Raw genomic sequence first — 60,948 nt, forward strand, 5'->3', positions numbered from 1 at the left:
CTGATTGGTCAGGCTTATGACTTCTTAACAGGGCTTGGTCTATTACTATTTCAGCTTCTGCTCTATCCACCAGTGGAGAAAATTCTCGGGCCAATCACGATTACTCGGCTTTCAGCTGTAAATTTCGAACTTCCACGTAAGTCTTCTTCTTCTCTCATTTTTCCTTCTTGTTTTAATTTCACAATGAATAAATTACCTAAAAATTAACGGGTCCTAATGTACAGGCTATATCCACTCCAATCCTTGCAAGTTACCCTCACATAAATATGCTGTCAGGATTGATCCTCCACATAGTGATGAACTTTGCAACGATGTTAAGAAACGCACTTTCTGTAAGTGCTTGAACTTTGAGTCTTAATTTGTCATGCCCGATTAGACGACTCGTAATAATTACTTAATTATAAGAAGGTTTCTGTCGTAACTGGGATATATATAATGCTCAACAATGCCGTGGTAAGTTCCAGTTTCGAGTTAATTGAGGTATCTTGCTGCATTATCACCATCTTCTGGTTAATTGGTTATTGTAAGTCAGGTTCAACCAAAGTACAACTGTAAGACCTACTCCTTTTCTCTGTTCATGTCAAAGTTAACATACTCTTACTGCAAATTCCTGTCTTGATTCGCAGCTTTTCTCGGGCACAGAAGTGACAAGTTGACTCCTTTCTGCCTGGTACGCCGGCATTTATCTGCATCCTTGACGTAGTTTGTTTTTTCCTTAAACAAATGATCACTTATATAGAATCCAGTTTGATGGTTTAGTAGTGTAGGGGGAAAGTGACGACAATCGCGGGTATGACAATGAGGCTGATGCACACGAGTTTGGAAGTCGGATTCGTGAAGAGGGAGCTGATGCACAAGATCTTGGAGGTTTGCATGTTCCGAGTGGGCCAATCACACGGGCGAAGGCCAGACAAATTCAACAAGCTATGGAGAGCTTGTTGATGGGCTTTTTGGGCCAAGATGAGTCTAATTCAATTGAGTTTCAAAAGACTTTATTCAACTAACTTGCTATGAGATGCTGAAGATAGAACAAAAGATTGTCAACTATTCTAGATAGCTTTTATTTAGTTTCCTCTGTTATTTCTGGCTTTAGGAAACGGTCCGGGCCGTTTGGATTCAGAGTTAAAGTTATTTTGATTTTGATTTTGATTTTGATCGTGGAAAAGGACAAATGAGATGTAGTTATAAATTTGACTTGGAAAACGTGTGTTTTTGTTGTGTAGTGTGTTGAGTTAAAGTTAAAGTTAAAGTTAAAATCAAATTCTTTGAAAACAAACGGGGGTATTTATTCCAGTTTCCAATTTTATTAGTTTTCAGTGTTTCCTAGACTTATATAAAGGAGGTTGAGTAGCTGATTATAGGCAGACTATTCTGGTATTTTGGTGAGATTTTCTCCTTTGTTCTTCATTGAATTCCTTCGAACGAATAAGTGTGACAGCTTGTGATTGTTCGGCACAATTTGATATTATTGGTTCTTATTTCTTCATAAACAATGAGTCAATAATCCTTGTCTTGATATTGTTGATTTTTGTTTCTCTATAAACAATGGGTCAATAATCCTCTTCATCTAAATCTGTGTTTGGCGATCTGGAAATCGATTCAAGTTGGTTGTCGGGTTTCACAATCATTCGTGAGGTCCACATCAGAAAGTGTTACTGGTGAATGGTTAATCTGACTATGAAAAAATGCCAGAATTGAATATCCAGTTTATCCTGATTTAAGCTTTCGGTCAGGATTGATGTGAACCGCTATACTTTGATAATCACTGCCACATTGATTGATATCGACCATTTCCCACCTGAAATTCATCTTTCCGCAAACCGCTTACTCCAATAATCACTGTGAACTGCTTGCTCTGATAAATGCAGGCGATCAGATGGTGTTTTTCGTACTGAACCTGATCCAGCTACTTGGTGTGGTCTTAACCTTCAAGCCATTCCTAGCCCGGCCCTGCGAATGAAGAACATATTACGTAATCATTGCTTCCAGCAAAAGTCGATGCTAAAGCGAGGCGCGGAGTTGATGCTATAATTAAGAATAATCACGACAATTATTTAAGTAATAAACATTTATTCTCTCCTTTGTTGTAATCTAATGTTTTAGATAATACAAATACTAAATTTACAAAGCTTACGAATGTTTTAGTTGAATTGCGCGGACTGTTGGGCTAATAGCTAAGAAAGCCGCTGCGAAGGCCATGCTCTTTACGGTAAAAATAATACTCGTTATGGAATCGATTAAAAATGTCACCAAAGCTCATGGAAGTGTATCCGTATTTGGCGGAGAAGATGAATTTTTTTTTTGTAATGATAAGTCGATAACACGGCTATTCTTAATCAACTTATCAGACTCTGCGTTTGGTTTGTAAATAACATTTTAAAATCAGATTTTGATTTTGAAAAAGAGTGGTATAAATGGTTATGTTTGGGGCCCACCCTTTGACTTTATATGAGTTATGTGATTTTAATTTTGAAAAAGAGTGGTATAAATGAGGCTCACCCTTTGACTTTGTATGAGCTATTTTGTTTTGCTGCGGATAGAATTTTATTTTGTTGTTGTTAGAATTAAGTTAAAGTAAGATTTTAAAATGCAACTTTAAATCCAAACGGAGACCTAGGAGTCGGAATCCTATCCGAAAGCAGACTCCATTTGCTCGTGGAGGCGTGCTGAGGAAGAATCAGAATATAGAAAGGTTGGTTTGGTGTGAGACTTTTCTTTTGGAAATTCCAGTTAATTTTATATACACCTAGAATATATGCATAGGAAGAAGGGGTTTTCGCCTATGGAATTTCTCGTGCGCCTTTAATTAGTTTTCTATTTCTTTATATCATACTATGTCTGCCAAGCACCTCGCACGGTACAGCTAGGATTGTATGCAACTCCAACAACGACAGATACATTCTAAAAAGAAGTCCATCCTCTCCCGCGTCTCCTACTCCTACCTTCGTACTGCAAGCCAGCCTTTAACTCGAACTCCCGGGATTTTCCTATTGTTAGTTGGTATTTAGTTGTCGGAAGGCATTACTTCCTGTCAATTTTGATTTTAGAGCTAGCGGAAAGAATTTGGAACAAAATAAGGCAGCATTGATAGACCGTTGAATGAGAATGGGAATCGTACTGGAAGGAGGATATGATCTACGCTCGGGAGTTTCTTTCTTCCCAATCTTAATAACTAATAAAGGAAAAATGTCTTGTGTGACATGATGGTATCACATAAGATTATGCCACAAGACACATAAAAAATATTATTTTTGTCAATAATGAATTATATTTTGGCAATGATTTTTTTGTTTATATAACAAAATCCTTATTGACTTGTGGCATTGCTACATGATATTATTATTGTATACAAAATTTTCTCCTAATAAAGAGACACAGATAGTCTTACTATGAGAATCGATCGCGCAATTAACAAGTTAACGTGTATCGCGAAGCTAGGCCGGGTATCTATTTCTGGTCCGTTGTTGGTTACTTTGTTGCCTGTGGGACCCACTATGACTAAAAGTTCCGCCAAAATCCAAAGAAACTTGGAAGAAGCAAAACTGGACTCTTCATGGGTAGTTCAAAAGCTCTGTCCGTCCAATATAATAATTGAAACTGGCATAAGCTGAACATACTTAATTCACTCACAGTCGGACACGCGCTTCGACCGACCCACACGAGCTTCTCAGCAATGGCAGAGCATCGGAACCCGCTGCTGCTTCCGGAGAAGAAGGATCCCCGGGAGAGCTGCCCTGGGTGCAAGGTCGACCGCCTCAAGGAAGAGCAGAGAGGGATCCCCTACAAGAACTTGTCCTACATTTGGCTCGTCATGCTATGCAATGGTCGGCCTCTCTTGCCTTATTCTCATAACTTTGGTGATGTCTGTGTTCAGAGGGGGGCAGACATTTGCAGTGTTTGATAGAGTCGCGTCTGATATTACCGGGTTCTGTGTGCTTTTCAGCTATGCCGATATCGTCTCTGTTCCCGTTCATTTACTTCATGGTTCGTCTTATCTGTTTCTGCTCCTCGCAAGATAAATCACTTCATGGAATGGGATCAAAGGCTTTTTACTGCTCATTTGTCATGATTTTATCTTGTTCCTGCAGATCAGAGATTTTCATATTACAAAAAGGGAGGAAGATATCGGTTTTTATGCTGGATTTGTGGGTAATAATACGTGCTTCTATATCACGAGCACATTAGAAAGACAATCATTATACATATATACTTGTCAATGATCATTCATCTTCTCTTGTAGGATCTTCTTTCATGGTCGGTAGAGGCCTTACATCCGTGTTTTGGGGGATGCTGGCAGACCGATACGGTCGGAAACCAGTCATTTTGATTGGGACATTCTCAATGTACCATGTTTTTGATAAATCCATCGGGAATTCTCTTTTAATTTTTAACTCTCCCTAGAGGTTGTTTTAATATCAATTTACGTTGCCAGCGCGATCCTCAACGTTCTCTTTGGGCTCAGCACGAGCCTCTGGATGGCACTTGTTACTCGGTTTCCTCTTGGATGCTTCAATGGTCTAGTTGGGACAGTAAGGGTACGCTCTCTGCACGTACCTTGGCTTTAGATTCATGTACTCGTCAATGCGCAAAAATAATCTTTTGGTTGTATTTTAGGCGTATGCTACGGAAATTTGTAGAGACGAACATCGAGCTCTGGCACTATCAGTTGTAATGAATCGCTGTTTACCTTTATTTCTGAGTAATAACACATGGAAACTTTGTCTGCCAAGCATAAGCAGTTCGAATACTTTTTCCGTTTCAGGTCAGTACATCCCGAGGCATCGGACTAGTTATTGGGCCCGCCATTGGAGGTTTCTTTGCCCAGGTATGAATCTAACTTATAATTCTATATGGAGATGATGTGCGGGATATTATGCTAATGCAGTTCCTCATATCTATAATGTTTATGTCAAGTTTTCATTGGAAGTTCGGCAAGGAAATTCTTCCGTCCAGTCTTATCACATGCTTCCTTTGCCTTTCGATGCTTTCAACTCACGTCATTCTAATGCTCGGATGTCTCTAGCCTGCAGAAAATTACCCGACCATATTCGCTGAAAGCTCTATATTCGGGAGGTACATGTCATTATCTAACCTCAATTTGTTGAGATGCTCTACGTCCCATTCTTCATCAACAGCTGGTTGTTTCCATGATTAATTTAGATATGTCCCTTTTGTAGGTTTCCGTACTTCTTACCATGCCTTTTGATATCCGTTTATGCTTTTGGAGTGTTTATTTGTTGCTGGTGGCTGCCGGTAAGTGTTAATCATTGAGTTGCTTATTTATCACCGAGGACAAAATAAACTGCAATATTTTCTGTAAAATTTTCTAAATTGTTTCGTACTAATGCAGGAAACCTTGCACATGCATAACCACATGGAAAAGAAGAAACCCGACTCGATTGATCTGGAAGTTTCTTCCGGTGTATCTGATGGAACTGGGATCCCAACCGAAGTCGAAGGACACAAATGGTCTTCCAAGGCTAGTTTATGGAAGAATTGGCCTCTAATGTCCACTGTCATCGTATTTTGTGTTTTCTCGCTTCAGGAGATAGCTTATAATGAGGTACATATCTTGTTTTAGTGGCTCTTCCATTTCGGTCTGCTTGCTGCCTGCCTTCTTTGAACTTCAAAATCGTTTCTTCAGTTTCATTGCATCGTTCGGAGATGGGAAAAGCGATATCAGCTTTCATTTGCAGGTATTCTCATTGTGGGCAGTTAGTGACAAGAAGTTCGGTGGACTAAGCTTTTCATCACAAGATGTTGGTGAAGTTCTGGCAGTCTCAGGCATGTTCTGTAGCTTTGTTGTAACATATACAAGCCGACCAATGCTTTATTAATATGTCAGATTTCATCAATCTCTTAACATGAACAATTACTCTAGCGCTCAAAGGCCTAAAATGTCAGAAAATGATTTCTTAAAATCAAATTTTTCGGCAATTCGGCCGACTGTTCTGCATTTATGACTTCTTTCCAGGGCTTGGTCTTCTACTATTTCAACTTCTGCTGTACCCACCAGTGGAGAAAATTCTCGGGCCGACCACAACCACTCGGCTTTCAGCTGTAAACTTCGAACTATGCCATAACTCTCCTTCTTTTCTTTTTCTTTTTTCCTGTTTTAATTTCCTCGATCAATCGATATTGAACAGGCTATATCCATTCCAATCCTTGCAAGTTACCCTTTCATAAGTATGATGTCAGGATTGATCCTCCACATAGCGATAAACTTTGCAACGATGTTGAGGAACTTACTTTCTGTAAGTTGCTGACTCTGCGTCTCAATTTGTCATGCCCAACTAGACAACTGATAACGATTAGTTACTTTTCTGAAGGTTTCTGCCATCACTGGAATATATATATTGCTCAACAATGCCGTGGTAAGTTCCAGGTTCGAGTTAATTAAGGTACCTTGCTGTATTATCACCATCTGCTGGCTGCATGCCGATTAACATGCTTGGAATATACTTTTCTTCTAGCCCCAACACCAAAGGGCAGCTGCTAATGGATTTTCAACGACTGCAATATCTATAACCAAAGCATTTGGCCCGGCCAGCGCAGGTGCCCTGTAAGTCGGATTCAACCAAAGTACAACTATAAGAGCATTTCCTTCCTCAGTTCATGTTTTAGTTAACATACTCATACTGCAAATTGGCGTCTCGATTTGCAGCTTTTCTTGGGCACAGAAGCGACAAGTCGCGTCCTTTCTGCCTGGTAAGTTGGCATTTATCTGCATCCTCGACGTTTTTTTTTTTGGGGGGGGGGGGGGGGGGGGGGGGGGGGGGGGGGGGGGGTTTCCCTCTCCCTTTGATGTTTGAAATGATAGCTTCTATAGCATCCATTTTGATGGTTTAGCAGCGTAGGGTGAAAGGGTTACTGGTGAATGCTTAATCTGACTATGAAAAATGCCACAACAGAATGTTTAGTTTATCCCTGTTTAAGCTGTCCGTCAGGACTAATATGAACTGCTAAACTGTGATAATCACAGCCATGTCGATTGATATCGACCACCTCTCACCTTGAACTGCTTACTTTGATAAATGCAGGCGATCAGATGGTGTTTTTCGTACTGAACTTGATCCAGCTACTCGGTTTGGTCTTAACCTTCAAACCTTTCCTAGCACGGCACTGCGAATGAAGGGGAGGAGATCATGTGATCACTGCTTCCGGCAAAAGTCGATGTTAAAGCGAGGCCAGAGTTGATGCTATAATTAAGAATAATTATGATAATTATTTGAGTAATTAATATTTATTCTCTCGTTTGTTGTAATTTAATGTTTTAGATAATACAAAATTTACAAATGTATGACCTATGAAGGTTATATAAAGTTTATGAATTGGGCTGATCATTGGGCTAATAGAACAAAAATATCGCTGAAGCTCATCTATAGAATTGGAACATGTATTGTACTTTAAATGCATTAATATAAATAAATAATTTTATATTATACAAAAAAGTTAATAAATATTTAAAATTTATTTTTTAGAAAATAATTCAAATAAAAATATCGAAAACTTTCTACTCCACAAATAAGAATAAGTTTTTTTTTAGTACATAACTCCACGCTCTAAAATATTTCAAATAGACATTATTTATAGATTTTTGGTTCTTATTTATATTAAAGCCATTAAAATATGTATAATTTTTTACATCGATAATATAATAATGAAAAAAAAGGTATATATTATGATTCACTTAATTTTGCCTTTACAGTTGGTAAAGTTAAAAAAAGTATTTTATAATTTCACAATAACAAATTCTCATATAAAGTTTATTTGAATATTGATTTTAATCATCTAGAGACAAACGTATCCACAAATACTCGTATAACCAGTGGAATATAGGAGAAACGTATTCATAAAGAAAACGCAATTATTCTTAATCAAGCTCGTTGGACTTCAAGAAGTCGTAATCCTAGCCGACAATAGATTCCATTGTCTTGTGGAAGTGAGCAGAGGAAGAATATAAAATATGAAAAGGTGTTGGTGGAGTGATCCATTCTTTTCCAAAATTCCAGTAAAATTTAAGTGCACCCAGAATATATGTAACGATAGAAAAAGAATTTAGTATAGTAGCACAATTTATTTATTTATTTATTTTTTATCGCGAGAGAGACTTATAACTTAATATAATAACAGAAAATAAACGGACTCATCGTGAGTTTCAATAGGAAGAATTGAATTCAGAAGTTGTGACTCGACATCTAATACCGCTACATTAAAATCTCTTCTTTATTAAGATATGTTTCAATTTTCGCTAGTGAGATTTCTTGATTTTTTATTTTTTATTTGGTTAAAATATCAAGCCGGCGGTCGGCTTCAGTTGCCTGTGGGACCCACTAAGACAATTACTGCCGCCAAAAATCCAAAGAAACTGGGAAGCGGCAAAAACCAAAAGGAACTCTTCAAAGGCTCCATCCAATCCGATAATTGAAACTGGTTGAGCTGAATTCACTCCCTCGCAGTCACACACGTTCCGACCAACTGAAGCGAGCTTCCGGGCATGGCGGAAAATCGGAACCCGCTGCTGCTTCCGGAGAAGAAGGATCTCCAGGAGAGCTGCCCAGGGTGCAAGGTCGATCGCCTCAAGGAAGAGCAGAGAGGGATCCCCTACAAGAACTTGTCCTATATTTGGCTCGTGACACTCTGCAACGGTCAGCCTCTCTTGCCTATTCTAATAGTTTCGGCAGCGTCCGTGTTCAGAGGATGCTTGTGGTTTGTGGTGTTTGATTGCGTAACGTCTGATATTACTGGGCTCTCTGCTTTTCAGCTATGTCGATATCGTCTCTGTTCCCGTTCATTTACTTCATGGTACGTCTTATCTGTTTCCGCTCCTGGCAAGATAATTCGCTTCATGGAACGGGATCAAAAGTGCTCATTTGTTGTGATTTTACCTTGTTCGTGCAGATTAGAGATTTTCATGTTGCAAAAAGGGAGGAAGATATCGGGTTTTATGCTGGATTTGTGGGTAATAATACGTGCTTCTAAATCACAATCATGTTGGAAGGACAATCATTATACTCATAAACTAGTCGATAATCATGCATATTCTCTTGTAGGATCTTCTTATATGGTCGGTAGAGGCCTTACATCCGTGTTTTGGGGAATGCTGGCAGACCGATATGGTCGGAAACCAGTCATTTTGATTGGGACATTCTCAGTGTAACGTGTTATCCTCTTGACAAATCCATGGAGAATTTGTTTTCAATTTTAACCCTCTCGAAAAGGTGGTCTTAATATCGATTTATGTTGCCAGTGCAATCCTCAACGTTCTCTTTGGGCTAAGCACGAACCTCTGGATGGCAATTGTTACTCGGTTTCTTCTTGGATGCTTCAATTGTCTACTTGGCACAGTAAGGGTATGGTTCTCTACGCATACCTTGGCATTAGAATCACATACTATCAATGCTTGATGATAATCTTTTGGTTGTATTTTAGGCATATGCTACGGAAATTTGTAAAGACGAACATCGAGCTCTGGCACTATCAGTTGTAATGAATCGCTGTTTTTCTTCATTTCCGAGTAATAGCTCAGGAAACAATGTCTGCCAAGCATAAATCTACTACTGTTTCAGGTCAGCACGTCCCGAGGCTTAGGACTAATTATTGGTCCTGCTATTGGAGGTTTCTTTGCCGCGGTATGCAACTAGCTTATAATTCTGCTATATGGAGACGATATGTGCAGTACTATGCTAATGTGGTTCCTCATACCTTTAATTATTTATGTCAAGTTTTCTTCGAAAGTTTGAGGAGGAAGTCTTTTCGGCATTACCTATTGCTTGCTTGCCTTCTGATGCTTTCTACTCACCTCATTCTAATGCTTGGATGTTCTCTAGCCTGCAGAAAAATACCCAACCATATTCGCAAAAAGCTCTATATTTGGGAGGTACATGTATTTATCTCATGGAATCTTCATTTGGCTGAAAGGTTCCGTGTTCCATTCTTTGTCAACAGATGGTTGCTTCCGTGAGTAATTCAGATATGTTCCTTTTGTAGGTTCCCGTACTTCTTACCATGCCTTTTACTATCCACATATGCTTTCGGAGTATTTATTTGTTGCTGGTGGCTGCCGGTAAGTAACATTCATCGAGCTGCTTTGTTTCTCATCGAGGACAAAAAGCAAACTGCAAGTTTTTCCTGTAAAATTTTCCGAATTGTTCATGGTAACGAAGGAAACCTTGCACATGCACAACTTGGAAAAGAAGAAACCCGACTCAAGGGATCTGGAAATTTCTTGCGGTGTATATGATGGAACCGGGAACATAACTGAAGTTGATAGGCACAAATCGTCTTCCAAAGCTAGTTTATGGAAGAATTGGCCTCTAATGTCCACCGTCATCGTATATTGTGTTTTCTCACTTCAGGAGATAGCTTATACAGAGGTACGTATAATGTTGTAATGGCTCTTCTATTTCAGTCGGTTGCCTCTCTCCTTTGGACTTTAGAATCATTTCTTCGGTTTCATTGCATGGCTGGGTGATGAAAAAAGGTGATGTCAGGTTTCGTTTGCAGGTATTCTCACTGTGGGCAGTTAGTGACAAGAAGTACGGCGGACTAAGCTTTTCATCGGAAGAAGTCGGTGAAGTTCTGGCAATCTCAGGCATGTTCTGTAGCTTTGACAAAACATATACAAGTCAACCGATGCTTTATTAATTTGTCAGATTTGATCGACCTTTTACCATGAGCAATTACTCTATCGCTCAAAGGCCTAAAGAGTCGGCAAATGATTCCGTAGGATCAAATTTTTCGGCGATTCGGCTGATTGTTCTGCATTTGGGACTTATATCCAGGGCTTGGTCTTCTGCTATTTCAACTTCTGCTGTATCCACCAGTGGAGAAAATTCTCGGGCCGATCAGGAGCACTCGGCTTTCAGCTGTAAACTTCAAACTATCCCATAATTCTTCCTTCTTTTCTTATTCTTGTTCCTGCTATAATTCCCTCGATCAATCGATATTATACAGGCTATATCTATTCCATTCCTTGCAAGCTACCCTTACACAGCTATGCTGTCAGGATTGACCCTTCATATAGTATTAAACCTTGCAACCATGATAAGGAATGCTCTTTCCGTAAGTCCCCAAACTATCCATCTCATTTTCTCATGCCGGTTAGACAACTGATAACGATCAGCAACTCCTTTTGAAGGTTTCTGTTATCACTGGAATATTTATATTACTCAACAATGCCGTGGTAAGTTCCAGTTTTGAGTTAATTGAGGTGCCTTGCTGCATCATCACCATCTGCTGGCTCCGTGCCGATTAACATGCTCGATATTCTTCTAGCCTCAACACCAAAGGGCAGCTGCTAATGGATTTTCAATGACTGCAATGTCTATAACCAAAGCATTTGGCCCCGCCAGCGCAGGTGCCCTGTAAGTCGGATTCAACCGAAGTACTACTGTAAGAGCTTTTCCTTCCTCAGTTCACGTTTTAGTCAACATACTCATACTGCAAATTTCCCTCTCGGTTCGCAGCTTTTCTTGGGCACAGAAGCGACAAGTCGCCTCCTTTCTGCCTGGTAGGTCCGCATTTGTCTGCATCCTTGATGTGGTGTTCTTTCTCTTTGATGTTTGAAATGATCGCTTATAGTAGCATCCCGTTTGATATCTGACTTGGGAAAAATGTGAAGAGCAGAATATCCAGTTTATCCTGGTTTAAGCTTTCAGTCGGGATTAACATGAACCGCTATACTGTGATAATCGATGCCAGATTGATTGATTGATATCGACCATATCCCGCCTGAAATTCAAGGTTCTGCGATGTGTCTTGAGAAGCTACTATGCATGAGTTACGAACTAATGTTTGCGCCATTTTTGTTCGATATGACGCAGGTGACCAGATGGTGTTTTTTGTACTGAACTTGATCCAGCTACTGGGTTTGGTCTTGACCTTCAAGCCTTTTCTCGCACTCCCCGGAGAATGAAGAACGGATCATGAGGTCATTGTTTAAACAAAAAGTCAATGCTGAAGCGAGGCGCGAACCTTGTGGGCCGACTGCAACTCAAGACCTAAAGAGAGCAGGACACAAGGTTCTCTTCTTGGTCGGGACGTAGATCATTTTAGCTATAACTCGTGATCGAGATGAACATCATGTTATATAATTAGCGAAGCATATGGTATAAGCCGATTGGCCACCCGATTCGATGGGTAAACATAGCCAACTGTTATTCCAGACGAGTAAGAATATAAATGCATACATATGTTATATTTATTCCTGGTGGGATCCAAGCCTAGTAATTAACATTGTTGCCCTACGCAATGAAATGTGCAAGGACGGAGAAGCTAGGGACTGGGGTTGGGTGTCTTCAGAGGATCGAACAGTCCCAAATCCTGCGGCATCGTTTCTTTCCTTTGTCGTCTCGAGAGCTCATTCTCTCGTGTCCCCCGGCCTCGTTCGTCCTTTGCCGCCTTCTGAGGAAGGATTAAAATAATATAAGGATTATAAATACGATTCTTCTTATAACTGACGGAGATAAATTGATCCCAAGAGGTTCTGGATCCAACTGTACTCGTTACTACCACCAACATTTGCTGATAGTGGTTGTACGGGGCAGTAGCTGAATTTCCTTCATCTTTTGTGCACTAGGATGAGATGCTTTGTTAAAATCACATCAAAATTTAATGTAGTCATACTTTTAGGAAACAACTCTTTGAACCTTTGTTCATAGACATGAAATTCAATACGTGCTTAAACTCATGTATGGGAAATCCATATATTCACCCGCGCATAACTGCAAAGATCGAAGACATGGCTAGTCTCGAAATTTTTATGATAGATTTTCCTCCTTTTTTTTTTTTCCTTTGAAAAACAGATAAATCGAAAATTCCATGACGATGTTTCCTCAACTTGTTTACGAACACTTTACTTGGGAGAACTTATTCTTCTCTTATCATTTTTCAAATCAAAAGTGTCGCCTTTCCTGTCCACCATAGCCACATGCCACTGACCCCAGTCCTCCGGGATGGTCCGACCGGGGCCTTGCATGGGCAGTCGCCTTCGCAAAATTTCGATTTCGTAGGAAAATTTTCGATGCCCAACACCTAATATTCGAAAGTTTAATGAATCCCGATAAATTCAAGTTTAAGTCGGGTTAGTCCACTAAGGTAAACCCACTAAAGGATACAATAGAAAAGTTTTAAATTAAAATATTTCACTCACCTTAGGATAATTTACTTCCCTATATGCTTCCCCAAGAACTCCACCTTTCCTGTACCCAAATCGTGCACCCGTCCAGCCATCCCTTGTGTATATGCTCTTCAAAACTTTTCAAAATACGCTTTGCAAAACCATATTTATTCTCTTAAAAAGGCGCTCAGAAGCATCAAAACTCGGGTTTTGAGAAGCAAGTTCCACGTTTTAGAAGAATTAAGCACAGTTTCAAACCTGTCCCTTCATCGCAGTTGTTCCCACTTTGCGATATTCATATATTCTTCCTGATAACAGGATCCAAAGATATCTGATTATTAACTTTCTACCTGGTATCGGATGCTATTGCAATCTTCTTCTGTTTGGCGCCATAAAACTTTAGCAAGTTATCCTTTGATCCGATTCTCTCTGCCTGGAACATCAAAAGCTGTCCCCACCCAAAAGAAGGCAGCAGAAGCGCAATGCTATCGCCCTCTTTGAAATTCGATTCAAATTTACTAAGAAGGAAAGAATATGTCCACAGAGCGGGGAGCAACAAAGTTTTGGGCCTCCTGTTAAACTTCTCTTACGGTTTGGTTTTGCATAATATCGTGATAAAAACAATTGAGCCAAAAAGAGTGAAAATCCATAACTGTGTTATAACTCGGCTCGGGACAGAGTGTCAGAAGATAAACGAAAGAAATTTTCAGAGCAAGGTCCAAATCCGAGCTGTATGTAATGTAAAAGGTATAAATTTCCACAGCTGGCCGTGGTTATCTTCTCATTCTATCCTAGTCGCAAATCCAGACTTCAAATATGTCAGTATACCATATAGGATCAGACATAACTTACGAAACGTCGTTAGTATTGTCCCAAGTCACCAAAAATGATGCTGTTCGCACTTTAGACATCATATACCAATTTCAGAAAAGAAATGCAGACAATGGGAATCTCATCAACATCAGTTGCAGAGAAGGAAAAACCGTCTGCTGTTTCCAAGTTTTCTAGGTTTGACGAAGCCAAACTAGAAAGCAAGTAACAAAGTGAGCAAGACATCATTAATTCAACTAGACTAAAGGGCAACCGAACAAGCAAGAGAAAAAATTATGAAGTCTGTCAAACAATGATGCAAACAAAGAAACAGAAATCCACCCAGAGAAAGCTAATAATACCGCATGGCGAGGTCCAGCAGGAAATATAAAACTCAGCAACTTAATCGTCTTGTTCCCTTTTGCCTTTTTTAAACTAAAGATAGATAATTGGTTTGGAAGAGGTCCTCACTTGGCCATCATGACTTTGACGAATTCCTCATAGTTGATCTGGCCATCACCATCCACATCAGCCTCGCGGATCATCTCATCGACTTCCTCATCAGTGAGCTTCTCACCCAGGTTTGTCATGACATGGCGGAGCTCAGCGGCAGAGATGAAGCCGTTCTGATCCTTGTCAAAAACTCGGAAAGCTTCCTTGAGCTCCTCCTCTGAGTCAGTGTCCTTCATCTTCCTAGCCATCAAATTAAGGAACTCTGGGAAATCGATGGTACCGTTACCATCAGCATCAACCTCATTGATCATGTCCTGAAGCTCTGCCTCAGTTGGGTTCTGCCCCAGTGACCTCATAACAGTCCCAAGCTCCTTGGTTGTGATGGAACCTGTGAATTCATTATTAATTAAAGAAAATAAACATTGTCAGTGTGACAATTAACCGAATCATTAACGATTGTCTGGATATGAAGTGTAAACTATAGATATTCTTAATCTGCAAAAAAAAAAAAAAAAAACCCATTTCAACTGCCTTTGCAACAAAAGAGAGATTTGCATCCCATTTGACAATTCAGGAAAGAGTTTTAAAGATGATGACCGCATACAATTCAAGAATGAAATTGACAAGGGCAGCAAAGCAAAATCAATAATACAAAGGCACCGACAATTAAGCAAAGCTGCAAATACTGAATATGGTATATCTTTCAGTCAGTTGCAATAAAACTACAGATGGTATTCCGGAGAGAATTCTATCTCCAAGTAATAATGGAAAGCATAATATGGCCATGAGGATAATAATCTCAGCATCTGATGGAATGGAGTAAAATAAACATAACGTCCCATATACAGCAGCCAATGTCAGAGCAAACAATACAAATGCCAAAAAGGGCAGAAAATGGGGGGAAAAAAATGCATTGCTCATCAATTCGGATGCTACATGGCATCAGCATCGGTCACAAACACAAGGATCATCAATCACTACACGAAACACAATTCATGAATCTGACACAGCCTTGTACGGTTACTATAAAAAAAAAGTCGTTGCGATTCACGTGGAATGAAATAACACGCAATGAGATGAGCATACCAAAGCAAACAAGCCTTACGAGATCGAAGGATCTTGAAACGAAATTCAGATTAAATCAAAATAGATCGTCAGAACCCTAGCACCGCAGGCTCCAAAAGATCTCCCAACACGTGAGATCAAAACGATCTACAGCTCAAAAGAGAAACACCGAACCGAACGAATGCTCACAGAACAAACTGCACAGGCCGCGTCACCTCAGCTGAGGAACCGCAAACGAAAGCTGGAAAAGCAATCAACGCGCCGATCAACAAGGCATTGCATCAAAGCAGCGGTAAATCAACGATCGACAACAAAACTCGAAGAACACGAGCTCGGAATCGAGAATCAAACGAGAATCTGGAGAATAAGAGGAGGGAGATCTGATAGGGAGAGGGAGAGACCGTCTCCGTCCTTGTCGAAGAGGCTGAAGGCCTCCTTGAACTCGGAGATCTGATCGTCGGTGAGCTGATCCGCCATGGGTTCGTCTCCGGTCGTCTCCTTCCTCTGCTGCTTCGGCTGCTTGTTAGATGAACGAGAGAGAGAGATGATCTGCCAGCGGGAAACGATGCAAAGAGAGCAGTGAGTTGTTCGCGTATTAATAACGGGAGAGGATTCTGATCGTGTGCATTGCGTCAACCAAAAATAAGGAAATAAATAAATAACTATAAAAACAAAGAGTAAATAAATAAATAATAACCAACGTGATCGGTTCAAGATATTTAGGAAAATTTTGTTTTCGCAACAAAATTTAACTCAACTCCACTTATATTCAATTCAACATCATAATCATTACTTTTTTTATATTTTAAAATATTTTTAACCATTCAATTCAATTTTTAATATTAAATTCTATCAACTATTCATTACTTTTTCACAATTCAACAACACAATCATTAGTTAATCATTATTTTCTCTCAATTATTTATTACTTTTTCATACTTTTTCTCATAATTCAACAATACAATCATTACAAACCAATTAAAATTAAAACTCAACTCAACTCAACTATCAATCCAAACACACTGTTTCGTTTAAATAACATTTTAAGTTCGAGTTTTTATAAATATAGAAAATTTACGCTGAGAGAGTTTTACTTCTTAGTGGGCGACCCTGCTAAGCTAAATTAATTAGGTTCTAATTGAACTGTCGATAGTAGGGTAACATAGAGGAAATAAATAAATAATAAAAAAGGATAAAATAGAATTGGACCGTGGGTTGGTGGGGCCCGCTGCCTTCGACCCGACCCAAAGCATCTCATTCTCTTACCATCTTTCACGTAATCTCCTTTCTCTCCTTTTAATATTCCCTTTGCATTTTATCGCTATTTTCTTTTTTATTCAACTCACGTTAATGAAACTTCAAGTGACCTCTTTTTCTTTGATCTGTTATAATATATAAAAGCCGACAAGTGCTCATTAGATATCGTTATTGTAAAACCATCAGCTCGCGATTGATCATCTTTTGAATTGCTCGCAAAATTTAATTCAAGATAGGGAAATTCATGTATTTACCTTTTCAAATTCTAGTTAAATGATTTTTTGTCATATTTTATTTGAGATATATCATGTTCAATAAATTTTGGATATAAGTTCATATTATTTGCATGTAATGATATATAATTATGAGCATTTTTAAAAAGTTAAACGTCCTTTCGAATATTTTAAAAAATATCGAAATACGATATATTTTTTCAAATTCAATGCACCAAAAATCCTATAAATGGTAGACTTAAAAATTCTTTTTATACGTATATCTTCTATTTGCTTTAATTTTTAATAGACTTTTACTCTTACATGATATTTCTTTAAGATAAATTTTCTATATATATATATATATATATAGATGTTATTGTCATTATTAAAGACTAGAGTAAGTATTTATTTTTATTTGCGTTACATGAATTGATTATTTACATTTCATTATAAAATAAAAAATTTACCTAAAAAAGAATTAATAAAATATTATCATGCAAAGTGTGAGTAACACTATCCATTATTAACTCTTTTTATAATAATAAAAAAATCTACGAATTCTTGTAATTATTTCCTCTTTTATTATGCCTATGGTGCTTCTTGTTAAAAAAGGAAAAAAAGAAAAAAACAACTGTACTTTGTACTTTGGCCTGTCCAAAGAAGGTCCCGTCTACGAATCCAGACTCTCTTCATGTGCTCTAGTTAGAAACCTTATGCACTTTAGTTTTGTAACTTAAACCATGTACGTAGTTTTTGTAACTTAAAAAATCAATATATTGTTTGCCTTCTTCTTACCGATAGATATCATCGGTGTATCGGGGATCAAATGTTACCCCATCAGATAATGCACGGCCTTGTGATTAAGAATGACAATGATCCAATGTTTGTGAACAGGATAAAATATAAACCGCAAAAGCACTTCCAATTGCAAAAGTTGAGGGGGGGGTAAATTTCCGAAATCGAAAGTAGAGTGGGTCTTTTTCGGGCAAATCAAAGTAGAGGGTTAATTTGTCATGTTTGATTCTTTGGCTCCTTGACAAAGAAGTCAGATGTTGATCAAAATTTTCCATATGTATCCATAATTAGGTTCGTGAAAATTAAAATACAGTGATAAATTCATTATATATATATATATAGTGATAAGACCCGAGAGGAAACATGTGCTAGTTTTTTTATTTTATTTTTATCGGTGCCAATGAGAATTTCATTCATTAGTCTGAAAAGTATAAGGGAAAATGCTCGAAAAAAAAAAAATTACTTAATGGAGCATCTCACCAACGCCTTCTCGGTGCTGGAGCTCGACGCCGGTGACGATCGACTCCCCGCCTCCGACTCCGCCTCTGCCACCGCCGCGGCCCAGAGCTCCGAGAATGGCGGAGCCAGCAGCTCAGGTCGGGCAACGATGAGTTTGATCTCTTATCGGCATCGCTACTTGGTTTTCTGTTCTGTTGCTGTGTAGGGCTTAGGGTTTTGTGAACTGCTCGCTCGACGTTCTATCGTTGCTTTCGTGCTTCTCATGCACTGTAAGGTGAGCTCGGTGTCGAGCGAACAGTGAACTGTGTGGGTGAAGCATAGCTAAGTTGGGTTCCAGCTAAGGAGTGGAGGGGATGAGCAGGAGCCGGAATTTAAGGCTCGAAGCTGAAGGGTTCATGATTTGAAATTCATGGGGTTTTTTCTTGAAGAGGTTCTGATAATGATGGCAATTAAGTATCTTGTCGATTTTCAGGTAGCAAACAAAAGAAGGCAAATGGATCAAATAACAATGCCTTGGGTAAGATTGAGAAACAGATAGAAGTGACAGCAGCGCTTCCGGAATACAAGCTGCCTCTTGTGTGGATTGACTTGGAAATGACCGGTAGGATTTGCTGTTCGTAAAGGATCCTGTACTGCCAGAAACTCATTCTTTATTTTATGCATTGGAGTGTGTTTCTTTTTCTTTTTTTTTTTTCAATGACTGGCTCAAAATTATTGGACTTTCTTTCCATTGAGGGTTGCTTCAGTACCTTATCCGAACTCGGTTAATTTGCATGAGAGATGTAACTAAGCTGAATATGTACAAAGAAAACCAATAATGACGTGATTCGTGATCTTCATTTGTTTGATGCCGGCTGGAGGAGCTATATTCAGTAGTTAAGGACCCCAAAATCATACCCCGTCTTTCCTAAATTGCTCCCATCCGGTTGAACATCTCGTACGGTTGCCATGATTGGTGACTCGGTCCTATCTCTTTAGTTTGTGTTATTCAGAATCTGAGATAACCTTGATTACTCGCGTGCCACCAACTACAAAATGATGATGAAGTCAGTGATCTTAATATTGATTTGATCACTGTGCTTTGATTACGTCCGGTAAGAGCATGAGTAGTCTGAAGATGTAACTGGACAACTTCCTCTTTGCGGTGCTTCAGACATACTTGTTTCTTTTCTATATGCGCAGGCCTGGATGTTGAAGTGGACAGGATACTAGAAATTGCTTGTATAATAACAGATGGAAATCTTACCAAATCCATTGAGGTATCACTTTCACTGGCAATCTCAATGGCTTCTAGATTCTAACCTGTTTGGATTCAGGAATAAAAAATTTTAACTTTAACTCAACACACTGCACAACGAAAACACACATTTCCCAAGTAAAAAATTTTAAATTTAACTCAACACACTACATGACAAAAACACACGTTTTCCAAGTTAAGTTTATAATTACATCTCATTTGTCCTTTTCCACAATCAAAATTAAAATAAAAATCAAAGTTACTTTAACTCTAAATCCAAACGCACCCTAAGGACAATAAATATATTACTCTGCAGTTTCGACTGATTTTGCTACTATCAATGGGTTTCCGTTCCTGTTATTAGGGTCCGGATCTTGTCATTCATCAGAGTCAAGAATGCTTAGACAGGATGGGAGAATGGTGTCAAGATCATCATGCAGCAAGTGGTAAGTGCATCAGCACCTGCATTGATGTATCCTCATGTAGTAATGATAGTCAAGATGAATGTGGCCTAACAGACTCGAGTGATTGTAGGGTTGACAAAGAAGGTGCTTCATAGTACAATAAGTGAGAGAGAAGCTGAAAAGCAGGTTAGTGAGGATGTAATCAGCCATCGAGCTCTATTTTTCTGTTCATTTTTCTTATGTATGTTTATTTCTTGTGAGGATTAGTGGCACCATGTGGCCCTGATACATGGTGCAAATATGTTGTACCTGGCCAGTTCAGGACCTGTTTGGCTTTTTTTTTTTTTTTTCCCATTCTACAAATTGTTCCTTAGTGCCAAGTTATTTAAGCCAAACTCTGCATTTATTTTCAGGAATTCTCATTCGCAAATGTTTTTAGTTTGCAAAAAAATGTATCATTATTTAATGGCCAATGCTAGGTTTTCCTTATTTGTGGTTAGAAGTTGGCAATTCATACTGACTGATTTATCTGATACTGATGGCATTTGTTAGTAGACATCATTCTTCTGCATATTGTAACTATAATGCATTCATCCAACTGAATAGTGCAGGTTATTGAATTTGTGAAGAAACATGTGGGGACTTACACTCCTCTTTTGGCTGGGAACTCTGTTTATATGGATTTTCTATTTCTAAAGGTAAATAGTCTTTGATCCATTTACACCATTGACCTGTGAAATATTGAGTTTATTTAACATTTGCTGGCAGTGGAATCTATATAAGGAACTTATAAGTAACCGCTGTAACTTTTATTTGTGAAAGTCTTTCCTGTGGCTAGTATTTACCTGGACCATTTGGTCAGTAAGTTGCTTTCAGCGTTAAAACTATGATTCATATTGCAATTTGGTACTCTTAAAGGTTGGTGTTGTGGATTAGAAAGAATACTTAATCACCTGGCAACCCCTGTCCCCTGATGAACCACCCTTGAGCATCTTGTGGCAAGAATATCATTAATATGCTACACAGTTGAGCAGTTTATGTAGCTTGGGTGCACTTGTTTTCCAATAAATTCCAGCTAATTGGTCTAGATATGAAGCATATTTAATAACTTAGTCAATCTTGGAATGTTATTTGTTTTGGTGTCATATCATAGAACATTCACTAGATGAGTTTGAGGAGGGATTCATAGAGGGCACTTGTTGCTATGAGGAACTGAATTTGCTGTCATGCAATCCTTCTGTTCTCTGAAATTGGAAACATGGTTCAATCCAGGGGCGGAGCCACATGGGCTCCGGGGGGGGGGGGGGGGGGGGGGGGGGGGGGGGGTGGGGGGGGGGGCCCCCCCCCCCCCCCCCCCCCCCCCCCCCCCCCTGAAATTTGAGTTTTTCTTATTTTTGCCCTAAAAAGTATAGTTACTTACGAATTTTTCCATGTAAAATTAGTATTTTGCCCCCGCTGAAAAAAGAAAACAAAATTGCATTATCCATGTTAAGTTATATTTTTGCCCCTGCTGGATGAAAATCTTGACATTCATAGTTGATTTTGGGATAGACAAAAAAAAAAAGAAGGTAAAGCTTCCGATATAAAAATCCAATCAAGGTTTGACTTCTGTTTTTTTGGTTAAACTAAAATGTGGAAGGCTTCTAGCTTGGGGGCCTTTTATTAGCTTGTAAAAGTTCTGGTGAACAGTCTGCTTGGTGTTAATTTTGTTGCATGTTTCATTTCCATGCATGTCTTTTAGGTTTCTGCTCAATTCAAATCATCTCTGTTTTCACTTGCAGAAGTACATGCCGGACTTGGCTAGTCTTTTTTCTCATGTGCTAGTTGATGTTAGCAGTGTGAAGGCTCTTTGCATACGGTGGTATCCCAGAGGTAACCCTATAATCAGATAGTCATATATTTTTTTTTTAAATGTCATTTTCCACGTTAGATATAAGATTGGAAGCTTCCAAACAGTTATCAGTTCATTGAATAGATAGAGTCCTATCCCGAACAACCATATTACCTCTTAGACATTTTCTTACTTATGTTTCGAATAAATGTTATGATATGATTATCTACAAGGAGCCTTAATTTGTACGTTTGAATCAGGTTGAGGGGAAAGAAAAGATGCATGATGGAAAATTTGTGTGCAAAAGTGATTGTAATTTTGAGGCACTTATGTATCGAGAAGATGATGTATGGCATTCAATGTTTATGATCCAATTCACTTGCAGATCAGAAGAAGGCACCTTCCAAGGAAAATAAGCATAGAGCCATGGATGATATCCGCGAAAGCATCATGGAGCTCAAATACTACAGGGAGAACATATTTAAACCCCGATCGAAGAAGTAGCGAGACAATACTCTGTTGAAGACCCAGTATTAATGAGTTGACAAAGCAAGATGCTGGCTGGGTGGAGATGTGTGTAATGGGCTCATGTGGCTTAGGTAGATACACGGAGTTTGTTGCTGTTCCATTATGCTTGCTATATACGGTAAATCCTAAGCTCGGTGTAATCAGTAACTAATCGACTGTTAGAATCTTCCGACTCATTGTTTTTTGCTACATGTAGTTGCATGTTCGAAATATCTATATATCGAATTGCAGAAATGTTTATCATGAGATGGGAAAATTCTTTTGGTGGTTGAAATAATTAAACTGGTTTGTCATCTTTTTGATAGATTTTGTAGTTGTATGTACCTTAACTAATATGTTGTGCATATCACCGCTCCTATTGTGATGTGAAGACATTGGTATTTTTGTTATGCCTTGACCAGTACTAATATTCATTAATTGATCAATAAAAAATACTCCATCGCTCGGTTGCGGCTCTAATTTTTATTGACTGGAACATTAGTGCCGGGTGAGTAGCAGTATCAGATTTAGTAAAGCTGAATTCGATTGCATAAGCCCGGGCCCGTTCAGAGCATGTCCGGCTCCGGCAGCCTGGTGTGATGGGACCATCCCTACGATTGACCCAGAATCATGCACGGGGTCCACCCACGTTCGGTGGGCTTTGCGAGTTTGCAAGTCCATTTTGAATCCCGAATTCTAAGCCGTGCAGACTCAAAATTATTATAACGGACGTCACATGGGTCTAAACTAATCACACCTTCATTCAGGATTCATCTTTCTTTAGGATCCCAAATTTTGCGACCTGTTTCTCAGCATATAATCTGTCAACTTACCAATAAAAGTGTCCAGGAAAAATTACGAGCAGACTAGCAGCTCAGCCGGAAGAACATCGAAAAAAGCGGGACGCGATAGAAAGAATGAACACATTTCTCATATGACTTTTCTCAACATCACGGGCTTAGGTGAAAGTTGATTTTTCAATTGTATGCCAACTACAGAGCTATGCTATCAGACGATGATGCCATCGAGACCAATAGATGATGGCACACCTCACTTTGAAGAGGAAAATGGTCTGACACCTGACAACAAGACGGGAGAGAAGACAGTACATAGATGTAAATTCATATCGGAGACACCTGACCGCAAGTTTACTTCACTTCTTGCATTTCTTCCTCAGTTTTCCAGACAATATCGTCGAGGGAGTTCGAGAGATTTTTGTAGAACTGCAGAATAAAAGTTAAATGCGTATCAGCTTGTTAAAGAAAGAAAATAAAAGTGAGTTAATCAACAGATTAAAGCCTAAAGGAGGGCTAAAATATAGCCCTAGAAAATATGGCTTTTTCCCGTCTTACTATAGATAGTCTGTCCGTTTCATTTTCTAAATGTGTGCATTTATATATATATAAATATATTATATCTCATGGTGATTTATACGATTTTACCCGTCCCAGTTGATTTTCTCAAGCATAGCTTGAGATCAATTATTATCTAAGATATGGCCCAGGGACCTTCAGATGCCATTTGTTGCAATGGCTAATATCGTTTGCATTGTTGCATAGTTCAATATCATGCTGGAGCAGTAAGTGTAGAATATGACCAGGTGAAACGAGTTAAGAAGATAAGGCAATAGCAGAGCAGACCTTATGGAACTCCAAAGTGTCTCCTTTTGCTTTTCGGACCTCGACCATGTGAAGTGATGGGGCCACTTGGAATACCTAGAAAGGACGCAATGCAATGTTCAAGTTTTATCCAATTACACTCACCCAAAAAGATTTTGACTATCTTCAAAATGGCAGTTTGGTTTTATTACCTCTGTTGCAACATTGAGATTTCCCTTCCTCCCAGCTTTCATATTTTCAAGACGCATCTGCGAGGAAGGCACAAGAGGAAAAGTTCGGATGCTTACAAGCTTATATTATTTATCCTGAGCATGATTTGTTTAAGAGGCAAATCAGGTGATGAATCAGGAGCATAGGCTAACCTTGTAGTTTTTCTTGTGAACGTCAAAACCAAGGGGCTTTGCAGCTTCTTCAATCTTATGTATTATTTCATTTGCTGGGCGTTTAGATGTAAACCGAGTTTCCCTTTTGAATCCCTGCAACCAATTTCACCGTAAAATAATTGTCCCCAAAGGAAGCAACTCCTATTTGATAAGACAGATCACTATTATAAAATTTCCATGAAAGACTGATTACGCACTTTTGGAAGATAGATCCTCTTATCACCTCCATGATTAAGATAAACCAAGCAAGCAGAAATTGCCCTGTCTAAGCCGACTATGGATATTTGACAGTCGATTCTTTATTCATTTCTACCACAATTTCAATTTGCCCCAGCAATTTCAGAATAACATTGCAGCAGAATTGACAAGCTAATTTCCATTAAGACTTTTAGGAGGATTAGGACTGATAACAGAGAATGAAATATTAGTGAAAATCTTGTTGCGCGTCAAGAATTGTTTTCCATGTTTGTCTTAAGCCCTCGTTCTGAAGACAGGTCAACTGGGCAAGACTAGGTTGTTTTATTTTCTTGTGAGGCATAAAAGGGTTTCTGCTTCTTTAGCTAATAGAGTCAGCAAAATCTTCAAAGCTAAAGAAAGGAACAAACCTTTTGGCACACCCACCTGCTCAACGTCGAACAAATTCCCAAGGTTTAGCCCCTTTGACATGGATATCAAGTCAAAGGCATTCATAGGCGTAGGTTTCTCCTCTTTCTTTTCTGTTACGTGGTGCTCCTGTTGCAACAGCGATAACATAGATATCATGAGACACGTCTCATGAAATAAAGAAGCATTTGCCTGTAGATTAATTGATATTTATTTCTGCTTCTTGGGGGAGAAAAATGAAAAGAAAAGGTGTTCCCTTACTTCTGAATCCTTAAAAACAGCTTCGACATCATCCAGATTTGTATCCTCTTCCTCGTCAAACACAGGAGGTTTATAATCTGTCCTAAACCATTCATCTTCTAAGATTTCAGGAATTGTGACACGCTGCAAAACAATCCAGCAGGTTTGAGATATAATACTGGATATCCACCATAAATGTAGCACTCAACAGTTGCCCCATTGATCAGAGAAATGATTACTTACTGTCATTGGATTCGGATCCAATATCCGAGTTATCAATTTTATTGCACCATAAGAAAGCCATGGTGGGCAAGCAAATTCCGCTGCAGAAATCTGCACAAAGATGTTGAATATAAATGGCAGCACACAATCGGAGATGTAATGAAGGAATTTCGGAAAATGCTCACTTTGTTATACAGGTTCATAAGATTAGAATCATCGAAAGGCAAGTACCCTGCAAGCAATACAAATAGTATTACTCCACATGACCACAGGTCTGCAGTTGCCCCATCGTAGCCTCTATCATTAAGGACCTAAAAAGCAGGATGGCAAATTACTTCGATGTACATAGAACATTTTCTAAAAGGTTTTCATACGTGGAATAATTGAATATAATATGGGGGAGTAACCATCCAGACCTCAGGAGCAACATAATTTGGAGTTCCGCAAGATGTGTGAAGAAGGCCATCATCCTGCCAACAAGGATCAATTAGCAAGGTCCTACAGGAATACACAATCTAATGAAAAGGCCCACGGTTTGTGCATGAGAAGAAGATGCTAAGCTTGGGGTGTGAAAATATCAGCTTGCTAAAGAACAATCAAGGCAGATAAAAAATTGATTTTATCAACATGCAGATTCTGGTGATCACACATCAACAACAGCAAATTTGCCGCAATAATGTGCTAAGGCTGCAAGCTAACTCTGAGTCCACAAAGGAACTCTAATTACCCTGACTTGTTGTGACAATGCACTCAATCCAAAGTCAGAAACTTTTAAATTCCCGCAAGAATCCAATAGCAAATTCTCTGGCTGCAGAAAGAAATGAGTGAGTATCAGATACAATTTTGAGCATAATCATATCTTTGTTTGATGTCCAAATGTTCGTATACCTTCAAATCTCTATGGTAAACACCACGACTATGACAATAGTCCACAGCATTAATTAGCTGCTGGAAATACCTCCTTGCTTCATCCTCCCTCATTCTTCCATTATTTACCTTCACACAAAAGGAAATCTTCAAGTCAAGATAAGAATTGGGCAAATCCAGTTGAAAATATCATTCTCCGTAGATCTTATTGCAACCAGGCAGACCAAAGTGTCGCACCCTTTTCTGTGCTTTTATAACTAATAGGGGTTAACAAAATACAGCAGAACTTTACAAGGAAACAACAGTAAGTGGGAAGGAACTCTTTACTCTGTGTCAATGATATAAAAGGAGCTCTAGTTGTGCTATTTGAGATCTTAAGTCACTTGAGAAATAAAAAGAGATGAAAGACATATACAAACGTAGGACAACTCACAATCTTATCAAAGAGCTCTCCGCCAGTAACAAACTCCAAAACAATAAATATCTTTGTCTTGCTGCCCATTACCTGCACTAAGTAAAAAAGACGGCATTCAATCATTGGCATAATTTCATCCACTACACTGGATTAGACAACGCGTTACTTCGTTTCTTTGTTTTTACACAAAAGCTAGGGCTCAGTCATAAATAACAAAAAGAATGTCAAGTCAGCACTATTTCACTCTTTAGCTCCTGCTTCAGATTTCAGGTAGGCATCTTTAAAGCCTGATCCTGCTTTCTCCAAACGAGCGACTTACCCACTAAAATCCTAAAACTCATCTATGCCTTTGTATGTAAGACTTACTTGACAAGAATATAACAAACACCAGATGTACAAGAGAGTGCTTAGCCCAAAAATAATGCGTGAGGAGAAGCAAATTGCAGCATCAAATAATTCAACCAATAGTACTGAATAATTAAAAAAATGAAAAAATAAGATAGGAAAGAGAGGGGGGGGGGGGGGGGGGGGGGGGGGAGAGAGACCTCATACAAGCGGACCACGTTTGGATGCCTTATTAACTTCATTGTTGCTACCTCTCGCTTAATCTGCAGGAGTACGTATAACGCATCAAATGGACTTGATATTAATCCCAAATTATCATCTTATAAAATCCCAACTGTGGCTCAAACTTTATACTTGGAAAGAGCATACATTGACCACCCAACATGCATGTTTAACTGCATTTATTTTGCCAATATCTAGATGTATGGGAGGAAATACATTGCAGTTTCAAAGAAAAAAACATGAGAAGAACCTGTTCTGCCATCTTGTGTTTGAGGACCTTCTCCTTGTCCAGAATCTTAAGGGCCACAGGTTCTCCAGTCTCAGTATTTCTAGCGAATTTCACTTTAGCAAATGTTCCTTCACCAATCGTCCTCCCAACTTCATATTTACCCACAAGGCGCTTAACTTTAGCTTGCTTCATGCTCGATTTCCCGTTAAATGTCCTTAAGACCTCCAGTTCCGCAGTCCTCAATGTATACCCACGAAATATCTCAAAATGCAAGCACCAGATCCAGCTCTATTGTCAATCTACCATTGGCAAACATAAGATACATGAGCGATTTCTGCAAATTAACACCAACAGAGAAACACACGGAAGGAAGCTGATAAATTTACCAGAATCAAACAATGACATACAAGAGGTATGCGTTCTAAGCGGACATTCCACAAAAAATGTGATACATAGTCAATATGCGTGCGTCTGTTTATGTGTGAGACAGAAAGAAGGAGCCTCGCAGTTCAAAAATGTGATGGAAATCAAGAGTTTGATCCGTGCAGAAAACGGAAATCCACGAGCAACCTGAGACCAGATTGTGACCTTCCAGCGCGTTATTCCGTACTCAATTCCAGCTCGACATGCGAGCATCAGTTCACCACCGCCACTGGGCACTGGCTACCGACGCAGATTCAAGTGAAAGCGAGAACAGAGACGAAACGTCCCCGACCAAGCAAGCTCAAACGAAGCCGAAAGAGCAGCGGAACAAGCAACTTCAGACGAATTTGCCAGAATCCGAAGTGCTCGAATCCTAGTCTAACAGAACCGAACCGCTCGAATCACAGAAACGTCACCGATGCAGAAACCAATAATCAGATACCAGAGCGATGCGGAACTTCCAGAGCAGAGAGCTCAGAAGCTCGAAATTCGACTACCACCACGGAAACAAGCGGGAATAGCACCGCCGCGAGCATGAACAGAGCAACACAACCACGACGACGTGAACTCCGGAAAGAGAGGGACAGGAGGGAAGCGACGGAATCGAGATCGGTGCAGCAGAGAGACTTATGACGCAGTTGAAGGAAGGAAGGAGGGAGGAGTACCTGAGAGTCAGCGAGAGGTGGTGGATAGCCAGCGGTGGCGACGGAGACTGCTCTGCGATTATTCAACTGATGGCTCTGTGCGCGTTAATGGCGTCTGTCAGAGAGAGAGAGGCTGACAAGAATAATGGCGCCACCTTCTACCAGCAGATTTGCTTCGCTATTTAAGATAACAACAGGGGAAAAAGGATCCTACCACCACTCTACCGAAAAAAAATAAAAAATAAAATAAATAGAGAGAGAGAGAGAGAGAGAGAGAGAGAGAGACAGTTGAAAAGGAGGAGAAATCTGACTGGACTGGGGGGAGGTCGGGAGGGAATGTGGGGTGGGCCCTTATGCCATGAGGAGGTGGCGGGCCCTAGCGAGTGAGTTGGCGCTTTCTGTCGTGTATTGTATTGCTAAGCTGGTGGGTCCCGCCCCGTACGTTTTTACGTTGAACCCGGGCTGTATACGGCGAACCTCCTACTCCACCGCTGGCCCCACGACATGAGAGGAGAGCCCCGTGTTCGATACGTGTCTGTTTCTTCCGCTGATTGGCCGGTTGTGCTCGCAGGTCGGACGGCAAGGTGCAAGTTACGAGTTTCACTCCATCATCTTACATTGCATGAAAGTCGAAGGTTTATATTGAACCCACCATCTTAAAAAAAAAAAAAAAAAAGAAGTTTCTTTTGTTAACTCACATAATTAATTAAAGATAAAGTGTGCTAACCTTTTATGAGATTTGGAGAAATGAGAAAATATACACTTAAACATATTTTTGACTTATTTGATTAAATCATTATTATTGGAAATAATACCAGATGAGGTCATAACTTTTGAGTTTATATTTTTAAGACTTTTATTTTTGGATTAATGACCCAAAAAAGCATGTTCATTTTTTCAATTTTGGCACAAATTTTATTTTAGGCGAAAAATGCAAGAATTTTGTTTTTCTTGTCGAGTTAGACATTTGTATCATTTTCCATCAATTTTACTGGCACAACGAAAAATGGTGTCTACATAGCAAACGGTGTCATCCTATATTAGCAAAAATAATAAAAATTTAAAGAAAAAAAAAAAGAGAGAGAAATGCTTTTGATTGGAGAAAAGGTGAGAGCCTCGACTAGCTACCATAACCTCAATTGGGATTGTCGGTGACCTCAGAGGGCATCGACCGGAGAGTGGTGGTCGAGATCGAGGTCATACCTGCCGAAATCAGGATAATCCCCAAGGGTGGTGGCTAGGATCGAGGCCCCACCTGTGGGAATCAGGAGAACCCGTAATTTGACAATTCTTCCGATTCCAGCGAGTAGGTCCTTGATTTTGTCCACCACTCGCTTGATTAGGCTTGTCAATGCCCTTTAGGGTCATCGACAACTCCAATCGGGGGGCAGTGGTCCACTCTTTTTCCGATCAATGCCTTTCTCTCTCCTTTTTTCCTTTAATTTTTTAAATTTTTTGCTAAAGTGGCATGCCACCATTTACCACGTAGACACCGTTTTTCGCTAAGTCGGCGAAATGAATGGAAAAGGGCACACATGTCTAATGTGACGAGAAAATCAAAGTTTGTGCCATTTTGTCAAAAAATAAAGTTCGTACCAAAAATGAAAAAGGGTCCAAAGTTCATGCTTTTATGGGTCATTAGCCCTTTATTTTTTACTGAATAAGGTTCACATTATATAAAATTCTTATTTTTGAAATATTTTCTTTATTTTGAAAAATAAAAATGGAAAATACAAAAAAAAAAGAAATTAAAAACTGCGAATAAAGAGAAGTAAAGAGAAGAGGGACGGTTGAGGCATCACTGGATACCATTGCCCAAAGCGATGTCAACGTAGGATGCCACATGTATCATCTTGCACAGTGGTGGCTAAAGGCGAGCCATCGAGATGGAAACAATATAATAAAAAGAATCATATCCACATATAAGCGTACGCTTTTTGAATTATGTAATCACATCAAATGGTTATGCAATGGTGATGGCCCATCGAGAACTACCACCTGAAGTAATGGTGTTGGAGGCCTTTCCCCTCTCATTCGTTTGCCTTCTTTTTTTTCACTTTGTTTGATATTTTAATGTTTTTTATTTCTAAAATTACAAAAAATATGTTAAAAGCAAGAAAGGATATTACACGAACTTTTTATGTCACATGGTGACCTTATTAGGTAAAATAGTAAATGCATGGTCTTAAGAAAAAGATTCAAAGTTATGGCCCAAATACTTTTTTTTAAAAAATATTGATTGGTCAAAGAAGTCAAATGGGGTTTAAGTGATTATTTTTTAAATAAATGAGGTTGTATGCTATTTTTTCAAACCTCAAAGCAGGTGAGTGTATTTCACCCATTAATTAATGACGATTGAACTTAATATATGGTCAAAAAAAAATCCTAAGAAAACTAATGGATAGTCTTATGCTAATCCACCCTATTTCAGAAAAAAAAAATGGTGTATTGTAACGGTATAAGTCCTCACCTAAGAATTAATAGATTTTATGTTTCATTCTTATATGTCGGGATTATCTATATTCCTTTTATTTAACTTTTCCTTTTATATGCTAAGTCCATCATGCCTCTCTTGTGCTTGTCACGTTAAAATTTCCCCTATTGTATACATATTCACATCAATTAAAACTTTTCTGCGGATCTCCCTTAACCCGCAAATCATGAATTTTGCATGCAATTTTTGGCAGCATATCGACCTTCTGTTGACACGAGAGAGAGAGAGAGACCATCGGCCACGATCCATTCAAAAACGTTTCCTCCCCGATCTTGTATTAGGTTTGAAATCAGAGACGTGCTACAAGCACGGGTTTCACATTTTCTTGAATCATGACCGGCAATGCTGGTCAGAGCAAATCCCTGGTCTTGCCAAGGCTCCACCAGGCTGCACGTAACTTCTCATCCGGGCAATCGACTAATTGATCTCTGTAGTTTGATTGATCACGAGAGTTCGAACCGGGCCAAATCTCCTCGAACAAGCGAAGCAAATGACTGAGACTCGGAGAACAATTCCAACCAACTTATTAAGGAGTTGTCAAGGTGGCAATTACTAATTTGTTCTTCTGGGATTCAATTTTTTTCCGAATAAGACCCTCTAAGTAGGAATGATGGCATGAGCGGATTAACGTCGACTTCTGTGAGAATGTGAGGGTTACCTAACTTCAGGCTGCTGTCTCAATCTCAGACCCCTCTCGTTATTAAAGAGCCATGCTTTACCAGTCAGTCCACTGACTCTCTGCACTTGCAGTCTCCCCACACGGCCATACCATTATGATTGTAAAAGTATCCAAAGCGCATCTCCGCGGCATCTACATGCATCATCACCAGAATTCCTCGTGTTGCTATAGAAATTGCCCCGACTCGCGTGATAATATTAACATTACAAAAAGTTGATCTACCATCAACCATATAAGACACTAGAGACATTCCTCTATATTTCCGGTTCCTGTGGGACCCACTGCGTGACACGCCGAGTAGGGAGTGATGTGGAGGAGATAAGATTGCACCAATGAGGCCATCCGAGGACGGGCGGGCCAAATCCGATGTCCTAATCGTCCACCGACCAGTGGAAGCATAGGACAAACAATCATTGAGAACTGATGATGGCAAAGCTTCTTTTTCTCTTCTTTTTTTTTAAATAAAGAAAGTCCACGACTCAATATAAAAATAAAAATAATAAAATTAAAATAAGGGATTCGAAAGTTTCACTAACGATAATAAAAATAATAAAATTAAAATAAGGGATTCGAAAGTTTCACTAACGATGATTAAATTCGAAATTTCATAGTTTCGCACCGCGACTTGTGCCAATGCACTAAATCCCTTTCCTCATATGACAAGCTTTTTCTTAAGTGTGGAGTTTGTGGGTTTGGGTGGTACATGCGGGAATGTATATATTATATGGTATGATGGGCATTTAGATAGGATGAGGAATTTTCCGAGAAACACCTTCTGGTCTTCTTTGGGGCCAAATTGTATTTTGTTTTCGTCTCCATTAAAGTTCCTACGGAGGATTAAAACGGTCATCGACGTCATAATCCGGTAGGACAAACATTCTTAGGGAAGCTCCCTGACCCCCACCCCGACCCCTATATCGAACCATCCATAAATCCCTCATGGTACAGGATCATGGGCTCGTCAATGATCCGACGGTCCGGTAGGACAAACATTCTTAGGGAAGCTCCCTGACCCCCACCCCGACCCCTATATCGAACCATCCATAAATCCCTCATGGTACAGGATCATGGGCTCGTCAATGATCCGACGGTCCGAAGGAGTTTTTCAGTTATTGTCATCTACGGCATGTTGTTAGGTACGGAAGAATCAAGTTGGCTGGCTCTGATTCCTATATTATGCCATTTTCTGTGAATTCACCAAAGGATGCTTCCGTTCTCCATGCGCTCATTCCGTTTGCAGCTATAGAACAATTCCCATCTGATTTCTATCAGTTATATTACCTAAGGGCATTGATTTGCACCGCTGAGATCGTGTTAGTACTCAATAGCATTATCGACCGCCCAAGCTAAGCCTGTGTTTAAAGAAGTGGCTAGATTTTTACGTGTAGGATACACCAGCAGGCATGGCATGATGGCTGGGTCGATATTCATGTCGATCGACTTCATCCCCAAGCTGACCAAATTCAAATCCTACAATAGGCTGGCCCAGGGTCGGGCTAGGCCACCTACCTCGTCATCCAGCCCAATTGTAAATCAACCCCCCAATTGTAAATCAACCCGATCCCGGTTGCAAAATTTCTCATCATCAAACTCGTCCAGCGAGGAACTAACACAAGTGCCCATCAAATTCAAAAGAAGAGAAAGACATCATTAACCATCGCGTATTGAATCCAATTATGTAACGAACTAAATCCCAACACTTGACTGCCAACAGCTTTGTGCAAGACCAGAGGCTTCACAGTAAAGCGTAACAAAAAGTTCTTGCAGCTCTCAATCAATTCGAACAAAGCGATATTGCCCCAAAAAATGGGAATAAACAAAAAGGCCGATATAACAAAGTCTATGCACTCGAAGTTAATATACTCTGTTGCTAATGGTTTGATAGAGAGACTTCAGCTGTGTGTTCCATTTGTCTATGGCAGCGTACTTCTTCATGCCCTTAGATCTGCAAATCACCATTTTGTGTTTAAGCAATGAACTATAGCAGCAAGACAACAAAAAATGAACAAATAGGCAACGGAACATGATGGAAAGGAAATAAGATACCAACCTGTCACCGCGCTCTAACAACCTGTTTACTTGGTCGATATGTCCATCGATTCGATTGTCCAAAATCAGAGAAACCAACAATTGCTCAACATCTTTCTCAGGCACATTAAGTTCCTGGGATAAAGAAAGGTTTCAATTATTGCACAACGATGCAAACTGATAGCAGATTTCTCAAAAAAGGTCCTTTTTCTTTTTTGGGAAGTAAATCTGAGTGGTAATTGAAAAGAAACAATCGCATTGAAGGAAATATATGTGTGAACCAGAGATTGAGGAAGGATTGAGGAATAACCCTTACCTTTGATATGAAAGGGATGCGAATTCTTGTGTAAGGTTTGATAAGTTTGAGCAAAACTTGAGTCCTGATGTTCTTCAATAGATCCTCAATATAATTTCTGATGAAGGGGTCATCCATTATAGTTCTTCTGTTGCTCTGGATAACACCCCAAAGCAAATTTAGCTGGTGGAGATCACAACGGGAAATGAAAATTTGCAGTTATGATAAACTAATAATGGGGACATTACCTTTAGGATTTTCTCAAACTCTAATATCTCATTTCGTTGGTATGCTGCTATAAGGTTTGTCATGGCTAGAATCTCGGGATCGTTTTTGTATCTGGTGAAGCCATTAAGGAGAGATGAAACAGATGGTCGAAGAGGAGGATCAGAGATTCAGAACACAAAAGATATGCATTACTTACGGCTTTGCCTCTTGACCATCAAATGGATTAACTTCAGATTCCATCAGCATATTAGCAAGGACCAAGTATCTGTCAATAGAACGATTAAGCAGATGAACAGATTACAAAAGATGTCACATACAAGAAAAGCCTTTCAGATGAACTGCCAGCACGAGGTTAAATGCATCAAACTCAAGAAACTTCTCTTTCTTATGAAACTAGAGGTCTTCTGAATATTAACATGAAAGCAAAAAATCTCAGTAAAAGAATTTGTCAGGCTTGGAGTAATTTCAATTTCTCATTGCTTTCCCTTCAGCCAAATGCCATCTGAGTCTAAAACTTACCCAATAGCTCACCTGAAATTTCATATTCTACCAAAAAACCATTCACTATTAATTATTCTGTTAAAACATGCTCAAGAATTTTCCTTGCCTTTGCCACAATTTGTACAGGATAAAAGGTCCATCTCTTATTTACAGCCCTTGCTTAAAAAGATACATGACCAGATTGCAGATATCAGTTTCCTTCTTATAAGTCAACCCTTTAAAGGCATCACATAATTTGGATAGTCACATTTGAAGAAAATGCCCACACAATGACTCATAAAAACATTTAGCACAATATATCACCAGGAAGAGCAAAGAACTGACAAAGAAGCCTTACTTCAGGCACTGAATACGCCTTTGGTTTCCAGCTTCATCATAGTTCTTGAAAGCTTCGAAGAAATCAGTGGCAGCATCAGCCCATTGCCTCTCGGCCATGTGCATCTTCCCTCCACATTCCCTGATAATGCCCATTATCCTCGGATGAGGTATTGCTGACTTAATTGCGAGGGCCTTCTGGTACAATTGCTGTATAAATGAAATAATTTGAGCCTCGTCATGGTGGCAGTTAAGTAATGCAATACAAACTATTATCCCCCTGACAGAGCAATATATTGATAAAGTTAAATCCTTTCCCATACCACTCTCTCTCTCCCTCTCCTTCCTCACACCCCACCCCCCCCCCCCCCCCCCCCCCCCCCTCCCAACTTACACCATAACAATCTTATTCGCATGACTTGCCCATCCCCGAGGACATAAAGTCCTATTAAAGACGAACTGTATCTACTCTTGAATTTTCCATCTTCAGTTGAGCCTTACCTTGAGTTTTTTGTTGTTCTTAGTTTCAGTATACATTTGGATCTCGATAGCATAAACCTCCAAAAGCTGACTTCCTTTCTTGTGGTCATCAGTACCATCCTCTCGTTGACAGGACTTGTGGAGTTCCTTCAAAATCTATTTGTTCACCACATACCATCAGTATAATTTACATTGTAACTCATTGAGTGAGCTAAACATCTTATACAATAGATTAAAGTACCTTACTCATTCTCCCGTATTCGCCCATATCAAACCATATCTTGCAGAGTTTAAGATTTGTCTTGAACCATAGCCTCTGCACGTAAAGGTTAGCAAACCTTAAACAAAGAACATATTACAAGAATAATGTAAGTTTGAAAGGACAGGAGATAATGAGACCTCATTCTTTGCCTCTTCAAGGGCCTTCAGAGTTGTCTGATAGAACTCTTGAAGGAGACCAAAATTCTGACTAGCTGATCCAGAAACAAAATCCATAATATTGTTTATACACTTTTCACTGTAATTCCGGGTCACTGCTGATTTGATATATGTTAGCATCACTCTGTAAGAATCCATCATTTCTTTGTACTTCCCAAGACGATAATAAAGTTTGACAGTTTGCTTTAGAGCCTTGAATCCCCTAGCAACAAGTGGAAAAAAGAAGGATAATAAAATCAATTCATTTTTTGATGCAACATTCACAAAAAGTTGACATAATAAGCACAAACTAGTCTATAGAAACTACAGAGTGAATATATGCATTTTCTTTGATATGTGAGGGGACTGATCTTGTATCCTAACACCACTAGGTGCATGGCCCTGAACTCTGCTGCTCTTCAAGTAATTTTTACTCTCTGTATTACCAATGGATTTAAAGTTACAAGGAAGTGCATGACCCTAAACTCTTCTCTTCTTCAAGTAATTTTTACTCTTTGTATTACCAATCAATTTAAAGCTACAAGAGGGACAGAAATGTTCATGCATTGTCCATTAGGATATCCATGAACGATAGCGTGTTGCCAAATAAAAGCCTATAGCAGGTGTTCAATTGAAATCAAACATAATTTTCAACAATCCTCTATCAACTTATAACAAAAAGATACAGAGAAACAGATCTGTTTACCACTCAGCTTTCTCAGGTTCCATGCGCACCACCTCAGCAAAGCCTGCCAGTGCTCCTTCCGGGTCGGTCTCAATCATACCTGTTACGAACAGACAATAAAAGTTAGTAACCTCAACGTGTGATTCTTTACTCTACCTCCATATTTAGAAGGACAAACAATGAAGGCCACGCCTTTACAGAAATTTTATACTTCATTTGAAAGGGCAAAAAGGGGAGAGCCTTAATTGTAATAGGAGATACACAAGCAAATGAATCTTTCAATACCTTAGAAAGAGCACACACTAAACATGACTGTGGCAACATCAGAATTTAAAGTAGAATAAATCCATCACACCCATCTAGTCCCTCATCTAAAGTCATGACAGAGACCAATTGAGGCAGAGAATGGAAAATATATACAACCACATCCAATAACATCCATGAAACTTGAACGACCTCGGCGACCAATTTCCACTGGTTAACAAGTGAACATTCATCTCTCCAATCTTAACCTCGAAAATTTTTATTCATCAACATCAGAATAAAGCACATGAAAGCCGTTTCCACGCGTACTAATCTCAGAATTCTTGCACAAAAAGTATCATAGACATCTGTAGGCGTGAAATAAGGTTCACGCGTCACCTTGAATGAGGAATGATTAAGCTGATGATGCTCACCAAGAGCAAACCAGAAATAGAAAGATAAGTGCACTGAAATAACTGTGGAGCAATAGACCGTATCAATTAGCACCATATCCGCCATGAACACTATCAGAGATGGCCTGAAAAATGTTTGACCTTCAAACTCAAATTCATCTAACAGTAGACAGCTAGTGATGTAATCCTATCTTCGCGATTCCCTAGATTATGTAACCCGCGAATTCATATGCCCGGGAATAAAACACGAATTACTAATTTCTCACAAACACAGGAGGAGATGCGATAAATGATATACCTTTAGAGTTATAATACTGATTCTCGATATCGACATCCTGTTCCTCGGGCTCCTCGTCTGAGTACTCGAAACCATAATCCTCCATATCAGCATCTGCAAATTCCAGCAACCACAATCAAAATAACTGACAGAACAAAGATTGAAACTCGGAGTGTAGCAGTAACAGGGCTTGAGCTAGAGCATTCCAGATATTAGGCTAAACAGGCAAATTCTACAGACTTCCAAGTAAAGCATATCCCATAGCTGTTTCTTGGGCAGCGGAAGGGATATGCCCGAGGGCGCAGATAGGTGGAGAGGAGCCGCAGAAGTTCACGACGAAGTGAATTTAGGTAAAGTAAAGGAGCGAACCGCGCAATCAATTGCGATGATGGACTCGGACCATACTTTCCGGAACTCTTGCGAACGGAAAACGAGAAGAAAACTGCTATAAAGGTTACAATTGAGATGGCCATATCCGAAGTCGTGTCATGGCAAGAGCAGAACATAGCGTATCTGAGAGTATGAGTTGAAAGAGAGAGAGACCTGAAGCCATGGTGTCGGAAAGATCGAGAAGACGCGACGGGGGGAGGGAGAGAGAGGGAGCAGTGGGAGCTCTGGTTTGATGGCGGCAATGGCTTTTATTGAAGCTTTTTCACTTCCCTGAATACTACAGTACCGAGAACTGGGAAGAAGAAGAAGAAGAAGAAGAGGAGGAGGAGGAGGACGAGGAGGAAGGAAGGAAGGAGGACGAGGAACCGGCTCCAGTGAGCAGTGAATGGGCCGAAAACGGGCCTAACTTATGGGCCTAATATGAGCATCATCAGTGGGCCTCTTCACCGTCATTTCTCGGATCAAGCCCACTTGAACTGGGCTAAATACATTTTCCATCACAATTTCTCTTTTTAATGAAAAAATTTATGTTGGGACGTTGATCGGAGATATCAGGGTATATGAAGAGAAACCGGAGTGTTATAATCAGCATACGACCCGCAACACAATTAATCCACTCGTTTGATAGCGGAACCGATTTATTTCGACCCGCAACACAAATAATTAGAATTTATTTGATCATTTTTTTTCATGTATTCGATGCATATCTTTGCTGGCCAAAAAAAGAAAGTCGCATTTCTTGAAAACTAATTAAAACATTTCTAAAAGTTACAAGTAACACAATGGAAACTTTTTTGCTCCTTTATTAGACTTAAGGTCCGACTATAATTAGTAATGATCTCGGCATCTGTTCAGCCTCTTTTCGTAAGCGGTCATGCGAATTGATACTGAATGAGTGTTGTCTACCTCTGATAAATATTTTTTGAATGAAATAAAACCAAAAAAATAAATCTAGGTAATTTCTTTTTAGATATTCTTTGGATTTTCAATTGGAATTCTATAATTTTTAGAATTTATCAAAAAAAAATGAAAAACCATAGGGAAGAAAGACAAATACCACCCAAAGGAGGCATGATAGAGTTTGGAACTCTATTCAAGAGCAAGGTTTCTATTGAAGAATTCACACCATAATGGGTCGAGAAATTCGTTCAGCATACCATAAGCATGAGGAAACTAGTCCATTCAAATCGCAGGGAAATGGAGGAGACAATTACATCTTAACAGCCCTCGAGAAAATATAATCCGACCTAAAGTTCGTCCCTATACTAACTCGAGAAGCAGTTGAGGAATCCCCAGGAACTGTGAAGACAAACAGAGACAGTCTATAGCCCATCCAAAGAGGTAATCGCAGGCCCTACTCAACCACCAATCAATCCGCATCCATCTCTTCCAGAGCCAACCTAGCTGCATTCTTTGCCTCCTCCAAAAGCTCTTCAGGGACCTAAGTGAATTTACCGCCAGAAAGATAATGAAGAGTTGAAGCAGCAATGAGTAAGAGAGACCACTATGTTGACTTCTCAGAATTCTTTGAATCTGAATCTCACTTAAATATGTACATCTATCAGTCATTTCAAAGACAGAGATTGTCTATATGTCCAAGCTCAAACGAAATATCTGCAGTTCATGTTTTGATTGTTCATAACTATCTAATAATTGGGAGTGAAAATAAGATTCCTAGGATAAGGCTTTTCAATGGAATGTCGAAAGGCAAGATATTTAGTTATGCAAGTTGTGCGGCAATCTAGCCGTGAACCAAAAAAAAAAATTTGTTATGCTCAAGGGCGAGGAGGGTTGGTTCGGGGCTTCCCATCCTCCTATCATTGATGAGAAAACCTTTAGGCTTATTATCCAGGAACATGCAATACAAATGCCAGATATCTTCTCATCAGCAGAATAAAGGGAACATATCAAGCACGAAACACAACCAGTAGAGGCAGGAATCGGGATTTTCAGTAGTAAAGATGAAAGAAGATTGCACATTAGATTATGAGATTTACCTTCTCATGCTGTCGCTTCGACTCATCACACACCCAGCTCATTTCCAATTCAAAGGCTTTGTCCTTAGCCTCGTCATGTACTTTATAAATGCTGTTTAACAGAGAGAATAAAATCAAGTCGATATCCAGGCAATTTTGCTGAACAGAAACAAGAAACATCATGCTGCACCTTTCCCATAGCCTATTATAAACAATGTGAGATAGAGTGCAATTCTTACATCTTGGCTACTTCAATGACTCCATCCCTACATGTCATCTCAGACAGCTTTAGCTTCTCGATCTCTCTGCCAATACAAATATAATTACATCAGGGCACACAATACAATTATGATTGGAAAAGAAAAAGCATCCCGACATAATTTCTAAGCATGCGGTTTCCATGGAACATTTTTTACTACATACAACAGTAGACTCTTGGCGAACATGACAAATTCAATATTTGAAAAGCTCTATCCAACTGACTACTTTTAACAGTGATCAAACCTAATCAGAGGTCCCGATACTTTTAAGTGAAAATCAATCCTCCTAGGACTACCCCCAAAAAATTTCAGTCTTTGGACAACGTAAACTCCCCCAAGGAATTATGTTCCAAGGTGCAGCAACTTACGTCTTCGCAGCTTGCTTCCCTTTACCAATTGCAGCACCAAAATATCTCTGCATCATAGTTTTACAGTAATTACAAATGAAACTAAGGCAAAGTAAGTTAACAACCATCATTTGTAACCATTGAATAAAGAATAGAAATCATCATTGTATCCACGATACATAAAAATGACCAAATGAGCAGCCAAATCCCATGATTTGAAGTTCAGAAAGAGAAACAATTCAGAAGCAGGGAGATAGGAAGAATCAACTCACATAGGAGATGCCAGAGGGTTCAACCATGTATAGTTGGGGTCCATCCCTGTCATAGCCTCCAAGAATTACTCCACAGCCAAAAGGTCTGCAGACCATTAACAAGATAAGTTATACTAAATGCGTATATAAGCAATGTAGAGCTTCTAAAAGAACAGCAATAGAGCTATTTAAAAAAATTCTTCCCAACCTCAGCCACCAGTAAAGAGTGCATAGGTGCACATAACTTGCAACACGTTCTGCAAGTTCCTTCACAGGAATGGGCTCACCATAGACACTGCAAAAAAGAAAATACGATCATCAGTTGGAACCAGCTAACCCACAATCTATCCTTCCAAATAAACAAGTATAACATCTAAAAGACTGACACATCAATGGAGGAGGCAATATCAATGAATCTCTACTTTAATTTCGGCAAGCACCCACATTAATTTAACAACATGATTGAACATGCAGAAATTTCAAAATACAGTGAGATTCTAAAATAGCAGAACCTTCTTGGAAAGCTATTCAATGCGAATAGCGGGGTACGGTGCACTGAATTTAACCAAAAAACAAAGGTTTGCATGCTCATATGGCTCTCCAATCGGTTCTTTCTCTAGATATGGTACGGTACAAACCTGTCGTAATTAGTTGCCTCAGATTTTGCTCGTGCAACAATTTGTCTTCCATCTGCAGCTAGCCCAGCAACAGCCTGAGAAGAAGGATGGTTCAAAATTAACAATGAAAAATATATCCCAGAAAACTAAATTAACAATGAAAAATATATCACAGAAAACTACTCAATAAAAGGAGTTTAGCTTATTAGCACCATATTGCAAGGTTATAGATGTAGATCCAGGGGTTTAGTTAAAGATATCTGCCTCCATTCTACAATTCTTATGGAAGAAACTAGTTATGGCTGAAGGCTTTACCGTGGCGAAGCTTGGACTGAAAAGCTAAAAAAGCACGACTTTTTTCTTATGAAGGTAATGCTGCTTGGTAGCATATAACAGACAGAAAAGTGAATGGTCTAATCGAGCAAACTCATATTTGTAGATTAGGAATGAACAATGAGCAAACTTTCAGTTAAATCCAGAGTTCAACTGCTCTAAAGAGGGGGGGAAAAAAATTTTGAAGCTGTAAAATTGGGAAATGGTAAGTAAAGATGAGTACAGAAGTACATATCATCCGATGGGTGAAGTCATTTCAGTCGGCAGATTCCTGAACTTTAACAACATTACAAATTTTTGGCATCTAAAGTTCTAAGGGACGGCACGGGTTAAAGTACCATGCCGGAATGGCGGTGAACGGAGTGGATTCTCCGATTGGAGCCAGGGAGCATCATCTTCGAGGTAATGAGCTTCTCCACACCCTAATCATCAAATCCCAAAGTGTCCATAAGCACAGAAATATAACGCGATCATTCACCGGAACCGACACCAAAAAACGATTGCAGCATAAGCTACAACGGAAACCTACCAAGACAATCCCATCCTTGCACTTGATGCCTACTACAGTGCTGCAAAAGGCATCAAAGAAACAGCTCAGAACCAGCTCGGACCTTGAACGGAAACCCTAGGAGAACGGAAATTGAGGCGGAGAAAGTGAAAAGGTGAGTGAGGCAGGTACCCGCTGTTATCGACGGCCTTGGCGGCGTATTCGATCTGGAAGACGCGGCCGTCCGGCGAGAAGGTGGTGACCGAGAGGTCGTACCCGGTGCCTATGCTGCTCATTTTCCGGTCTCTGTTGTCGTCTTAGCTCTCGCGCTGCTGCTTCCTCTTGCAGTAGAAGTAGGCGCAGATGGAGAGGAAAAGCTTTTCGTTGCTTGAATGTCAAGACAGAATGAGAAGGGACTTCGTCCGATGGGGGAAGAGGACATGAAGCAGGCCGATTTGAGGATTTCGTGGGCCGGTTTGGGCCCGGCTCTGAACTTGGACCATATTAGAAGGGAATTGGGCCGGGCCGTGAATTAATTTTCTTTTTCTTTTTTCGTTTCCATTTTAAATTCCTTTGAATTCATATTTTTCGTGTGTACCCTAATATCCGGAAACGTATCATGCCCCGAATAATCCAGTTCAAGCCTTTTCGGTCCATTAAATGGTAAAATTCTCATAATCGATTAGTTTCTCTATCCACAATGCTTGAACCTAAGATCTTTCTTAAAGGGAACAAGCGTCGAACCGTCTTAACCAATTATTGTTGGTGAATTCATTTTTTTTCTAAATAGTAAGCAACCAATTTTTTCAATGTCACAATATTAGAAGAGTTTACCTTCCATTATGTTTGAATAATGTTAAGTAAGGTCTTTGGAAGGGAGTGGTTCTAGGGGTTAAGGAAGTTTAAGGAGGAGAAGGACTCAAAGTATTTGAAAATATTTTAGAAATTTTGTTTGAATAGACTTAATTAAAGGGTTTGGAGATTTTTGGAGATTTTCTTATGATTTAAAAACCTTGTTTTGATTATATATTTAGAAATAATTCGAAAGGTTTTAGAGGGTTTGTAATAAAAGAATACTTTTAACGCTCCTAAACTCCCCAAAATTGGAAGGTTAAAAAATTGGCTCGAACACTTCCAAAACTCTCCTATATTATTAAAAGAATCGTCCAGATAAGGAAATCTGAACACTTCCAAACCTTTCCCACTCCAAAAACCTCTGTACACATCTTCCCTTACGTACAATTTTTTGATTTCTTTGAACTAGCATATCAATAATAACCACCGTCCTTTATAATCTTACAATTTTGAGGGATCAAAAGACGTCCCGTGAAGGATGGAAATAGCTCTCTTGTCCTTTGAATGGTTTTGCATGCCTGCGTCTACGATTTTTGATAGACCAGATCCTGGACCCAGCATGGGATGAAAAATGGAGATGTTGGGATAACTCCTATATTTAGATTATTTTATACGGCAAATTGTTCCATGACAAACTACTAGTGTCATAAACCCAACATATATTCACATAAGATGCAACACATATAATATCATTTCTCAAATTGCGAGAGCAAGATAATTTGAGACAAATGACAAGTAAGGTAGTGTTTGTTTGGACTTAATTTGTCCATATTTTATTTAATATTTTAAAATTCAGAAATTATATAAAAAATATAAAATTCCAAAAAAAAAACCGGAGGCAATTCAATAAGAGAAGGAGGGGTCGGTGGTATCGCCGACGACCTCGACTGGTGGTGGTGGCTGGAATCTATGGCCACCACCACCCCTCATCTTCTTCTCTCTTTTCGATTTTCAAAGAGAGAGAGAGGGAGTTCAATTGGAGCCGTGGGGGCCTGGTCGCCGGCCCCCGCCGGGACAAAGGATGTCACCGGCGACAGCCCCCACGATTCTGGTTGAGCTTTCTCTCTTTCTTCGATTGGCCATCACCACCCAATCGAGCTCGTTGCGACCCTTGACTTTGCCGGCGGCCTTGATTACGGCGGTAGTGGTTGGAATCTGGGGCCACCACTGCCACCTCCCTCAACCGTTGCCCTTCATCCCCCCTTCTCTCTCTCTCATCTTCTCTGTCCAACACAGGTGGACTATCTTGCAAAAAGGAAAAAAAGTTTGAGGGCACCAATGCAATAATTGAAACAAAATGCCCCTAGCTGAGCGGATTAGCTAAAAATTGGCGAATGGCTAAGTAGGTTTTGGATTACTTAATGATTCGACACTTTTTTTACTAACTTATTAAATTAAGTCAATTTTCATATTGTGTCATCAAACAAGCTTAACTCAATTAAGTAATTAAATTCAGCATTTAATTTGAGTTATCAATTACAGCCTATGTGAAGTACTTAAGAATCGGGCTTCGGATTTTTCACTGGATGAGCCCATTAATTGACTGGGCAGCAGTTTTCAAACTAAGCCCTGCCTGGCCCGAAGGGTCCGGAGCATGTGAACCCCAAAACAAACAACATCCAAAGTCATCTCCTTCGAAATGAAGGAAAGCTCCCAGTTTATGAGGATTCAGCAGTCAGCAGGACAAGTGGAAGGGATATAAGGAGATCAATTATCAATTTTAACTTGTCCCAACTGAAAACCTCATTGATATTTTCCTTCTTTGACCAAAAAAGGCCTTTGACTCCAAGAATTCCACAGCCTCCTCAACAAGATTTGGACAAAGTAGGGTCGGTTCCTCAGACAGCCACGCGGGAGCATAAATTTTCCGAATTAATGGGCAAGCAATAGCAATTTGATAAAGGGAAAGGAATTTCATATAGTGGCACGAGTTACCGCTACGAAATCATAATGTTTCATGTTCGATTCTAGTTAATGGACTGTCGCGCCCTTTTATTTGATTTTGCTATTTCTATTATTGTATTAATCCATAAATTTCTCTTATAACCGAAAGAAATAATAATAATAATAATAATAATAATTATTATTATTATTATTATTTCATTAAAAGTCAAAGACCACTGTATATATTTTCTTAAGAAAAAATTAAAATTTAAGGGAGCATAATATTTCTCTCGGTCCATTTCTCCTTCTCCAAGATATCTATATATCTATATATATGTATATGTATATGTATGAAAGTTTGAAACTCGAAAACCAAAAAAAAGAAAAAAGGAGATTGAATTTAATAATAATTTAATAAGAAAACTTTGAAGGGTCAGCAGCCTTCGAATGATTTGAACAAAGGCCAATTCTTCAGCTCCCTCTCTATTACTAAAGAGAGCGCTGCTATATGTTTTTTAATAATTAATCTAAAAATTTTTCAATTCAAAATCTCATTTACAATGACATGATCTGTACTTCATATAATATTCAAGGACAATTCGATAAATGCAAATGAAATTTCAAATTTTAATTGAGAGCATATTTAGGCTTATTAATTAGAAGGATTTAGTATTTCTTTTTTGGGTATTTACCTAAAATGGTCCATGGTTTATCCGTTTTGTCAAATCTATTATATATTTTTTTTTGTCAAATCTATCTCGTGGTTTACTTTTTGGATCAAATCTATCCTGACGTTATCTTTTCCGTCGACATCTAACGGCCATGTTGATGTGGCGCCCACGTGGCAAGTGTGACCCACTATCTCTTCACGTACCACGTCAGCACAGCCGTTAGATGTCGACGGAAAAGATAACGCCGTGATAGATTTGATACAAAAAGTAAATCATGAGATATATTTGATAAAAAAAATATGTGATAGATTTGACAAAACGAACAAATCATGAGTCATTTTAAGTAAAAATCTATTTTTTTTAACTATATATATATATATATATATGCATGACCATATGTATTAATGCGCATCCGGAGTCCATGCTCTGCGTCGAGTCTACGAGATAAGTGAATTATCTAGTTCCGGAGAATTTTGCACATGAGACCGATAATTTATAGCGACCGGCATTCTTTCTGAATTTGGGGATGTGCATTTTGATTTTTGAGTCGGCTTCATAATACAAATATCAAATATGTGGGGCCATGACTCTTGACTTAATGAATTTTCAAAGATGCTTTTTTTTTTTTCAATTTGAAAGGAAGTGAGGCATGACATAATGATAGTCTTTTTAAATATCAAATCTAAATGTTAAATAACTAATAAAAGAATTTGAATAGCCATATTACGTATCAAACTTGTAACCTCTAAATCAACAGTAGGCGAGGACGTCCACCATTACAATAAACTCCTGATTTAATTCAAAGATGCCATTTTCCAATGGCTGAATACAGCCTTTGACTAACTGCTATTCCTACTAATCATTCACATCTATATATAGATTAATAATATATTAATTGCAATATATTAACATCGTGTGTAATTTTGTTTGTTCTTGGATATATATATATATTTCCAAGGGGTTTATGGCTTTTACTTGTAGACGGCTCTTGCGCTCCATTTTTTCTCCATGGGAAACTGCTTGGGACAGCCTGCAAAGTGTGCTCACGCTTCATCAAGCAACATCGCTGGTCAGTTGCTTCCTCTGCAATTTTGTCTAATGTTCTCTCCTATGTTGTTATGCTTTGTTATTGTTTCGATGATCGGTTAGTCCGTGAATTTGGAAAGATTTTTATGTTGTTGTCATTCTTGAGAAGCTCAATTTCCGGTATTCCATGTTTCGGTTCCTATTAGAGAGCTGGAATTGACCTTTATGGTAGTTCTAGTCGTGCCTCTGAAAACTTGGAAATCCTTGGATAGTATGCTTATGGAAGACCTTTCCTTCCGGGTTTGCGTTTTCCTTCGAAAACAAGTTCAGAGTTCCTCTCTTCTCCGACGTTCTCGGAAAACAGGACATGAGTTTTTGCGTTTTCAACCAAAACTGCAACTTCTCTGGATTATTAGCGTGCTGCAATGTTATGGACTTACTATTGTACGACTGCCACTCTATGTTTTTGTAAATTGTTGCACGAATTCTTTCTGATATGAAAGTCGGGTTTCATGTAAAATTCCATATTGTTAATAATTATACTCTGTCAGACTCGGGTAATCCTCACAGCGGGACAATGACTGAAGATGATTCAAGCTTGAAGCCTTCAAGCCAGCGAAAAACTCTGGCAGGTTCTGAGAACAAATCCTTCACGAAACCGAGATTTGACCCTGTGATTCCCAATACTCTCAAATCCTTCAGCTTAGCTGAGCTCAAGAATGCCACCAAGAACTTCCGCTCTGACAGCTTTATCGGTGAGGGGGGGTTCGGATGTGTCTTCAAAGGGTGGTTAGACGCGAACACATTGGTCCCTACTAGGCCGGGAAGCGGGATGGTCGTGGCCATCAAGAAACTCAAGACGGGAGGCTTTCAGGGCCACAAGGAATGGCTTGTAAGTTGATTCATAAACATTTCATCTTCAAATGTTTCATTCCTACTGTTTCCTACCTTTCTGAATTTAATTGCTCCGACGTTCCAACTTGGCATGCAGGCCGAAGTCAACTACTTGGGTCAGCTTCACCATGAAAACCTCGTAAAGCTTATCGGTTACTGTGCGGAGTCAGATAATAGGCTGCTCGTATATGAATGCATGCCTAGAGGAAGTTTGGAGAATCATCTGTTCAGAAGTAAGTGCGTCTCTTATCAGCACTGGAGTGGGCGCATGCTTCTAATGTTCTTACACGAAGTACATTGATCAAAGATAAGATTATAGAAACAAGGTTTTTCGAATACATAGATAATCATAGAGCAATGGAAGCATGCCATTCGAATTAGCTCTGCTCGTCTCGTTGTTTGACCATTCTCGTTTATACATCATAATGGGATACAAAAGAATATAAGAGTTTAGGAACGAAATTGACTTATAACTTGGATTGTTTCACGTGATGCTATTTCGTTTTTATTTTCATTCTCCTGTACCATGTTTCCTGATTTATTCCCGTCACGAATTACTTCAAACAGCTGAAGGTGTTCATAGTATCTTTTCTCGTTCTGCAGAAGGTATCCAACCTATTGCTTGGGCTACAAGGATGAACATTGCTGTTGGGGTTGCACGGGGACTGTCTTTCCTGCACAGCTTAGACGCAAATGTGATTTATCGTGACTTGAAAGCTTCTAACGTACTATTGGATTCAGTATGTGTATTCTGAAATCAAGCATCAACAATTATTACGTCGGTTAACTATTACTGGTGAATGGATGGAGCCTGACCCGATGAGGTTGTTGAAATATATGTGTAGGATTTCAATGCGAAGCTCTCAGATTTTGGATTAGCTAGGGATGGGCCCACTGGGGATAAGAGTCATGTTTCGACCCGGGTCGTGGGAACTCGAGGCTATGCAGCCCCTGAATATGTGGCAACAGGTCAGTTTTAATTTAAAGCGAATCCTGATTCAGTTTATGGATCTTCCATTCAGATTTATTCGTCTGTGTTAGATCGGTCATCACTTTCCATTTCCGCTTTTCTTGATTAGCGAGAAAATAAGTGCAGGATTCCAATTTGAAGATGTTTTCTTTTTTTTAAGTGGAAGTATTTCTCTGCAGGAAATCGAGATGTTCTTTAGAGTCGATCAGGATTGATTGATTGATTGGAAGACTGTTTTATATAGAAATCATCGATCAATGTCTATCGTTTTAACTCCTAAGTTCTGAATGGAACAGGTCACTTGACACCAAAAAGCGATGTGTACAGCTTTGGGGTGCTCTTGCTAGAACTGCTGACAGGTAAAAGGGCACTGGATGATGAAAGGCCTGGTTATCTCGACGAGACACTAGTCGAGTGGGCGAAGCCATTCTTGAGAGAGAGCAGGAGAATGTTCCGGATCATGGACACAAGATTAGGGGGGCAGTACTCTAAGAAGGGGGCCCAGTCGGCAGCGGCCATAGCCCAGCAGTGCCTCGATTTGGATCCCAAGTGCAGGCCACCGATGAGCGAGGTCTTGACAATGTTGGAAGAACTTGTTTATTCATCGAAGAAACCTCTGTCTTCTCCTTCTCCTCAAGCAGAACTCCATGGGGCTAAGTATCCAAGACAAGCGTAGGCACATCTGCCATGAGTCAACAGATGCAGATTTTTTCTTTTGTTCATTTATTTAGTATAATGGGGCCGTCATAGCCTCGAGAAATTGTTTTTACGAACTAAGGAATATATTGATGCTGTACAGAAACATATATCTCATGTTATCAGTAGGTGCAGGCCAATAGTTATGTGTAATATATTGATGTGTAGGCGGATTTTGTCAACCAAGATGAACAAATCCAGAAAGCAAGTCTTCCGGACTTTGTAAATTTGTCTTATCATCGTATAATCTGAACCGAAAAACCAAAATAACATGGCAAACTGTGAAGATGAAAGCTATCTTCATTCTACAATCTCGGGTGGATATCTGCCATTTGCTGTTAGAAACACGGCAACTCGAGATTGCATAAGGTACTGGATACAATTCTTGCTCGGAAAAGCCGGGCCCTGGATCTATCTTGCAGCTATCTGAGAATGCAAATACCGGGTACTTATTGCTGATTACTTGATACAGTATTATTACATGCAGCACTGACAATGCCTCAGCAAGTTCGAAATTCTGCCAGTTACATTTCGATCAAGTTTTTTTTTTTTTTTTTTTTTTAAGTTTATTTTATTTTTATGTGCAGGACGAGATGAACAAATCCACAAAGTCTTCCGGACTTCGTAAATTGTCCGCTCATCGTGTAATCGGGACTGAAAGACCTAAATCACGTGGCAGATTGTGAAGATGAAAGCGATCTTCATTCTACAATCTTAGGTAGTTATCTATAATTTGCTGTCAGAAACACAGCAACTCAATACAATACTTTCTGGGAAAAGCCGGAAACCCCGAACTCTTGGTAGCTTGCAGCTATCTGGGAATGCAAACACTGGGTATTTATCGCTGATTGCTTGATTCAGTATCATCTATGAGTACGGAAAATGACTCAAAACGAGCTCGACAGTTACTTTTCGATCAAGTTTTCTGGATCAAACCGCTCTGGTTAAGTCTAAGTTCATCCATCCGCATCATACCAGAGGGCAAATAAACTGTATTCTTGCGCTAGCTGACCAGTGACCAGTCCAAATAGAATAAACTCGAATGGAATCAGCTCGGACTAAAAGCACATGGAAAGCAGAAACCATCAAACCCCGGAAGCAAACTTGGGAATGTGCGTTTTTTCATTCCTTTTCAAGTATGATCTAGTTACATTTCGGGGTCACTAGAGAATAACTCGTTTCATATCTATGAACCAAAAAACCATAGACTGATTCATAGAGCAAATTGCGAGAAGCGGTCCTTTCCTGTTCATATGTGACCCGAAAGTTCGGATTTAGTCTAGAAAATAGAGTGGAACGTGATGTCTAAACCGTTCCGAATATCGGTTTAGATCAAAACCAAACCAACCCAAAGATAACGGCCCGGGTCGATTATTTTGTGACCGGGAGATGTTTGGTGCGTTTGGTTTCAGAGTTAAAGTAATTTTGATTTTGATTGTGAAAAAAGACAAATAATTATGTAGTGTGTTGAGTTAAAATTAAAATTAAAATTTTTTATTTGAAAAATATGTATTTTTATTGTGCAGTGTATTGAGTTAAAAGTTGAAATTTTTGTGGGAAACCAAACGGAAAAAAAGTGTGCCCCAACTGCCATTTTCAGAATCCTCCCAGTCGGTGTCAGATTCCCGACACAAACAGAGCAAGCATCCATTTCCCTCTGGAAGATAAGATTCCTCGGAGCTGTCGATCCTTCTGTATGCGAATCTTCGAGCTTTTCAGTCTCCAAGGTATTGATCCTCGATCACCGCCTTCATCCTCTTTTTCTTCTTCTTGTTCGAATAATTCATGCGGAAGCTATTCCTATGTCTGATGTAATTCGCCGTGAAACGTGCAATCTTGTCGATTTCCCGACAATTCCTTGTTTAGGATTTCCAATTTTGCCTTCAGATGGGTTTTTGAAGTCACCGGCCACTGTTGAGCCGGCTGGGGTAGATTAGGTGATGATATACGGCTTCTATATGTGTTGCCCTAACACGAGTGAAACTCAGTTGCTCGTCGAAGGTTCTGCGTGTTAGTAGCTCGATCGGCAAGGGCTGCAAGCCTGCGACCGGGATTAGGACCAAGCTGGACTTATCTAATTCTGTTGTGATGAGCCGTGTTGTGTTTTTGCGCATTCTTCCGATGATTTTGGTATCGTTTGGTTGGTTATATGCAGAGTTTGTGGGAACTGAATGGCAGATGAGATGGAAATCGGTCATGTTAGCAAGAAACCGGCCCACGCAGCATCGTCGCTGCAGTGGAGTCAGTGGCAGCTGCTGGATTCTATTCTCCCGACTGGTGGATTTGCGCATTCATTTGGTCTCGAGGCTGCTATTGGGACCCATATGATTGGCGGAAGCGAAGATCTTCGAACTTTCGTGGTCCATGTACTCGAGAACAGCGGAAGCTTACTTCTTCCCTTTGTGTACTCTGCGAGCAAGTCTCCCGATGCCAACACCTTGCATAATCTCGATAGGATGTTGGATGCAATGCTAACAAACGAAGTGGGCCGAAAGGCTTCTGTAGCTCAAGGATCAGCCCTTATAAGGGTGGCTTCAGCTGCATTTTTGGAGATTCCGAGTCTCAAAATGATCAGGGAACGCTTCCTGGGTTCCGGGACAGTCTGTTTCCACCATGCTCCGGTCTTTGGGCTTATATGCGGACTGATCGGGCTTGATAGTGAGACGAGTCAGAGGGCGTATGTGTTTATAACCATGAGAGATGTTATCTCAGCTGCAACAAGGCTGAACTTGATAGGACCCCTGGGTGCGGCTGTGCTGCAGCATCAGATTTCTGATGTTGCTGAAGCTGTGGTCGAGAAATGGAAGAACCGAGCAGCCGATGAAGCGTGCCAAACGGTTCCGTTGCTGGACACAATACAGGGCTGCCATGCCTACTTGTTCTCAAGATTGTTTTGCTCGTGATGCAAACCAAACCCACCACCCACCACCCACCAACCCCGCGCGCCCCACCCCCCCCCCCCCCCCCCCCCCCCCCCCCCCCCCCCCCCCTCCCCTTCCCCCGGGGAGCTGTAGACTGAACCTGTGAACAACATTCATATTATATGATGCCTTCTATGCCCGGTGAGTCGGACCAGCATTTGGCATACACTTTACATTTCGAATGACATAAAATTTGATATCTCATGTCTCGCAAATTCATGTATTTGCAGTTATCTTCAATATAATAAATGACACATCGGTCTATCTTTACAGGCTGTTCTAGAAAATGAATTCAACGGGTCACTTCTCTATGAGCTCAGTCTATAATTTGCACTAAGCGGATCTCTCTCTGCCTCCAGCTCGCTTTGGTGGGTTATTTGGCCGTGGTAAGACCCTCAATATACCCGAGCCTTTTTCGGCTTGGCGACTGTGATCTGCACCAGTGACAACCTGGCAGCCAGCAGCGGGAAAAATGAAATCTTGCAACTTCAAGCTGCTGGGGTCGCTGCAAGGTTGAGTTGGAAGTGTCTTTGCATGTCATCCTGGATCGGCAGCGACCTGATCAATGCGCCTTCGTTCGGTGGTCCTTGCTACATTAGCATGATTTGTTGTTAACATTGGCTGGGGTGAAGCCTGAGGATGCAGCATATTGGGGAGGATGATACCTGTGATCTGTGTTTAATTTGATTTGTGACTATCTAATTTTTCTTTTCTTAATTTACATAAGGGCCTTTTTTTAATAATTAACTGCTAGATTAGCATATTTCAATGTCAAACTATTTATTTGTATATATCTAAAGTATCGAAGCATCGGTCTGACATATTGCCTTAGTATTTGAACTTAGTTTGATGTATCTATTGCCCGAACTTTTCTGCTAATTTCATAATATTGTTTTCGATTAATTAGAGTATCTGAAGTCTTAATGGCAACAAATCACAAAATTATCTCTAAAATTTCATAGACTAGATATAACATTTTGCCCTATGAATTTTGACTTGATGTCCTATATATATATTCAATCATGATCGTTGGATTTCTTAATTTAACCTTAAAATCAATATAAATATCTCATCGGATTACAAGTGCCTTTCCAAACAATCAACGTATCTACAAGAACTAATGTTCTCTTAATCCGATCAAATCACAAAGGGATTTGAGATTAAAATATATATACAAAGAGAATCATCTCATAATTACACTCGAAAGATTTGAAAACTTTTGCAAACTAGAGGTATACCGAGGGCTGGTCCAAAATACTTGAAAGCTTCCAATCCTCGCGATGATCAAAATTAATATTAACCATGAATTTTGGTTTAATTGGATCCTTTATGTTACGAACTCTGAGTTGAAGTCCGAACTGACAGAGGCCAGGGGTCAAATTGAAACACTAACAGGAGTTTGGGCTTCTGGGCTTGAAAAACTGAACCACAGGGATCCATTCACCTACTTTAACTTGGTCAGCTCAGCTCCTCCTGATAATCAGTCGTCGCTTTATTTCATTGTTATTGTTTATTTACATAATACTAGTATTCTAACCAGTGCGGTGCAGGAGTTGATTTGAACGGAATTATTTATAATTTTGAAAAATAAATTAACTTTTTAAATATAATAAAAGTATTCAACAATAACTTATTTTTTCGTTACAAACCTAATATATTAGACTAATTTAAATAGTTTAGTGCAAATTTACTACTAATTCTCCTATCTAATTGCATTGCATATTTATTTAATCGTTAGCATTATTCAGATTTCTACAAATAGAAGTATGCAAATTTGTTTTTGTAAATATTCTTTAAATAATATATTGTTAAATTCTTTGTTATTAATTAAATTTTACTTTTTATGTGACACTTATTCGTATAATTATAGTCCTGTGTTTTTTTTTGAAATCTTGCGTACATGTAACTAAGTATTTTATTCAACATATGTTAAATATTGTTAGCTAATACAAATATATATTATACAACACGTTTAAATATATAAATTTTATTTTGCATATTTTTTGAAATATTGAAATCACAATCCTTATTTCCACATGATAAATTTATTTTTTAATGTGCTAGTAAATTCATATAATGAGTGTTTTTGTGATAATTTATACATCTAATTAACTAATTATTTTGGAATATAGAATATTCTATATCTATTTTAATATATGTTCATTAAATTACTCATTGTTAAAAAAATTAAGTATAATTATTACATTTATTGACAATATTTATTGTAAAAGGCAGTCAATTTTACATAAGAGATTGGGGAAATATCCTGAAAAATCAATTACTTTCGTGAAATTTCTCGATCTACCAATTTTTTAAATTTTGGCTTGAAAAATCACAATATTTACCTATGTTTCCCTGATTTACTAATATGTTAATTATGCCATCAAAACTGCTAACATGACCGTTAACAGGGCTAATGTGACATATGATCGCCTACGTGGATGGCATGCCACAAAATTTTTAATCGAAAAAATCACATAGTTTGCTTTTTTTTCCTCATATACCAAAATATCAATAACATTTCTTTCATCTACAAAAATATCAATAACTTTAAAAAATCACATAGTTTTCTTATGTTCCCTCATCTATCAAAATATTTTTTTCCCCAAAAATCACATCTACCAAAATATAATTTCTTTGAATGATTGTAAGCTTGAATGAGGGACCTGATTTGAATGTTAAAATAACTTTTAACATAAAAGAAGTATTAGAATAGTTACAAGTTTGTTATTTGCAAATAAAAAAAATCCATATCTATTATCACATTAAATAATATAGGAATTTAGACATATTATACTACAAAGACAATAACCATGCTAAAATAACAATTCTAACAGAACTTGCGCACACCAATATCTATACAAATTTAGCATGGTTATTTAGTATGGTTGAACTTGTTGGACACGGGGACCGATTACTTTAGCATGGTTCAACTTATTTTGACATGGTTCATATAAATATAGATTTATGGGACCAATTGTTATTAAATTTTCGTAATATAGATATGATGAAAATGCTGAAGATAATTCATCTATTTGCATTATCAAAATTTAACACCTAAACTACAAACACAAAATTGAAAAATCCTAAAATTCTAAAAAAAGTTTACGCGTGAAGAAAAAAAAAAAGCTAAAGAACTCACCTCCAAAAATCTAACTATGAATGTACCTAAAATTAAGCTACGTACATGCGAGATAATAATAATCGGTCCCAGATATCTATATATATGTGATTTAAAATAAAAATAAAATTCATTTTTCTAAAAAAATTAAAAAATCCGATAAAATAACTATCAATTCCACAAATATATATTTATTTATTTTCAAAATTAAAAATAAAAATTTTAAATAAAGAAAACTCATATAATCAATAAAATAATGAACGGTTCCATAAATCTATAACTATATATTTCTAAAATTCAAAATTTTATAATTTCGAAAAAGCCAAAAGATTGAGAAAATTCCATTTAGAAACGAAGTGTTTGGGGATCATTTGGCATGACCCACTTTTATCTTGCTTTCATATATATACAAAGACGAACTTGGACATATTATATTGCAAAGACAATAACCGTGCTAAAATAACCATTCTAATAGAACATGTGTCTAATAAGTTGAACCATGCTAAAATTTTATAGATGTCAGTAGGGGCGGAGCCAGGATTTTCATCCAGAGGGGGCAAAAATGTCACTTGATATAAATAGTACATAAATATTTTTTTAGGGGGGTAAAATATTAATTTTACATAGTTTTGAGGCAAAATTTTTAAAAAATCCAAAGTTCAAGGGGGGCAATTGCCCCATACCAATTAATTGGCTCCACCCCTGGATGTCAGTGTGTATAAGTTCTATTAGAATGGTTATTTTGGCATGATTATTGTCTTTGCAATATAATATGCATGGTTGTTAGAATCGTGATTACGATTCTACGATTCAAGGGGTGGCTAGCGATTCCGATTCCATGGCATGAATTAGGAAGGTAGAATCGTGATTGAATCGCGATTCGAATCACAAAATCGCAGAATCGGACCGATTCTACGATTCTAGTTTCAACCCAAAGTTATATGCCCCTCTCTCTCCCTCCTCATCTCTCTCATTGTGTTACAGTATTACTCATAGGTTCTTTTATTTTATGAAAAGTTTAAAACTTGTCTTCTGGCTATAAGTGATAGAGACCTGAAAAGTTTTTCAAACTGCTTTGAATTAGGTTTTGGCCAATTCCTGATTGCCGTCTGGTTTGAGATGACTTAGGCTGGAAATTTTTTCGACCTTTTTAAATGCGGAGAAAGATGATTTCAAGAAGGGACATACCAAGAAGAAGTTAGGGATAAAAAGCAGCTTTGCCTACAGGATTCGTGACCACGGTACTATATCAATTTTCATTGGAGGTTGTTATAGTGAGAGCGTTCTCTTGTGGAGACTAAGCACCATCAAATTTTGACGAACGAAGTATAAAGCAGCGAGATTTATCATTTAATGTTTACTTCTACTATTTCTGACATGAGATTTGATATATATCTGTATATGTTATTTTTTTAATTACATGTAGAATATTACGATTCGCAATTCAATTCTACGATTCACGATTCCACAACCCTTAACCGATTCTAGGTAGAATCGCGATTCTGACAACCTTGATAATATGTATAAGTTCTTATACTACTTAAAGTGATAATAGATATGGATATTTTTTTTTATTTGCAAATGACAAACTTATAATTGTTTTAACACTTCTTTTCTATTAAAAATTCTTTTAACATTCAAATTAACATACATATATTTAAGTCCCTAATTCAAACTTATAATCATTCAAAAAAAATCATATTTTGGTAGATGTAGTTTTTGAAAGAAGTCATATTTTGGTAGATGAGGTGTAACATCCCAAATTTTTATTCAACTCAGAATGTTCATATTTATATTTTTTTTGAAGTATTTGTTAATTACAATTTTTTTATGTAACTAATTATATAATTTTTGTTTCCATTGAGATACTAGATAATCTTCAAATTGCTTTGCAGGTGTCCCCCTCTTGTTAAGCTTATTCTTTGAACTTTAATTGGTGATCTACTTCCACCGCCTTAGTCTTCTCTTTTAAATGGCCTTTCGTCAACTCTTCTCGGCTAATTCCATTTTTACAGCCAAACCGTTACAGAGAGAGACCTTGAGAGAAATTCGAGGGAAAATTATGAGAAAAATTATAGGAATGGAAAACATTCAGTTCTTGATGTTTGATGTTCGGGAGACTTGTCAAGGTGATTAACATATTCTTAAACTAGTATTTTTATTATCGTTCTATTAGTATTTTTAGAACTGCATTGTTATGGTCATTTCAGTGTCATTGATCGTGCATGTATTTTTATACAATCGATCATTATATTTGTAAATGAGGTAGTGAGATTTGTGTTATGCAACTGAGATTACTGGGAGTTAGTGAGTCTTGTGGCGCTCTGAACCAGTCATAAACCGAGCAATAGGAAAGGTCTGCCTGAAGCAGAGAGGTTGTTAATATGGAGCTGACACTACGGTCGGGAGTTAGGAAGGGGCACAGGGACGAATTGAGCTCTGGAGGTCTCGACGATATTTTTATAATATTAGTGAACTCGTGCTATGATCCGGCTAATTTAGGTTGTGGTTATTCACTGGGCGTCAAGCTCACCCCCAAAATATATTCTCAGTGTTTTACAGGTCGAAAAGGCGATGGATGCATGAAATTTTATCGGGATTTTTACTCGTCCGATTAAATTTGTAATTCTTTGAGTATTTCTAATTTGCATGGAAATTCATATGCATTTATCTATTTCATCGTGTAAAATTTTTCGAATTTTACATGAGGGAACAAAAGCAGACTATATGATTTTTTAAAGTTATTGATATTTTGGTAAATGAGGGAAAATTTATTGATATTCTAATAGATGAGGGAAAAAAAGCAAACTATGTGATTTTTTGGGTTAAAAAGTTTGTAGCATGCCATCCATGTCTGCAACTGTCTACAACATCAACGCCGTTAGTGGTCACGTCAGTAATTTTGACGACCCAATTAACATATTCGTAGATCATGAAACAGATGCGAACGTTGTGGTTTTTTAGACCAAAATTTTGAAAAATTGGTAGATCAAGGAATTTCATGATTTTCCAGGCTATTTTCCCCAAGAGAAATATCTCTAAGTAGTATTTTAATTTCCAAAATTGAAAATTATCCGTTTGGTTTTATAATCATGTTTCTAAAATTTTAACTCTAACTTTAACTCTACTCACTACACAATAAAAATCAACAACACAATTATTATTTTTTCCCTTTTCCTTCAATTTTTTAATCATACAATTCAATTTTTAATATTAAATTCTCTCAACCATCAATTACTTTTTTCGCAATTTAACAGCACAATCATTACTTTTTTCTCAACTATTCATTACTTTTTCACACTTTTTCTCATAATTTAACAATACAATCATTACAACCCAATTAAAATCAAAACTCAACTCTACTTAATTTTAAAACCAAATACACCTAAGTCTTCATAATTTTCTATTGCATTAATTCAAGAGTATTTATTGAGTAGCAATAAATGCTACTCAATTAAATTTTACTTATATATATATATAAATATTTGGAAAGATTATTTCTGGGCGATTGATGTCAAAATGTTATTGACACATGTCTAAAAGTACCGAAGCATATCATCCACTATTGTCTCAAGAATTTAAAGTTATTTCGATGCATCTGATTATTTGAATTGGTGATTGATCTAATTACATCATACTAGTCTTTATTACCTGTGAGTTGTATGGGTAATTTCGTATGACATTTCATTGAATATTTTGGATTCTAAAGTAAGAATACACTCCTTAACATTTTCGAATGTAATTAAACTTTTTGGGTTTCAAAATAAAGTAAATTTATGTAAATCATGATCCAAAGTATAAATAAATATGTTATAAATAATTCTATGCCCTTGGAAAATTATTTGTTTCACATAATATGAAAAAAAATTTCCTACTAAATTTTTTAACTTAAACTTGGAACGGAGATTTGTAATATCAAAATCTCATTTTAATATTTACGCATGGAAATTTTTTATGAAATTTCATTGAAAATTTTGCATTCAAAAGTAAGATTAAAATTCTTAACATTTTCGAATGTAATTATACTTTTTGGGTTCATATAAAAGTTGGTCCTAAGAATGAATATATATGTTATAATTAAATTTATGCGCTTGGAGAATTATTTGTTTCATTTAATACGAACATTATTTTTCATACTAAGTCTTTTTTACATAAACTCATAACATTGATTTGTAACATCAAAGTCTAATTGTATATTAATATTTTTTTTCATAAATTTTAGTTCAGTTATAAACTCTAAAGTCATCTATCACTTCAAAATTAATTTTTTTTTATAAATTATTATTTTTTAAAGTCCTTATAAAAATATGATTCTTATTTTAATATGTAAACCTGTGTTATATCACATAGAGTAAATGTATTACGTAAAAAAATATATGAAATTAAATTGATTTTAATTTAATTAAAATTATTTTAAAAATTAAATTAAAATTGAGTAAATAGGCAATTTGGTCACTGACTTTCACAGATTAGTCAATTAGCTTCCTGACGTATTTTTTGTATCAATTTGATCCTTGAATTTGTCGAATTGCCTCAATTTGATCCCATACTTTTCCAATTTACAACAATATGTCCTTTTTACATCAATTACATCATCCACTTAATGAAATTATATCAATTACATCATCCACTTAATGAAATTACATCAATTATATCCTCCACTGAAAGAAGTTACATCAATTACATCCTCAGTTGAAAGAAGTTACATCAATTACATCCTCAACTAAATAAGTTGGGTCCTTTATGACGCAATATACATCAAGTAGGTCATTCGTGTACATCAATTAGGTTATTCCGTCAAAATTCGTCTGACGATGTTAACTAAGGAGTATGTTATATCGTGTAGATCCTTGCTTTCTTTTTTTTTTATAACAGAATTTTTTTTAAAAAAAAAGTGGGGGCCAATGGGGGAGTGACCCCGCCTTGGGGGGAGGTCACCGGAGGGTCTAGTACCCAATGGGTAGGTTGTCGGTGGGGAGACCCCACCGAAGCTCTCCCTTCTATTCCCTCTATTTTTCCTTTATTTCGAAAAACAGAGGGAACAAGGTCGAGCTCTGGTGGAGGCTCCTTTCAATTTTCTTTTGTTTTTGTTTTTTTAAAAAAGACGACGGAACGACGTCATTTTGAGTGGTGAACTCAATACGACGTCATTTCAATCTTTTTTAAAATGATAAAACAACGTCATTTTGGGTCCATCCCTCAAATTGACGCCATCTTGTCATCTTTCTAAAGCCCCCGTTTTTCATTTTTTTCTTAATTTTTTTCTATTAGACTAGAATAAAAGAATTTTTTTTAAAAAGAAATGACCTAAACGATGTAACATTCTCCACAGTTAACGTCATATTTAACACCATGATGGCGGAAGGACCTAATTGATGTACCAAAAGAAGCTCTTTATGTATTTTGTGTAAAAAAAGGATACAATTGATGTAACGATAACTTAATGATGTAATTTCTTTTAGTGGATGATGTAATTGATATAATTCCTTCAATGGAGGATGTAATTGATGTATAAGGACCAAATTGATGCAAATTGACAAACTCAAGGACCAAATCAATGCAAAAAATAAATTAGGGACCCGATTGACGTTATCTGCGAAATTCAAGTACCAAATTGCCTATTGACTCATTAAAATTTTAGATTGTTTGAGTTTATTCCACCCCTACATATTGCATAGGATACAACATTATATATATATATATATATATATATATATATATAACTTCGACATGGGAAATATTATATATATATATATATATACACGACTTTAATATGGCTATATTAGAATATCAAAATGTCAACATACTTCCTGGCCAAGAAAAGAAAAT

General features: G+C 38.3%; 9 protein-coding genes and 1 pseudogene across 17 annotated transcripts; 6 read left to right on the forward strand and 4 right to left on the reverse strand.

Moving 5' to 3' along the window:
- Positions 1-703, forward strand: part of LOC116200544 — a 5,953-nt pseudogene extending 5,250 nt beyond the window's left edge.
- A 2,887-nt stretch (positions 704-3,590) lies between these two features.
- Positions 3,591-7,373, forward strand: LOC116199304 (probable peptide/nitrate transporter At3g43790). 2 transcript variants are annotated; one of them, XM_031529623.1, is made up of 17 exons: positions 3,591-3,824; positions 3,944-3,984; positions 4,089-4,149; positions 4,241-4,343; positions 4,433-4,535; positions 4,615-4,668; positions 4,763-4,825; positions 5,024-5,073; positions 5,178-5,253; positions 5,351-5,563; positions 5,697-5,784; positions 5,975-6,060; positions 6,147-6,254; positions 6,330-6,374; positions 6,474-6,562; positions 6,665-6,708; positions 7,041-7,373. In XM_031529623.1, exons 1-17 carry the CDS (start codon positions 3,674-3,676, stop codon positions 7,130-7,132), a joined length of 1,467 nt encoding a protein of 488 aa, XP_031385483.1. In that variant the 5' UTR covers positions 3,591-3,673; the 3' UTR covers positions 7,133-7,373. The 2 variants fall into 2 exon arrangements, with proteins under 2 accessions (XP_031385483.1, XP_031385484.1); XM_031529624.1 differs by lacking the exon at positions 4,615-4,668.
- A 1,016-nt stretch (positions 7,374-8,389) lies between these two features.
- LOC116199303 (probable peptide/nitrate transporter At3g43790) lies at positions 8,390-12,205 on the forward strand. 5 transcript variants are annotated; one of them, XR_004155515.1, is made up of 17 exons: positions 8,390-8,648; positions 8,765-8,805; positions 8,902-8,962; positions 9,054-9,156; positions 9,251-9,353; positions 9,433-9,486; positions 9,570-9,632; positions 9,831-9,880; positions 9,991-10,066; positions 10,167-10,376; positions 10,507-10,594; positions 10,730-10,870; positions 10,957-11,064; positions 11,126-11,185; positions 11,278-11,366; positions 11,469-11,512; positions 11,826-11,924. XR_004155515.1 is itself a non-coding variant. In XM_031529619.1 (17 exons), the coding sequence occupies exons 1-17, from the start codon at positions 8,498-8,500 to the stop codon at positions 11,915-11,917; spliced, it is 1,479 nt and encodes a 492-aa protein (XP_031385479.1). In that variant the 5' UTR covers positions 8,393-8,497; the 3' UTR covers positions 11,918-12,205. The 5 variants fall into 5 exon arrangements, 3 of the variants coding, with proteins under 3 accessions (XP_031385479.1, XP_031385482.1, XP_031385481.1); XR_004155516.1 differs by having other exon boundaries at positions 8,392-8,648; positions 11,141-11,185; positions 11,826-11,942; XM_031529619.1 differs by having other exon boundaries at positions 8,393-8,648; positions 10,785-10,870; positions 11,826-12,205.
- LOC116199305 (calmodulin-7-like) lies at positions 12,114-16,098 on the reverse strand. Its single transcript, XM_031529625.1, has 3 exons — positions 15,850-16,098; positions 14,402-14,771; positions 12,114-12,405 (listed from the first exon to the last, which is right to left on the reverse strand). Exons 1-3 carry the CDS (start codon positions 15,923-15,925, stop codon positions 12,300-12,302), a joined length of 552 nt encoding a protein of 183 aa, XP_031385485.1. The 5' UTR covers positions 15,926-16,098; the 3' UTR covers positions 12,114-12,299.
- A 1,918-nt stretch (positions 16,099-18,016) lies between these two features.
- LOC116199309 (oligoribonuclease) lies at positions 18,017-22,422 on the forward strand. Its single transcript, XM_031529629.1, has 8 exons — positions 18,017-18,311; positions 18,647-18,775; positions 19,357-19,433; positions 19,776-19,857; positions 19,946-20,001; positions 20,427-20,513; positions 21,597-21,687; positions 22,032-22,422. Exons 1-8 carry the CDS (start codon positions 18,116-18,118, stop codon positions 22,148-22,150), a joined length of 837 nt encoding a protein of 278 aa, XP_031385489.1. The 5' UTR covers positions 18,017-18,115; the 3' UTR covers positions 22,151-22,422.
- Positions 22,423-23,062: 640 nt separating this feature from the next.
- LOC116199306 (CBL-interacting serine/threonine-protein kinase 3-like) lies at positions 23,063-28,564 on the reverse strand. Of its 3 annotated transcripts, none has more exons than XR_004155517.1 (15): positions 28,387-28,564; positions 27,320-27,597; positions 27,048-27,110; positions 26,521-26,592; positions 26,109-26,216; positions 25,948-26,028; positions 25,637-25,690; positions 25,406-25,531; positions 25,242-25,331; positions 25,020-25,142; positions 24,761-24,887; positions 24,135-24,248; positions 23,964-24,020; positions 23,794-23,868; positions 23,063-23,376 (listed from the first exon to the last, which is right to left on the reverse strand). XR_004155517.1 is itself a non-coding variant. In XM_031529626.1 (15 exons), exons 2-15 carry the CDS (start codon positions 27,488-27,490, stop codon positions 23,302-23,304), a joined length of 1,320 nt encoding a protein of 439 aa, XP_031385486.1. In that variant the 5' UTR covers positions 27,491-27,597; positions 28,387-28,555; the 3' UTR covers positions 23,063-23,301. The 3 variants fall into 3 exon arrangements, 2 of the variants coding, with proteins under 2 accessions (XP_031385486.1, XP_031385487.1); XM_031529626.1 differs by having other exon boundaries at positions 24,777-24,887; positions 28,387-28,555; XM_031529627.1 differs by lacking the exon at positions 28,387-28,564 and having other exon boundaries at positions 24,777-24,887; positions 26,521-26,597.
- Positions 28,565-33,165: 4,601 nt separating this feature from the next.
- LOC116199308 (COP9 signalosome complex subunit 2) lies at positions 33,166-38,126 on the reverse strand. Its single transcript, XM_031529628.1, has 12 exons — positions 37,964-38,126; positions 37,442-37,534; positions 36,509-36,587; positions 35,785-36,025; positions 35,627-35,701; positions 35,407-35,541; positions 34,928-35,115; positions 34,286-34,354; positions 34,110-34,200; positions 33,883-34,017; positions 33,589-33,701; positions 33,166-33,483 (listed from the first exon to the last, which is right to left on the reverse strand). Exons 1-12 carry the CDS (start codon positions 37,971-37,973, stop codon positions 33,393-33,395), a joined length of 1,320 nt encoding a protein of 439 aa, XP_031385488.1. The 5' UTR covers positions 37,974-38,126; the 3' UTR covers positions 33,166-33,392.
- Positions 38,127-38,885: 759 nt separating this feature from the next.
- On the reverse strand, positions 38,886-42,493 carry LOC116201887 (proteasome subunit alpha type-3). The gene is made up of 10 exons (XM_031533337.1): positions 42,274-42,493; positions 42,124-42,163; positions 41,933-42,016; positions 41,283-41,356; positions 40,853-40,939; positions 40,666-40,750; positions 40,415-40,461; positions 40,026-40,091; positions 39,808-39,898; positions 38,886-39,251 (listed from the first exon to the last, which is right to left on the reverse strand). Exons 1-10 carry the CDS (start codon positions 42,375-42,377, stop codon positions 39,180-39,182), a joined length of 750 nt encoding a protein of 249 aa, XP_031389197.1. The 5' UTR covers positions 42,378-42,493; the 3' UTR covers positions 38,886-39,179.
- A 3,936-nt stretch (positions 42,494-46,429) lies between these two features.
- LOC116201082 (probable serine/threonine-protein kinase PBL3) lies at positions 46,430-49,304 on the forward strand. 2 transcript variants are annotated; one of them, XM_031532171.1, is made up of 6 exons: positions 46,430-46,560; positions 47,069-47,409; positions 47,509-47,644; positions 48,015-48,106; positions 48,257-48,380; positions 48,678-49,304. In XM_031532171.1, exons 1-6 carry the CDS (start codon positions 46,500-46,502, stop codon positions 49,055-49,057), a joined length of 1,134 nt encoding a protein of 377 aa, XP_031388031.1. In that variant the 5' UTR covers positions 46,430-46,499; the 3' UTR covers positions 49,058-49,304. The 2 variants fall into 2 exon arrangements, with proteins under 2 accessions (XP_031388031.1, XP_031388030.1); XM_031532170.1 differs by having other exon boundaries at positions 46,431-46,560; positions 48,015-48,151.
- Positions 49,305-50,645: 1,341 nt separating this feature from the next.
- LOC116201083 (urease accessory protein F) lies at positions 50,646-52,877 on the forward strand. Its single transcript, XM_031532172.1, has 3 exons — positions 50,646-50,804; positions 51,233-52,139; positions 52,272-52,877. Exon 2 carries the CDS (start codon positions 51,249-51,251, stop codon positions 51,978-51,980), a length of 732 nt encoding a protein of 243 aa, XP_031388032.1. The 5' UTR covers positions 50,646-50,804; positions 51,233-51,248; the 3' UTR covers positions 51,981-52,139; positions 52,272-52,877.
- Positions 52,878-60,948: the final 8,071 nt, after the last annotated feature.

The sequence above is a fragment of the Punica granatum genome, chromosome 3 (genome assembly GCF_007655135.1).
Source record: "Punica granatum isolate Tunisia-2019 chromosome 3, ASM765513v2, whole genome shotgun sequence".
NCBI classification, from domain to species: Eukaryota; Viridiplantae; Streptophyta; class Magnoliopsida; order Myrtales; family Lythraceae; genus Punica; species Punica granatum.

Excerpts from the sequence above, each read along its gene's own strand:
- LOC116199305 (XM_031529625.1), bottom strand. The coding sequence starts at position 15,925 with ATGGCGGATCAGCTCACCGACGATCAGATCTCCGAGTTCAAGGAGGCC. Across the intron at positions 14,772-15,849 it reads CTTCGACAAGGACGGAGACG|GTTCCATCACAACCAAGGAG; the intron begins GTCTCTCCCTCT and ends ATGAATTCACAG. Across the intron at positions 12,406-14,401 it reads GTCAAAGTCATGATGGCCAA|AAGGCGGCAAAGGACGAACG; the intron begins GTGAGGACCTCT and ends ATCCTTCCTCAG.
- LOC116201082 (XM_031532170.1), top strand. The coding sequence starts at position 46,500 with ATGGGAAACTGCTTGGGACAGCCTGCAAAGTGTGCTCACGCTTCATCA. Across the intron at positions 47,645-48,014 it reads GGAGAATCATCTGTTCAGAA|AAGGTATCCAACCTATTGCT; the intron begins GTAAGTGCGTCT and ends CTCGTTCTGCAG. Across the intron at positions 48,381-48,677 it reads CCCTGAATATGTGGCAACAG|GTCACTTGACACCAAAAAGC; the intron begins GTCAGTTTTAAT and ends TGAATGGAACAG.
- LOC116199306 (XM_031529626.1), bottom strand. The coding sequence starts at position 27,490 with ATGAAGCAAGCTAAAGTTAAGCGCCTTGTGGGTAAATATGAAGTTGGG. Across the intron at positions 24,888-25,019 it reads CTGTTTTTAAGGATTCAGAA|GAGCACCACGTAACAGAAAA; the intron begins GTAAGGGAACAC and ends CTGTTGCAACAG. Across the intron at positions 24,021-24,134 it reads TTCACAAGAAAAACTACAAG|ATGCGTCTTGAAAATATGAA; the intron begins GTTAGCCTATGC and ends CCTTCCTCGCAG.
- LOC116201887 (XM_031533337.1), bottom strand. The coding sequence starts at position 42,377 with ATGAGCAGCATAGGCACCGGGTACGACCTCTCGGTCACCACCTTCTCG. Across the intron at positions 42,164-42,273 it reads AAGGCCGTCGATAACAGCGG|CACTGTAGTAGGCATCAAGT; the intron begins GTACCTGCCTCA and ends TGCCTTTTGCAG. Across the intron at positions 40,092-40,414 it reads GGGAAGCAAGCTGCGAAGAC|AGAGATCGAGAAGCTAAAGC; the intron begins GTAAGTTGCTGC and ends TTGTATTGGCAG.
- LOC116201083 (XM_031532172.1), top strand. The coding sequence starts at position 51,249 with ATGGCAGATGAGATGGAAATCGGTCATGTTAGCAAGAAACCGGCCCAC.
- LOC116199304 (XM_031529623.1), top strand. The coding sequence starts at position 3,674 with ATGGCAGAGCATCGGAACCCGCTGCTGCTTCCGGAGAAGAAGGATCCC. Across the intron at positions 4,150-4,240 it reads TTTTTATGCTGGATTTGTGG|GATCTTCTTTCATGGTCGGT; the intron begins GTAATAATACGT and ends CTTCTCTTGTAG. Across the intron at positions 6,709-7,040 it reads AGTCGCGTCCTTTCTGCCTG|GCGATCAGATGGTGTTTTTC; the intron begins GTAAGTTGGCAT and ends TGATAAATGCAG.
- LOC116199309 (XM_031529629.1), top strand. The coding sequence starts at position 18,116 with ATGAGAATTTCATTCATTAGTCTGAAAAGTATAAGGGAAAATGCTCGA. Across the intron at positions 18,776-19,356 it reads GATTGACTTGGAAATGACCG|GCCTGGATGTTGAAGTGGAC; the intron begins GTAGGATTTGCT and ends CTATATGCGCAG. Across the intron at positions 21,688-22,031 it reads CATACGGTGGTATCCCAGAG|ATCAGAAGAAGGCACCTTCC; the intron begins GTAACCCTATAA and ends ATTCACTTGCAG.
- LOC116199308 (XM_031529628.1), bottom strand. Across the intron at positions 36,588-37,441 it reads TCAGTATTATAACTCTAAAG|GTATGATTGAGACCGACCCG; the intron begins GTATATCATTTA and ends TGTTCGTAACAG. Across the intron at positions 35,116-35,406 it reads AGAACAACAAAAAACTCAAG|CAATTGTACCAGAAGGCCCT; the intron begins GTAAGGCTCAAC and ends TCATTTATACAG.
- LOC116199303 (XM_031529619.1), top strand. The coding sequence starts at position 8,498 with ATGGCGGAAAATCGGAACCCGCTGCTGCTTCCGGAGAAGAAGGATCTC. Across the intron at positions 8,806-8,901 it reads TCCCGTTCATTTACTTCATG|ATTAGAGATTTTCATGTTGC; the intron begins GTACGTCTTATC and ends TTGTTCGTGCAG. Across the intron at positions 9,881-9,990 it reads AAAAGCTCTATATTTGGGAG|GTTCCCGTACTTCTTACCAT; the intron begins GTACATGTATTT and ends TTCCTTTTGTAG.